At 31.7% G+C, this 54,813-nt stretch overlaps 5 protein-coding genes and 1 pseudogene across 6 annotated transcripts; 4 read left to right on the forward strand and 2 right to left on the reverse strand.

The window, feature by feature from the left end:
* On the forward strand, positions 4,706–7,842 carry LOC109327565 (annotated as a pseudogene).
* On the forward strand, positions 15,303–18,616 carry LOC109328529 (lysM domain-containing GPI-anchored protein 1-like). Its single transcript, XM_019562031.1, has 5 exons — positions 15,303–16,380; positions 17,007–17,124; positions 17,269–17,430; positions 17,539–17,570; positions 18,070–18,616. Exons 1-5 carry the CDS (start codon positions 15,708–15,710, stop codon positions 18,357–18,359), a joined length of 1,275 nt encoding a protein of 424 aa, XP_019417576.1. The 5' UTR covers positions 15,303–15,707; the 3' UTR covers positions 18,360–18,616.
* On the forward strand, positions 21,040–25,693 carry LOC109328484 (cell division cycle and apoptosis regulator protein 1-like). Its single transcript, XM_019561967.1, has 9 exons — positions 21,040–21,218; positions 21,305–21,410; positions 22,321–22,622; positions 22,786–22,891; positions 22,991–23,353; positions 23,628–23,704; positions 23,786–23,910; positions 24,489–24,761; positions 25,565–25,693. The coding sequence occupies exons 1-9, from the start codon at positions 21,109–21,111 to the stop codon at positions 25,582–25,584; spliced, it is 1,482 nt and encodes a 493-aa protein (XP_019417512.1). The 5' UTR covers positions 21,040–21,108; the 3' UTR covers positions 25,585–25,693.
* Positions 26,235–27,593, forward strand: LOC109328485 (acidic leucine-rich nuclear phosphoprotein 32 family member B-like). Its single transcript, XM_019561968.1, has 2 exons — positions 26,235–26,537; positions 27,341–27,593. The coding sequence occupies exons 1-2, from the start codon at positions 26,321–26,323 to the stop codon at positions 27,358–27,360; spliced, it is 237 nt and encodes a 78-aa protein (XP_019417513.1). The 5' UTR covers positions 26,235–26,320; the 3' UTR covers positions 27,361–27,593.
* On the reverse strand, positions 35,178–39,232 carry LOC109327290 (WAT1-related protein At4g08300-like). The gene is made up of 7 exons (XM_019560364.1): positions 38,875–39,232; positions 38,203–38,265; positions 37,333–37,449; positions 36,346–36,592; positions 36,028–36,186; positions 35,726–35,877; positions 35,178–35,620 (listed from the first exon to the last, which is right to left on the reverse strand). Exons 1-7 carry the CDS (start codon positions 39,081–39,083, stop codon positions 35,407–35,409), a joined length of 1,161 nt encoding a protein of 386 aa, XP_019415909.1. The 5' UTR covers positions 39,084–39,232; the 3' UTR covers positions 35,178–35,406.
* LOC109328713 (transmembrane emp24 domain-containing protein p24delta3-like) lies at positions 50,497–52,679 on the reverse strand. Of its 2 annotated transcripts, XM_019562304.1 has the most exons (5): positions 52,311–52,679; positions 51,664–51,870; positions 51,478–51,554; positions 50,743–50,924; positions 50,497–50,708 (listed from the first exon to the last, which is right to left on the reverse strand). In XM_019562304.1, exons 1-4 carry the CDS (start codon positions 52,542–52,544, stop codon positions 50,780–50,782), a joined length of 663 nt encoding a protein of 220 aa, XP_019417849.1. In that variant the 5' UTR covers positions 52,545–52,679; the 3' UTR covers positions 50,497–50,708; positions 50,743–50,779. The 2 variants fall into 2 exon arrangements, with proteins under 2 accessions (XP_019417849.1, XP_019417848.1); XM_019562303.1 differs by having other exon boundaries at positions 50,497–50,924; positions 52,311–52,678.

Genomic DNA, 54,813 nt, shown 5'->3' on the forward strand with positions numbered 1-54,813 from the left:
GGCAGCCAACATAGTAAGCCTTCAGTTATTGGTTATGTTGATTCGGACTATGCAGGAGACTTGGATGATAGAAGGTCCACAACGGGGTTTGTCTTCACCCTTGCAGGTGGACCAATTATGTGGAGATCATCAGTTCAGTCTGTTGTTGCTATGTCCACAACTGAAGCAGAGTACATGGCAGCTGGTGAAGCTTCTAAGGAAGCCTTGTGGCTTATGGGGCTAGTAAATGAGTTAGGCATTGAGCAAGGTGGAGTTTCGCTGCATTGTGACAGTCAGAGTGCTATCTTCTTGGCAAAGAATCAGGTGTATCATGCTAGAACCAAACATATTGATGTGAGATTTCATAAGATCAGAGAGTTGGTAGCTTGTGGGCAGATACTATTGCAGAAGGTTCACAATTCAGAAAATGCAGCTGATATGTTAACCAAATCGGTTACTGTGGACAAGTTCAGGCATTGCCTGAGCTTGTTGAACATTCACTGATGATGGACTATGGAGCGCCCCCAACCCAATGGCGGAAGATGGAGATTGATGATATTCGCCAAGGTGGTGATTGTTGTGCAATGGCTCATATCTCTAGATAACAGCAATACAAGTTATGGGCTTGGGCTGATGTAAAGGGGTTGGGGTAGAGGGCTATATATATTGATGTTATGTAAACCTATTGTAACAAGGAGAAAAATAGTAAAACACTAATCCTTATTCTCTAATAATATATAGTGGTAGCCGCTCAACGCTCCCGGGGACGTAGACACAATTGGCCGAACCTCGTTACCAAATTTCTTGTGTTATTCTTTTGTCTCTATACTCTTTACTATTTGATTGTTCATTTGTTCACAATAATAAGTTACAAATTCACAATTACAAACTTGTATCTATAAACTAGTTTTGCCGAATATAATTTATGTGTTGGGAGATGAAGAGTCTATGGAATAAAAATGTAAATTCCATATACAAAAAATATTGTGCGGAGTGGGAAGCTATACAAAAAAATCCATAAGCCTCTAATTAATTCATTATCCACAATAATGTATTTTAATCTGTCCTTTTCCCTTAATAAATATTCTAAAACACATTAGAGTCGGAAGTTATTAAAATCAGAAAATTAAGATTCAAGAGAAACTTAGATTTATACGGAGTAGAACGTAAAAGCGAATAAATTAGACCGTCGTCTCTAGAAAACAAAAACATAGAGCATCATTGTATCCAAATCAAGACATTAAATACAAAACAAGTACTTGTGATTTGTGAACAATAAGGTCAAATTTTCCGACTAACATTTCATTTGGGTATTAAAGCTTTGAAAAGATCAACTTAAGAGGAGTCATAAGGTGGTCTGATGGTAAAGAGAGTGATCATAAGAATTGAAGTGTAGGAGGTTGTGGTTTGAGTTCCACCATCAACAAAAATGGGAGTTATAAGGTGATTAGATGGTAGGGTGTAGGAGGTTGAGAGTGTGCAGTCTCACCCACAACAAAAGTACTAACAACTAACATACTAACAATTATCGATAAAAAAAAAAAAGATCAACATAAAAATCGTTGGCCATGCAGGTGTGGTGAGACTATGATACAATGACCCATTTCATCAACATATCCAAGACCTTTAGCATGTAGTTTTGGAATACTTTTCCATGATAAATTCTACTCTATTATTTGATTTTGACATGCATGTAAATTGTAGTACTACCATGTGCGAAAAGTCTTCCTTCTTGAAACTGAAACTACATTCATTAGTTTTTTCAACGACCCTGGCTAAGAAGATATCACTAAAATCAAAATGAAATTAAGAAGAAAAACATTGCTTATATATATTAAAGATGAATTCCTTGAAGTACTAGTATATGTTAAATTATGGCACGATAATTAGGTCATCTTTATTCTAGTCTAGGAACTTAAAAAAAATCCTACTAAAAAAATGACAATTCTTCAAGTTTGGAAAGTTATCATGAGCACCCAAACTTTTGCCTTTAGTTAAATGTATGAACTGGAATGGACGGTGATCAAAACATATATTGAAATACTCAGCAAGAGCAATAAGGACTTTCACAACTTAAAAAATGATATTAGGGTAATGGTAATGCTTCAGTGGAGCCAACCCCCTTATTTACCATGTCATTTAATTAGTTTTTTCTTGAATAAACAACATAACCAAATATATAAAATTATTTGCAAAAATCCCTTCAACTAATAAGTATATGTGCAGATTCATTGTGATACACGGTTCCTGCTCTAGTGAAGTAGGCAAGCGTATCGGTATTTGAACATGTGCTAAGCACTAGATACGGAATCACTACCAATTTTCTTCTTTAACATCTCTTTCCTTGTAATACACAAAGAACATGACCATATAAGCACTCACTTGCTCTAACATCACATATATTGTATCATTACTTTGGGAAAGAAGAGTATAATAATAAATAAAAAATCTAAGTGTCGCGCCCTGATTTTTAGCTACACGGCTTCTTAGAGTCGGCACTACATTATTTTTAGTAAAAAATGTAGAAAATCTTTTAGCCCAATCATATTGAACTTTAGATTTTTGATATCCAAGTTCATGTGGATTACCTAATAAGAAAAATATTAGCATCCATAGTAAGGAAAATGAATGTAGTAGTGGGGTGGACAAGGTATAGAGTTATCCATGAAACATTGGAAAATGGTTTAAAGGTGATAGAAACAAACAAACTAATGGTCACATGGGTGGAGACATAGGGATTGTTTTTTATTTGGTTGGCTTCAAGTTATGCTCAAAACCTGGCCCAATGTTAAATATGGGTCTCCTTCGTGTTACTTGCCTCCTCCATTTTAGTCTCATCAGTTTGAATCTTTGTCTCACAACTAACTATTTTTATTAAAGGATTGTTATATGAACAAGTAAGAGTAAAACAGTTAGTTATTATGATTTCCACTACGAGTATGTAGAAGATAAATTGTGGGCTGAAGATTGTCGGACAAGATTCTAACATGTGGTATTAAAAAATCTAAGAGTGCACATTTTTTTATAGTTTCTCCTTCGGACACTATAAAATTATAGTGAGGATATTAAATTAATAATAAAAAAACAGAGACAACTTTAATCATGTGCTCTTCCAATTTTATGTTATAGGTAAATATTATAGTCTTCATACATCTTTTCCATTATTTACCAGATTGATATACTTTTGTGGAGAAACTTGTCAATAGGATTGGTGAGCTTTTTTTTTCTTTTCCAAACTTTGATTTTTTTGTTTCTCACATGTATCCTCTAATTGGAGGCAATCCTGTCCGAGCCGGCAACATCCATAGGTACGTGGAGTTAACTCTCTCAGCGGACATTTTTTATCCACAAGACTCGAACCTAAGATTTTGCTTAAGGAAAATCAAGCATATACCACTTGAATTAAACTTTGATTACAATGCCGAATTCATTTGTTTGGTTTTAATATACTCTGGTTGTTATTGACTAGTCATTTAAATATCTTTGGAATATGTTATAAATTCAGTGAATATAATATAGAGGGGACAAAGTTTTACATAATCAGTAAATATAGAACCGTTATGCAATTACAGTAAGTTTCTTATTTCTACAAACCCTTAAAATAATAAAAAAATGAAGAAAAATAGGAAAACATATTAACTAAAAATGAAAAGATAAAGAAAATGAATCCACTCTATTTATCTTCATATTCAGATAAGGTGATATTTGTTAGCGTGCATCCTGATTAGTATTGTTAAAGTAGAAAATAAATATTTAATAGTGCTTAATTAATTGAACAGTAATAAAAGTAGATATTTAATAGTGTTCGATTGAATGAATAATATCCTTATTAAAAATAACATTTAATAATCTTTGTTTGACTGAATAATAACGTTGTTAAATGTCTATTTTTAACGACGTGCACTCTAACTACTTATGTGTTATGACTTGTAACTGTGAGACACTGTTATTCTTGCTTGCTTTGTTTCTAGGTAATGGATGTAAATAAAGGTACCTATGTATTAAGAAGGTTTACATTATTTCTTTTCTCTTAGCTGGATTCATATACATGTAATATGATATGTGCGTTGTGCCTTCATATTTAAAACTTTTATTCAGAAATTGGAACAAATGAATATTCCAATTCTTGCTTAGTAATTTTAGCAATTTAATGAGATCATGTGGTGGTATATGAATAGGATTTATAGTGTCAGAGTTGTAGCAACTAGGAATGGAAGAGCCATAAATGCACTTGCTAATTTGCTATATCTGCTAATGTACGTAGTTGTTGGCAATAGACAATGAATGCACTCAGTTTTCTTGATGCGGTTAACTATTTTAGCATGATCTAACTATACTCGTAACATAGTTGTCTATTAATTACTCCGACTTGGGTTGATATTCGTATGCTACTCAGCAACAAAGTGATTTATGTCTTCTAACTAGATTACCAATGTACTACTTTTTCTCTATGTCTTCCACAGGTTGAGGTAGCTAATTTTAAGAGCTTGCATTCATTTTATTCAAGAATAGAGGATTATTACGATATTAGAGAAAAGGAGTGCGTTAAAATGAAGAGGAAAAAAACAGGTATAAGAAAGCAGGAACATGTAGTATGGTTGGCGTGACAAAGAAAGGAAAGAGACAGGTTAGAAACGTATCATAAATTGGCAACATAAAAACGAGAGAGAGAGAGAGAGACATAAATCGCGAGAGAGTGAAAGAAAGAGGTACTTCTTCTTCTTTTCTTACACCGTTACTTCTTCCATTTCTTCCATTACTACCTTTCTTCTTCCTTTCTCTCTGAAACGGGGATCCGAAGAAGAAGAAGAAGAAGAAGAAGAGTGTGGTGATGGAAGAGAGCGTGATTTTTCAGTGGAGCGTTATCAGATCTATCTTGTCCATCCTTCAATGGTGGGCTTTAAATGTCACTGTTATCATCGTTAACAAGTGGATTTTCCAGGTTCTTTTCCCTATTTTTCATTACTAATTCCTTCTCAATTTTCAAAACAACTGGGAATACCGACAACAAAGTGTTAAAGATATCTACCAAAAAAACAACTGATGAAATATGCTCCTCAAATATATTTTTGGATGTTTTTTCACTATAGTTTCTTTTCATTTTCTCTTTTTATATTTTATTTTATTCATGCATCAATGTGGGACTCGCATGCACTCCTGAATTTGATTCTGCAATTTATCTGCTTAGGCACTTGAAGGAAGATTAGTCTTTCATTGAAATCTACTAACTAAAGAAAATTATGTATAAATATATGTTATTTTTTACGTTGATACCAGAATATTCTGTGATCGATGGAAAATATAAGATTCCATTAGTATGCTGAAATGTCTAAGTGAACTATTTTCTTTTTGTAAACATCCATTTTCTTAAATCATGGATTGTGTCATAAGAATTTAAACAATTGAAGTGTTAGACCAAAATATGCAAGATCTAGTGAAGTTAGTTTCCTGGACTCTATTTGGTGTTATTTTATAATGAATTAAAACTTAAAAGTGACTTTTTCACAGGTGGTGTTAATTAGTTTATGAACAAATAATTGTGACTTTAAAGCTTCATGTAAAGGGGAATTATTTATTTCATTATTATGACATTGATGTTAGACAAAACTTCATTTTTAAGGACCTAACTGATTCTGAACCATACTGTTTAGATACTATACATTCTTCTTATATCTGTTTTGTCAATCTTTATCATTTCTTCCACCAATTCACTTTATGTATTTTGGTCTGATAGGAAATGCTTCTAAGTATTATATTTTCTGCAGAAATTGGATTTCAAGTTTCCCCTGTCAGTCTCCAGTGTCCACTTTATTTGCTCATTTATAGGAGCATATGTGGTAATTAAGGTGCTGAAGGTTAATTGATAACTGTTGACCCTGAAGATCGCTGGAGAAGAACCTTCCCAATGTCATTTGTGTTCTGTATTAACATAGTGCTAGGAAACGTGAGCCTACGATACATTCCTGTTTCTTTTATGCAGACGATAAAGTCCTTCACACCTGCAACCACAGGTAAGGTTCAATGATCTGTAACATTTACACTACATTTCTCCTACCTGCTTTATGTTGAAATTTTATCACCCTGACATGTGACTCATTGGGCCCATGAATTTACATAGTGCCAGATACCACATGTAGTATTTTATTCCCCAAGCCCCGAGAGGAGCCTTCACGACTCGAACTCATGACCTCAGAGACTTATAGTCATAAATACCATTGAGTTGCTACCATTAAGTGACTCAATGGTATTTATGACTATAAGTCTACGAAGTCAATGGGTTCGAGTCGTGGAGGCTCCACCTTAGGGGAATAAAATACTGAAGGGGTTATTTAAGTCTAATAGGTGGTACGCTCAGTAAATTCATGAATCGAGAGATCGCATATCAAGGCTGGGGTGTTACAGTTTTAAGTACACTTTCATCTGATATTGGTGAAATGCCACAGTTGTTTTGCAATGGCTAGTGTGGAGGAAGTATTTTGACTGGCGTATTTGGGCTTCTCTTATTCCTATTGTTGGAGGGATTCTTCTTCCATGTGTTACATAGCTTAGTTTTAATATGTTTGGATTTTGCGTCGCCTTAGTTGGCTGTTTGGCTACATCTACAAAGACCATCCTGGCAGAATCTCTTCTACATGGATACAATTTTGACAGGTACAGTCTTTATGCTTGCTTTCACTATTTCTTCTAGTTTTAGATTTTTCCGGGTAAATCTTTCAGTTATTTACATGTCTGTAATACCTATTCTATTCTATATAAGGGACAGTGGTGTTTTTAACTCTTATGTTGTCTATATTAGTCTAGTTTTGTTTTTTTGTAACAAGTTTTTTCTCCAATTTAGAGCTAGGAAGTATTCTACAGTGGAGCTAAGAAGTTGCTTCTAAGTTTGATACAGCAACTGCTAAATTGTATTAATACAAATTTTCTGCAATGCACAAGCTAATATTTCTTTTTCTTGTTTCTTCAGCATAAACACAGTTTATTACATGGCACCTTTTGCAACTATGATCTTGGCACTTCCTGCTATGTTACTTGAAGGCAATGGAATTCTTGAGTGGTTAAGTAACCATCCATATCCTTGGTCGGCCCTCGTCATTATTTTTAGCTCTGGTGTTTTGGCTTTCTGCCTTAACTTCTCCATCTTTTATGTCATTCACTCCACCAGTGCTGTAACTTTTAACGTCGCTGGGAATCTTAAGGTGATATTTATCTCGAGATTCAACTGCCCCAAGGTTTCAAGCTATAAGGGTGACTCGGATTATTAATGTCAGAGTAGTTTGATTGGTCAGGCATACCCAAACTATAAGGGTGACTTAATGCATGATGTTCTCACCTAGTTGGGGTCTGGGAATTGGGAAGGGTTAAGGCAACCTTACCCCGAAAACTGGAGAGTTTTTTTTCAAGCTTTCAACTCGTGATTTGCAGTTCACAATTAAGGCAACAAACCATTGAACCTAGGCTCACCATCTATGATGCCTTAAATTGTAGTTAACCAAAGTATGCTGTCGTATACATCATAGTTATTATGCAATTTTCAAAGTATGTTTTTTGTGCAGGTTGCAGTTGCTGTCCTTGTTTCATGGATGATATTTAGGAACCCAATTTCATATTTAAATGCTGTTGGATGTGCTGTGACTCTTGTGGGATGTACATTCTCTGGTTATGTAAGGCACATGCTCTCTCAACAGCCACAGGTCCCAGGAACTCCTAGGACACCAAGAACCCCTCGGAGTAAGATGGAGTTGCTTCCTCTTGTAAATGATAAATTAGAAGATAAACTCTATCAGGTCTAACTTAGCTACTTGTATAGCAGAAGTTACAAAAATATAAAAGTGGCATTGATTACTAACGGTAAGTAATACAAAAAAACAAAAAAACAATATCATAAGACATTTTTATTATTTTATATACTAGTAAGATATCGTGCATTCGCACAGATGGTAATATGTATTGCATCAATTTATTTATAGAAATACATCATAACTTTGTTAGTGAAAAGGATATTGAAGATTACCTCATAAAAAACGGTTGTATGTATTTCATTGTTGATGGAGAATCTTCATTAATTGAACCTGTTATATTAAAAATAAAAATTAAGAAGAAAAGTTTGGAACGTAATGTAAAATAAGTTGTAGAATATTTTTTACAGATTTTGGAAAACTTCTTTATAAATCACATTTGTTGCTGTCTTCAGTAGTTTATCATCCTTGTTATGTATCAATATCTTTAATCCTTCTTTGGTTTGAACGAATTGGTGTTATTATAAGTTGAAATTGAAACAATAATTGAAATGGATTTAGAGATAGTTCAATAGAAAAATTTATAAAGTTACGCAATCTATTCTATAATATGTACCATAGCTTCCATGTCTATATAGTTCCATTTTTTGTAATAGGCTGTCATTTTCTTTACTTTGTGGCTGACTATTTGTTCAAACAAATATTCATCAAGTATATATATATAATATAGACATGGAAATATATGATTACACATGAGTTAAGTAACATTCATCACCTTTTAAAGACACAATAATTTTAGGCTTAATTCATTTGGTAAACATGGTGATTTTTTTTCCAAAATAAATTGTTTAGTAATATATAATCTTTATAGAAATATATTATTATAGATAGAAAATATGCCTGATCTCAATACTAAGTTTTAATAAATTTAAAAAAATTGAAGGTGAAATTCTATTTTAGTAATATAGTGATGTTAGTAATAAATTCATAGTGAGACATGATGCTCCGGTTATAAATGATATATCACATGGACATGGGTTAATATCATGTTACCTAAGATCCTATGGCTTATTAAAGATAAGTTTTAAGACCTAACAAATTATGTTTTAGCAAAAATAAATTGGTTTATCTAAAATCATATATGTAAAGTGTGTCTAACAAAGTGCTCATATAAGTAATGATGTTAGTCAAATATGTTATTTAAATGTGTTTTGTTGAAGGTATAAAACATGGACGAAATTTCTTAAGAGGTGATTAGTCAATGATGTGTTGTTAGTAACTACCTACATGTGTCAAAGAGGTTTTTTATCTTGTTTAATTATGTGAGGTAACATATATGGTACTTATAATTAACAACTTGGGAGTTATAAAATTCTGGTAGGAGGGCATAGTAACATAATAAGGTAGTTCATAGCAAGTTTGTGGGCGGTAAGGTTGGATGTCACAAAATATACATCCTACTGTGATGCATCATAAGGTACTTCTCAAAAAGGTTATGTATCCTACTATGATGCATCAAACAGTTGTAGTTCTCACAAAGCTAGTCCTCAAAAAGGTTGTATATAATTTTTCATATTTGAATTTAGTCATTCATTCTTGATATGCTTTGCCACCTTGGAGGATGACAATTGAGTGGATTTATATAGGGGGGTTTGTAGCAGGTCCAAGTCTAAGTCATCAGACTTCCTCTTGGCTAGAGTTACAACTTGAAGGTTGTCTGGATCAAGATCAGCAGTGACAGACACAGACTACCCATGCAAGCGGGGAAAATATAAATGTATCGCACCATTAATGGAATTACCTTTGCACCTCAAACATTGTAAAAAATAATTGATTGCACTCACAGATTCATATTGAATGATTTCATTGACATCACATTTTCCTTTGACTTCCTTAGACGTTGTACCTTGGTTATTAACATGTAAAAAATCCATTAATGTCAATCCAAAATATGTACACTATAGTCTTGATCAAAATTGAATTTTCAGATAGTCTTATCACAGAGGATTTATTGTAGGATGGCTGCACTTTTACTCTGAGAGCCATTGTCCTTGCGAGGAGCGTGTCAAGAATGAGTAGAAATGCCTTTGGATCATCTTCCCCTTCCTAAAAATTAAAGAACCATTAATAAAGTATATAGGTATTTTGTCAGTTTTTTAATTTTTCTTGACATGGATATATATAAATGCATATATGTAAAATACATACAGCGAGCATCTGGTTTCGAAGCTCGGATGCATGAATTCTAATAATGTCAGCACATTGGTGATCCCAGAAGACAAATCTTCCGCTACCATTTTGGTGAATAACCTTAATATCCAGTTTGTACCTAAAAAATAAATCAAACCATAAGGGACTGACATGTTGACAAAATCACAATTTAAGTATTAAACCTATATACCTATATACTGAAACAATTTTACCTTGGGGTAAACCTCTGATTATGAGTTCCACACTTGTAGGTGAAAGGATCATCCTTAACCTCAAACTTCTTAGTGCATTTCATACATCTATCATAATACCATCCTTGTTTCCCAACAATAAACATTGCAGTTGTTCCAGTAGTAATACAAGTAATTTCCTACACAATTTAAAAATATGATGAGGACATTACTCATAAGAAAATGGGTAATATAACATAAATTTACCTCAGCTTATGTTAGGGACACAATTGCAGAGATAGTCTTAACCTCAACTTTATACAAAAATCGATCATCATCAGATAAGTTAGAATATTGTGACAATTGGCTGTTACATTGGCTCAATGTGTAACATGACAGACTGATAGTTGAAAAGCTACAAAAATAAAACCTTTAATGAGTAGCAATTTTACTTGGAATCAATGTCAAGCATATATTTTTAAAAGAAACAATATTTTTTTTTAAAAACAATGTACATATCCTTGTACTTGTGAATATCTGGAATTTCCTCATCAATCAATACTTTTGACCCACACCATGAATTCCTTAGACTGGGTGGGTACTTACCTAACAATATAAACAATAAAAATTACAAATTGATAATGCAACAATAAGAATAAGTATTGCTTAAAATATAACAATTACCTTGTCTTTCCTTAACTCTAGCATTAGTTAAAAGAATAATCATTGGTTCACCAAGTGTTTGGTTGTTGTAGTAGTTAAAAAACTTCATGACATGAGCTTCTTAGAGAGTACATGTGATAATATCACCACTAATTAAAATTGAAGATGCAAAACTAGTGTCAAATAAATAAAGTAATTGCAGACAGAGATTGAGCATAAAACAAAATCACAGTTCACTTACTTAAAATCTTTAAGATTGAAAATAACCTTCTTCAAGTTTGCTTGTGTCTGGGCGAAAATTAGCTTATCAACAACTCCAATGATCTCTAAGTCAATCATATAGAATAATGTTATAATCATGCAATTAAAAATAATAATTGAATATAACAATACATATGGTAAATAACTTACCTATTAACACATCACTTTGAAAGTTTCCAGCAAGTATATCACCAAATGTTTTAAAATTATACTCATTTTGAGGAATATCAGGAAAGTCTCTCTCCTTTAGGGTGGTACCAATAGTGAATTGCATTCGGTAGGCATGATTACAAGCCTTAAATTGGAATCATTGTGCATCACATTGAAATTGTGCATCACATAGGTGTTGTTTTCCTTCAAATGTTCTCACCATTCAATGAACTCATCCTTTCTTACATATACTTGGATCTTGTCTCCCTAAATTCGTAACAAAAATTGGATAATAGTTTCTTAACATATGATATATTATTACCTTAACATCCATCAATATCATTTCCAGATGTCCAAGTTTGGGTGGTAATTGCACATACCAAATTTCTGTAATCCTAGCAAAAATTTTCCATAGGTGTTTTGAATCATTCAAATTCTTTATCAAATCAAGCGGGCATGATATTGACATTATCCTTTATCAAAAAAGAAGATCATATTGAAATAACACATCAACATAGGTAAAGAGTAAGTATGAAAAGGCCAAGGCACCTTCAAGTAGGGTATTGTATAAACATAGTAAATGTTAAGGCCATTTCCTTTAGAGGTGAGCTAATAAGTAAACTACCACTAATTATAAAGACCTTGTTATTTTTTAAGACATGACTCTCTGCATAAGACTCAACTTTATCCATCACCATGACTTTCAAAAATGAAGAAGTTAAACATAGAGTTGAACCATTATTCAACAAACAATTGTTTATACCATAGGTACAGTGTATATACACTTTACTTCGTCTAGATTTAGAAAAATCAACAACAACAATGCAAACATTGTAAAAAACTATAACAACATAATACAATGATTTTGTTGAAAATATTATTCCAACAACAAAGTTTAGAGAAAAATTGATGCTTTTAATGTCGTCAAAAATATTATCCTAACACCATATGTAAATAGTTATATTCAGATTAAAGAAACATTATCTAAAAACATGTCGACCTTAAGAAGCCTGCTACATGAAGCAATAAAGAAATACTATACTTTAAATAGAATTACAGAATTGCACAACAAATGTAAGATGAAAAATTGAAAACAAAGTCGCCATGAGACAATAGACATGCAGAGAGTCAACTTTGAAAGGAATATCATTTTTCATTACTAATGCATTATCACAGAAGGTGGTAAGTCACAAATTTATATAGTACAATATCAAACAAATATCAGTTATGCAGTTAGCAAAATTAAAGGCTGCATCTTTAGCAAAATAAAACAGATCAATATTAAACTGAAACTGTTTTCAACAAAGTAATTGACAACAAAGTGTTAAAAAATCGCTTATGCAATTACTAAAAATGGTCTTAAGAAAATAAAAATAGATCAATAGTAAAGGCTACACATTTAAGTGGTTTTCAGCAAAATCAAACGGAAGACATTAAAAAAAATTCATTTCTAGTGAACTGCAAGTAGTAACGGGTATACACACAAAGGCTACGACTTTAACAAAATTGTAAAGACTTAACTTTTACAAAAATCATAAAAAAATGTAAAGTCGGAACTCACACAAAGTGAATAGGTCGAACTTTTAAAGTAATAAACCATGATCTTTAAGAAAAATTATTGAGATAATTTTTAAGAACAAAATGAGAAGTTGGAAGAAATCTGGAAACCCATAAAATATAATGAAGCTCAAGAGTAAGCTTCTTAAAATCATCAGTATAGGAAGGATATGCTCGCAACAAACATTTTTCACTTGGACCATTTTTGGTAATACCAAAAATTGAGCAAAGATGAAGAAGATGAGTTTTCGCATTTTAAGAAATGGAAGTAAAAAAATACAATGCTACCTTTAGTTGATGGTGAGAAATGGTTAATGAATAAGTGATAAGAAGTATGAGAAACGATAGAGAATATGCATGAAGGGTTATAAGAAAATGTAGCTAAATGGTTTGAAGAAAGTGGAGATGAAGGGTTAGGAATATGTGGGGAGCCAAAAGATTATGAAATGAAATTTGAAAGAAACAAAATATCTCTCTACAGCAAGCATTAAATTCTGCAAACATTAATTTTTTCTGCGGCAAACATTACTTTTCCTACAGCAAAAATTAATTTCACTACAACAACTATTAATTCTCATGTCCAACATTAAAAATGTATTGCTTACATTAGTACAATGACTGAATGTAATTATAATGCTAGATTTTTTTATTTTTTATTGATAATATTTTTCTTGTTGTCTATCCATAAATTCTAAATTTTTTTGTCAGAAATTATAAATTTTTGTCATACATCCTAATTATGATATGCAGTTAAAGACGATATCAATAAATATCACATATTTAACTCATAATTTAAAGTTAGACAATATCAAAGTACATATGCATAGACTATCATCTTTCACAAAGCATTAATTAAAGAATTTTTTTTCATGGATTAGAACTCCTTTTGTCCTAAGTTTTTTAAATAGTAGAATCTTTGTTTTCTTTGAATATCACTTGCATCTCACTCAAAATAACAAAATTTTAATCTTTGGTGGTAATATATTTACGGCTGACATTTGCATTTTTCAATGTCAATTACAAATGTGACTTTAGTAACTGTTTTCTCTCTTTGGTGAGAATACTAAAAAAAGATAAATAAATACATACTTTTAAAAATTATTGACACCATAGTAATGAAAGAGAAGTAAGTTGCAATAAATGATGTGTCACATGTGATATTGACACCGTAATAATGAAAGAGAAATACAATTACAATAATGAAACATTGTTTAAAATACAGTAAATGAAATGATGAATGAAACAAATGCATTTATATAAATTTTTACACTAGTAAATAGAATTATTATGAAATGATGGATGAAACAAATGCGTTTATATAAATTTGTACACTAGTAAATAGAATTATCACCAATAATCTGAATTATCACCAATAATCTTACCTGATTGATTTAATTACGTTATCACAAAGAGAATTATAAATTAGACGGGGCTAGACTTTAATAAAGTATATTATATTATTATTGTATGTGGAGGCATCAAGAAAGCTACAAATTCTTTACCCGAATGCATGAAAAAGCTGATTGTACGAGCCAAACGTATCCTTGTTTGAGTGTGGGACAGACCTTCTTGTCAATAGATTCGAAAAGCAAATTGTTAATGACTAAAACATCCTCATTCTGCAGTGCCCCCAATGCTACAAGTCATTTCTGTGCCATGGACATAAAAAAATGATTAACATGCAGAAAAATCATATTTCGTATATAATTCTATATAAGCAACATTATTTAATTACAAACTCAGAAATGTTATTCGAGGACAACATATTGTTGTTTTCGGATTCGCATAAGTTTCTGTTATGCAACTAATAAGAAAGTGGCCTATAAAAAAAACTAATAAGAAAGTAGCCTATAAAACAAATTAATAAGAAAGTATCTTTAGTCAATCAGTGGAACTCGTATTTGCTGTTAAGTTACAGTTTTCTTTTAACTAATCATAATTTCGTAAACTATAAAAACAATTGATTGATGGGAGAATATAAATTGAAAATTTGAAGTATCAATAGTCATATCCCTAATGACTTGTATGTATATTTTATTATTCTCTCTAACTTTAAACTTGAAATATTTGAATTTTGTCCATAAATATTGATTTTGTTGGTGAGAATTTAACTCATGTTATTTAAAATTAGTTTGAATTGTTTGCCAACTTGAGAACCCCCAAAGAGTAACATTGAAAAATCAGAATACTTGTTGAAAACATTAATGTTTAAGGGGAGCTACTCAAGTTAAAACAATTCTTATGTGCATGTATCTTTTAAGAACAATAAATCTGGGTCTTATACTTAATTATTGATGATTAAAATTAAAAGTTAGTTATTGATCATATGATAATCATGTGTATATGTTTTAATCTTAACCGTTCAATCAAGTTCCAATAATATATTAAGTGTTTTGTTTTCTATATTGTTCTCAATATCTCATGATTTTCAAGTTTCTCTATCTTTTTAAAAAAAATCCTTATTGCAATTGTTAATTCTCCTCTTTATTATTTCAAAAAAATAATTTTACTTTATGACCTCTAATTGCTAACGTTGTTTGTAGCTCTATTTGTCTTATGAACGCCTTTCTCGGTGTCTCCGACTAACACCTTTGAAAGTGAAATAAACTTTTCCTCTTTCTCTCTCCTTTCTCGGTCCTGAGAGGGTGAAAGATCAAAACAAAAACACAGAAAACCCTAAACCCCTTTTTCTTATCCCCTCCCACCAACTACAAATTTTCACCCTTTACTTCAAACCTTCACCCCCTTGCAGAAATTGTACCCTATTACTTAAACTCCTTTTCAAACCCATCACTTTCCTTTTTATCATCACTGCAAAAAGTACCTTCATTTCACTCTCTTCTGGTTTCTCCAAACACCACCCATATCTACTAAAAACTAAAAAAGATCACATTTTTAACATTTCCTTCAAAGTTTTTCTTCTGGGGTGGCCAACATTCTCTCCACCACCTCACTCTACAAAGTTTAAGCCATTGCAACAATGCCAAATCAAAAGCCCATTTCACACACCACTTTGATTCTCTTCCTTTCACAGCTTCTTCTCATCAATGTAGCTCAAGTAACCTCAAAATCCACCATAGAACCATGCACAAACTCAGACTCGTGCAATGCACTCCTAGGCTACACTCTCTACACTGATCTTAAAGTCTCTGAGGTAGCTTCCCTCTTCCAAATTGACCCAATTTCTCTCCTAACAGCCAATGCCATAGACATATCTTACCCTGATGTGGAACACCACATCCTCCCTTCAAGACTCTTCCTCAAGATCCCAATCTCTTGCTCCTGTGTTGATGGCATTCGAAAATCGGTTTCCACACATTACAAGATTCGCCCTTCGGATAGTCTTTCATTCATTGCGGATTCAGTGTATGGAGGTCTTGTATCTGATGATCAGCTCAGGGAAGCTAATTCTGTTACTGACCCTTCTGTGCTTGATGTTGGGCAGAGCCTTGTTGTGCCTCTTCCTTGTACTTGCTTCAATGGCACTGATAATTCGTTGCCCGCGATTTATTTGTCGTATGTGGTGAAACGGGTTGATAGTTTGGCTGCAATTGCAGCTAGGTATTTCACCACTCTTACTGATTTGATGAATGTTAATGCCTTGGGGAGCACTGCTATTGCTGATGGTGATATTCTTGCTATTCCAATACCAGGTAGTTTCCTTCTCATGCCTAAATTTGTTAGTTAAGCTTTTATTTTGCCGCTTTTCTAGTGATACAAGTTTCTATTTTAAGAAGGTGAAAAGAGGAAAATTGGATTATGTAACTGAGTATGGATCATGATTAAAAGTTATTATGGTTGATATTGTATATTTTAAGATGGTGAGAAGGGTTAATTTTGATTGTATAACTGTATGTGGTCTATGAAGATTAGAAGTTATTTTATGGTCACTTGTCCACTTAAAAAAAGTTGTATACATTTATCTTTTTTATTTTGATCATTTAAATAAGGTTCAATGGTTAAGATTCATTTTTCTCACCTATCATGGTAATAAAATGTTCTCACCTGATATGGTATTGATTCATGATAATATACTCACTTGATATTGTATTTATCTAGTGTATTGAAATATTGATTATTAAATCATGCATGGTGATAAAAATCATAAGCTGTTTAAAGATCACATAATAATGGGGGCAATAAGCAGACCGTTAGATTGTCATGATCAAACTCTTTCAAAAGCTTAAGGTCTTAGGTCAAAAGACATGAATGGTTTTATATCTCTAACATTTACATATGATATGTTGTTCAACGGCTAACCCTATTTCTCATGTTACAGCTTGTGCTTCAAATTTTCCAAGATATGCCTCTGATTATGGTTTGCTTGTCCCTAATGGAAGTTATGCCGTTACAGCAGGCCATTGTGTGCAGTGTAGCTGTGGACCACGTGACCTGAAGTATTATTAAGCTATCTTTTTGTTTCTGATTACAATTTATTCCTTCTGCCACTATAAATTAATCTGTACTAGATTCTTTAATTCTTCTATTGCAGAGAAAGATGTTGTTAAACTGCCCTTTTGTGTTTCTTACTTTCTCTACAGTTTGTATTGTATGCCAGCTTCTCTGGCTGTTTCATGCTCCAGCATGCAATGTAAAAACAGCAATCTTATGCTTGGGAATGTTACGGTGCAACAGACTGGTGGTGGTTGCAATGTTACTTCTTGCAATTATGATGGTATTGCTAACGGCACCATAATAACAACGTGCGTTTATCCTCTGAACATCTGCTTTTTTCCTGAGATGTTTCAATATTACTTTTGTTAGGGATATTTTAGAATAAAGCTCATTCAATCTGTCTTGCAACTCTGCAGGTTGTCCCCGACTCTTCAGCCTCGATGCCCAGGTCAGAGTGCAGCAACCATCTATATATATTTAAATTTCAAATGCATCATAGAATTGCATTGTTCACTTTCTAATCACTGTGTTACATTATAATGATTACAATTTTAGATGATTTTTTTATTGTATGATTTATTTGCTGAGATATCAGCTGAATGAGATCACATTATGACATTATGTGGCATATTCAGTACTAGTAGTTCTTCTCTTCAGCTATGTGGAAATGTTTTAATTCGAATAGATGGTACGTTGAATGTCTGAAATCTAAACATATTAAGAGGTACAAACAATGAACTATCTTCAGTCTATATGCTATCTCCGATGAATCTCACTGCATTTGAACTCAGTGTAGACTAGAATCTATTTCCAGAAACTAGAGTGGGTTAGATTTGGTATCATGTAGCATCATAATCTAGATTAAAGTCATGGCGGGAAACACATCAACCTGCATTAAAGTCATAATTTATGAGATGCCTTCTGAATATATTAAAATGATCGAGCAGGACCACAAGAATTCCCTGATCTTATAGCTCCACCTACAACTGTTACGAGAGAATCAATATTTGCACCAGCACCTGCACCTCAATCACATGGAAGTGGTCTAACAACACCCAAATCCTCGGTGGTACCTTCAACAGGATCGTTTTCAGGATTCTCACCTGCAAATGGTCCTATTAGTGGGATTGCTTCCGGTGCTTCTGCAGCTTGCTCCTTCGCGAATCCATTGCCTGCCACTTTGGCATCTGCACTTTTGCTATTGTTTGCCAAGTTGATGCTCCCGGAAGCTTTGTAATCTTTTTAATTTTGTTGTGGATCTTGTTCTACCCTGTTACTTTGTTGTCACAGGTGCTTCTATCTATTTATTTGTACTCTTGAATTGAACTAACTTGTGAATCTCAGAACTACGGGATTTTGTGTCTCATCACATGTTTAGCCTTTTGTAGTGTTTGGTGCTTTACTGTGCTATGTTTGTTCTTGGAATATTCTGTTACAAACATTACTAAGGCTGTAAGAATCTGATGGTGATGCCTTTGTAGACACTTGAAATTATGTATGTTTCTGTCTTACTATTTTGTATTTTCTCTTTTGTTGATTGTGCATAAGTCAGGTGCTTAACTGGAAATCATATTTTCTAATCTTATGTGATACAAAAATATGTCGTTTTGTGTCTTTCGTGTCCATTCGTGATTTTTTTAAGTTGATTTAACAAGTTTGTTCCAAGGACTAACATGATTAACATTTGTCTGTGTGAGAGACTAAAGTGAAAATTTCTTTAAGGTTTGTTTGCGAGTTGAATTTTGGAGGGTAAGGAAATGGAAGGCTTGTGAGCCATAAAATATACTTGTGAAGTGAGTTCTCAAGTCTTCCTTTTTCTTCCAAAATTCAACTCGTAAATAGATCTCTAGGATACGTTGGCGCACATAATTAGACCTGAAATTGAGGGCAGGAATTTAAAAGAATTCCTATATCTCATAATGGTTCCTCTCCTCTATTGCATGAACATCTTAAACTTTATGGTTCCTCCTTAAAAAGTTCTCCCATGCATTGAAATAAACTTAACCTCTTATTTTTTCTGTTTGAAGAAATTCATCTCTTTCACTTTATCAATGATCCACTAAACAACAGCTACATGGTCTTCTTCTTCTCCACATACTCATATGTGGTGTGTCGGTTTCAAAATCATGTACTAAGGTGGAACATATAAAATTATGTTTTTCAAAAAATTGTTCAAAATGTGGATATTCTTTGAGCGCATGGGCAGGATTGGAATATGTACAGCAATGACGATGCAAGTAGTGTTTTTCCTTTACCAAATTTACAATAATTGCCTGTACTCAACATAATTTTAATTTTAATTATATATTTATATACTTTGTAATAATTAATATTTAAAAATAATTATTATATGAATAATATGATATTTATATGATAAATTTATGATCATAGTTAAATATATATAATTTATTATGAAATGATAATAAAGTATATGATATATAATTTTAAAATAATAATAAAAAACTATAATATATATAAAAATTAATTAAAAAAAATTTAATTTGCGGTACCTACATGGCGAGTATGATAAAACTAGTTCTCACCAATGAGCTATTATTAGAAGTATTTATATGAATATCCACTGGTCAAGTTTTTCTGCCATCTGATGACTCATTATTTATTGGGTGAACATCTGCTGTCCCATAAAGTGTATCACTCCATGCGTTATTATTTATGATTGGTCAGAAAAATAATTAATCATTACTTTTTTAACTTGAATCTATTTTTTACAACCAGTCACAAACAGTGACATATTTTATGGTACGGCAGATGTGTTCCGTTGTTTATTTTAGCAGTTATACAAAATTAAAATTGAAGAAGCTTATGAGAATTGTTGTCTTCCTATTTTCCTCAAGCTCTAAACTAAGAAACTGAATAAGAACTAATAAGGATGAATTGGTCTATTAATGTAATAAAAATGTATATTCATGCATCTGAAGGATTTTTCTTGACCCATAAAGTAAAGGGATTTACTTAGTTATACAAAAATATATTAAAAGAGACAGATTAAAGTGAGAGATGGAGCTAAACCCATTTTTGTGTAGTTGGAGAACTGAGATTATGATTGTAACAAGAAAAAAACAACCATAGCTAGATGTGAAAAAAATCATCTCTTTCATAAAATAAAAGCTTCTTCATAATCTAGAGTAGTTATTCAAACAAACCTAATTTATAAAAAAACTTATTTTTCCGAAAATAAGCTCTACCAACATACACTAGATTAGTTTCAACTTTGGAGTAAATTTTTAAGTCTCGATATATTTTTAATATGTATTTTCTAATTATTTTTGGAAAATTATAATTAATCAAATAATAACATAAACTTATTGTATTTTCAAATCCAACCCCCAAATAATAGAAGTGGAATTAAATTAGAATTCTAATATGATTTTGCATAACCCAACCAAAGAATCACAATTATGAAAGAAGTACAACTCGGATAGTATGAGATTGCACTAAAAAGCTTCGAAATCCCTTTTTTTTGAAACTCTAAATTTGAAAATGAATTTCAGCTACAAATATGATAATAAAATAATTTCTAGGACCAATACAAAAAAATAAAAATAAATGGAAGGTTACAAAAATAACTCGAAACCTAATGTTTTTTGTATAACTAACTTTAAAATAGAGAAAACTTGGTGGTTTTGTCCTTAAAAAATATGTATAGGAAGTTAGAAAAAGAAAAAAAAAATGCACTAAGGAAGAGTTTGTATTATCCATCATCTATATTAAGTCATTATTGAATCCTAAATATATTATCTTAAATATAATACACAGATGAACAGTTAGTAATCATATATAAATTTTTATAATATTACACTTACCTCCATTCATCAATAAAGGACCACATGATAATAAGTGTGAATTTGAGTTGATCTAGAGTGTCTAAATACCGGTACTACCCTTCAGTAACAGCAACAGTTACCATACCACAATTCTTCACTTCTCTTTGTTTGAACTCACCGCAGTGTCTCAGTGCAGAAAATATGGCAGCAAAAGAAAACGAGATCGTAACGAAGAACGAAGATACCGATATAGAGTCTCAGATTCAAACCGCTATGCGCTCTCGCGTTTCTTATTTCAAACAACAATCCGAGTAACACTCTTCTCTTCTCTTCTCTCTTTTTGATTCTACCTCATACAAATTTTCAATATTAATTTTCCCATCTGTTTTCACTGCAGTTCTTTGACATTCGAAGGCGTTCGTAGATTGCTCGAGAAAGACTTGGGATTTGAAGAATTCGCTTTCGATGTTCATAAGGCATTTATCAAACAATGCTTACTCAAGGTTCATAAAACCCTAATCTAAACCCTAGTTTCGATATATGCAACTAGGGCAAGTACCAATCATCTATTTTTAATCGTAGAGTACGAAATTAACATCTCCCCCTATGTTATTTTTGCTGAATTGCTATCTACTATACTTATATCTGACTAGACTTTAAGTATATAGCATATAAGTCTATGTTGTTAAATACTTAACTATAATCTTTTTATACAATTACCTCAGCTTGTCATTGCCGATAATAACAATTTTCTGTATAACATATTTGCATTTGATTTATGTCCTGCTTGTTTAAGCGTTTCTTTTCATATATATATAATTTGGTAAAAAATCACTCCTGGCAGTTGCACAATTGTCTGGTTGAGCTTTTAATACAAAAAAGCAGAAGCTTAAAAAAAAAGCTGAAATTCCGTATTTTCAAGAAACTATGTTTTCATTTTGCAAAGAATAAATTTTAAGCCTATACAAACTGGCTCTCAAGGGCATCTTTGGTTTGTGTAAACTTTTGCCGTATTCATTTTATGCTATTATTGATAATTATAGTAGCGACCCTGTGTTTTCATTCTACAACAACAACAACAACACCAACAACCAAGCCTTAATCCCATTAGGTAGGGTTGGCTACATAAATCGAATGATGCCATAAATTTCTACATGTTTAATCATGAATGTGACCCTATATTTTCATTGCACTGTTTTCACTGTTTCATATGCACATGTTTGAAGCACAGGAAATGAAATGAACACAAGGGGTCATAATTATAATTATTAATAATGAAAACAAGAAACCTTTTTGCAAACTAAAAAAGGTCCTTGATTTTGTGAATTCTGATGTGATAAAGATTGGTTTGATTTTATATTTTGTCTGTATGTCAAAATATCAATGTTTTTCTTGTTCTCTCATTCACGATAGTGCTTAGAAGAGGTTGGTGATGATGACGCCCCAAATGTTGAGGAGGCAGATGAAAAAGGTGCAAGCACACAAGTGACAGAGAAATCAAAAGAAGAATGCCAACCAACAGATGAAAAGGATGTTTGCTCTGAAGATGAGGAGAAAATGGAAGACTCTCCAGTGTTAGGTCTGCTCAAAGAACAAAAAGGAAATAAACTTGAAACCAAGGAAGTGATAGGCAAGGAGAGGAAAGTAGCTCCAAGTGAGACCCTAATTAAGAAAGCTGTTAGAAAAAGATCTTCCTACATCAAGGCCAATGCAGAGTATGCTGCTGGTTTATTCCATTTATTATTCTAAAATCTCTGTATTGCAATGCACACATGCTTCCTGTCCTTAACTTTTGATGCATTTATCCACGTCATGGACACATGCTTTTACTACAATCTTAAGGTATGACATGGAGTGTTTTTCACATGCTAATTTCAGGAAAATCACTATGGCTGGTCTTCGTCGGCTATTGGAGGAAGATCTTAAACTTGATAAATTCACTCTTGATCCATATAAGAAGCTTATAAGTCAACAGCTAGATGAGGTGAGTGAAAAATCTGTCTAGAAAGCATCATTGCTTCCCCATAAGAGGCACAGCTACACACTATCTGATGCTTATATCAAGTCTTTGTTAAATGTGAAGGTTATAGCGTCTTCAGAAGTTTCGGAACCTGCAAGCAATGCTAAGAAAATTGTTAAGAAGAAACCTGATACCAAAGCAACCAAAAAGGTAAGCAGTGAAGAGAATTCTGATACTTCAGATAATGAGAGCGGTGAGGAAGAAAATGAAGACGATGATGTTAAACCGAGAAAAAAAAGTGTCCCGAAAGGCAAGAAACAGACCTCTGTCAGGCCTGAAAAGCGTAAAAGGGAGGAGAACAATCCATCCAATAAGAAAAGGGTCAAGACTGCTAAGGCAGCCCCAGAAGATGACAGTGATAAAGAAGATAATGGAAAAAACTCTGAAGATGATCAATCCCTTTCATCACCAGAGAAACCAACAAAGGTATTCTGAATTATTGATCACTATGTGCTGATTGCAATTAGTAAAACTGGGTAACGAGTTGGACATTTAAGGCCATAATCATTTCTTAATTAAACAGTGATCTTTTAGCTGAATAACTGCTTTTTATATGATGAAATAGCCGCATGGTTATCCTTCTGTGTGACTTTTTATGAAGCTGTCCACAACGCCATTTATTATTTGTCAATTCCTAGAAGTTAAAATTGATATCATATATTTAATTGTATCATATCTTTATTTTTTTCCCCAACTGCAGAAGAAAGAAGTTTCAGCTCCTGTGTATGGTAAACGCGTGGAACACCTAAAATCTGTTATTAAAGCATGTGGAATGGGGTAATTTTCTTCATTAGGTTCCTTTTAGTGACCGTAGATCTTTGTTGAGGATGATTTCTTGATATTTTATATTTTTATCAGTGTTCCTCCGGTAATTTACAAAAAAGTCAAGCAGGCTCCTGAAAACAAGCGTGAAGGGCAGCTAATAATGGAGTTGGAGGAAATACTGTCCAGAGAAGGATTATCTTCAAATCCCTCTGAAAAGGGTGAGCTTGATTGTTAAGCTTATGTTTGTTAGTGATTCCTCATCTCTTGATGTTAGCTGCAGTATTTTCTCCATGATCTGACAATTTGTCTTGGAGCTGTAGTAATCGGCTGTGCACAATTATCTATCATTTAACCCAAAATTTGAACCCTTAGGTGTTTTTATCTTGGTCTTCTTTGTTTTCCTCTTAACTGCCATTAGAATAATCTTGTCAGACTTTTTTATGGGTTATTTCTTTGGAAAATTATATTATTGTTCAACTGTACGTATAATTGCAGACAAATGTTAGTGTATTGAAAAATAAAAATATAAGGAGTATTTGTTCAATAAAAAATTAAAGTTTGGGACATTAGTACATTACTCTAATTTCTGAAACTAGATGGAATGTTGATGTGCAGTCAATCTCAAGGAGATTAGGTTACTGTAGTTTTTTCTTATGATGGTCATGTCACATTTTTAAATCTAACATCTGTATTAAGCTGCAGATACTGGCAATCCCTAATATGATTTTCATTATATATTTTCACTTAAAGCTTCCTATTTGTCCCTTTTCTTAATTTTTTTCCTCATTTTTCTCAGAAATCAAGGAAGTACGAAGGAAAAAGGACAGAGCAAAAGAACTTGAGGGTATCGACATGAGCAATATTGTGTCAAGTTCACGTAGAAGATCAACAACTAGTTTTACAGCCCTTCCACCTCCAAAGCCGAAGACTCCAGAAAAAACTAATGGCGATGATGCTAAAGACAGCGATATTGATGAAGGCAATGATGATGAAGAGGATGAAGTGGATGAAGAAGATGAAGAAGATAGTAGTGATGATGAGGGAAGTCAGAGTGAAGAATTTAATGAAGGTAAGTCTGTTTAAGATATTTTAAGGTTTTGCTTTGTTTTCATTTTGCTGGTTATATCAGAAATCATCTTATATTTAGAATCATGGGTCTTGTAGAGTTTTTGCGGTGGTTAAGTAGTTTGTTGTGAATACTGAATAGTAGTTAATTGATGTGGACTGAAGCACCATGGGTGGTAGGAACTCAAATTGATAGCCCATTCATATTATTTCAAAATTTTATAGCTTTTTGCCATGCCCTGTATTTCAAGTTTCAATTTAGCTTCTACATGTTGACAGCAATAACTGAGTTTTGTTCATAAAATAAAGTTATTTAACTCTGGGACACACAGATTTGGCAAGGCCTTAATTCCTTAGCTATCTGATGTTATATGGTAAACAAAGCACAGTTAATGATAGATAAACACAGAAAAGCTAAAGAATCTTTGGTTTTATAGAATAAATCTTGGAAAATGAAGAGTTTCAAGTGTAATGGGTGGTGGAAGAGATTCCAGGTCCTTATATATGATTGTATCCATTTTTCTTGATCTTTGTATTGTTTCTTGTGTTACCCAAATTTGCAACGAAAAGACTTCGCTTTTCTATAACTTCAATAGTTCAATTAATTCTTAATGCAACGAAAAGAAAAAAGTTAGGTGCATTTTACTACACAAAGCTTATTGTGATGCAAGTTTACTAATCTTGTTAGACTGTTTCCGGCAATATCTTCTTCATGACAACAATATGCATGTTTGACTGCGATTTTTTGCTTTGTTTGGAAGTGGTTGACCGATCCCATTGTGTCCTTACCTTCTCTCGTTTATGCAGATGAAGAGGACAGTGACTGAACTCAACTCTGGCAGATTCCGAAGTATTTAGAAGGGATTTTTTTCACAACTAATTAGGAGGTGATGCTATATAAAGTAATGTATTGCAATGTGTTCTCTTTTCTTTGATTGATTGTTAAGCTTATGTTTGTTAGTGATTCCTCATCTCTTGATGTTAGCTGCAGTATTTTCTCCATGATCTGACAATTTGTCTTGGAGCTGTAGTAATCGGCTGTGCACAATTATCTATCATTTAACCCAAAATTTGAACCCTTAGGTGTTTTTATCTTGGTCTTCTTTGTTTTCCTCTTAACTGCCATTAGAATAATCTTGTCAGACTTTTTTATGGGTTATTTCTTTGGAAAATTATATTATTGTTCAACTGTACGTATAATTGCAGACAAATGTTAGTGTATTGAAAAATAAAAATATAAGGAGTATTTGTTCAATAAAAAATTAAAGTTTGGGACATTAGTACATTACTCTAATTTCTGAAACTAGATGGAATGTTGATGTGCAGTCAATCTCAAGGAGATTAGGTTACTGTAGTTTTTTCTTATGATGGTCATGTCACATTTTTAAATCTAACATCTGTATTAAGCTGCAGATACTGGCAATCCCTAATATGATTTTCATTATATATTTTCACTTAAAGCTTCCTATTTGTCCCTTTTCTTAATTTTTTTCCTCATTTTTCTCAGAAATCAAGGAAGTACGAAGGAAAAAGGACAGAGCAAAAGAACTTGAGGGTATCGACATGAGCAATATTGTGTCAAGTTCACGTAGAAGATCAACAACTAGTTTTACAGCCCTTCCACCTCCAAAGCCGAAGACTCCAGAAAAAACTAATGGCGATGATGCTAAAGACAGCGATATTGATGAAGGCAATGATGATGAAGAGGATGAAGTGGATGAAGAAGATGAAGAAGATAGTAGTGATGATGAGGGAAGTCAGAGTGAAGAATTTAATGAAGGTAAGTCTGTTTAAGATATTTTAAGGTTTTGCTTTGTTTTCATTTTGCTGGTTATATCAGAAATCATCTTATATTTAGAATCATGGGTCTTGTAGAGTTTTTGCGGTGGTTAAGTAGTTTGTTGTGAATACTGAATAGTAGTTAATTGATGTGGACTGAAGCACCATGGGTGGTAGGAACTCAAATTGATAGCCCATTCATATTATTTCAAAATTTTATAGCTTTTTGCCATGCCCTGTATTTCAAGTTTCAATTTAGCTTCTACATGTTGACAGCAATAACTGAGTTTTGTTCATAAAATAAAGTTATTTAACTCTGGGACACACAGATTTGGCAAGGCCTTAATTCCTTAGCTATCTGATGTTATATGGTAAACAAAGCACAGTTAATGATAGATAAACACAGAAAAGCTAAAGAATCTTTGGTTTTATAGAATAAATCTTGGAAAATGAAGAGTTTCAAGTGTAATGGGTGGTGGAAGAGATTCCAGGTCCTTATATATGATTGTATCCATTTTTCTTGATCTTTGTATTGTTTCTTGTGTTACCCAAATTTGCAACGAAAAGACTTCGCTTTTCTATAACTTCAATAGTTCAATTAATTCTTAATGCAACGAAAAGAAAAAAGTTAGGTGCATTTTACTACACAAAGCTTATTGTGATGCAAGTTTACTAATCTTGTTAGACTGTTTCCGGCAATATCTTCTTCATGACAACAATATGCATGTTTGACTGCGATTTTTTGCTTTGTTTGGAAGTGGTTGACCGATCCCATTGTGTCCTTACCTTCTCTCGTTTATGCAGATGAAGAGGACAGTGACTGAACTCAACTCTGGCAGATTCCGAAGTATTTAGAAGGGATTTTTTTCACAACTAATTAGGAGGTGATGCTATATAAAGTAATGTATTGCAATGTGTTCTCTTTTCTTTGATAAGATAACTGCTATTTCTACGTTTTCCTGAATTTTACCGTTGGAAATGGACAGTACTTGTTGCTAGTTGCAGAAATATTTACTCTACAAGTGACTGAGGAAGACTACTTAGTTTTCTCCTTGGTCCATTGCTAAGAACTTATACACCGGTACACTTCACTGTTAGATTGTGAAGATGTAGCAGTAGTGTGGCCATTAATGGTCATCTTTTAATATTTATGTCATGTTTTTAACTATTGTTTAGGTATTAAGTTCCTTCGGAAACTGAGTGTATGCACTGATACTAGTTGGTGATTTTAGGTATAAAACTGATAGTATAAGATGATAGCATGCATAAAACTGATAGTATAAAATAATACGATAAGGTTTGATCGTACTAGCTATTCTTTCAACTTATCCTTAAAAGCTGCACTAAACGCAGCGTTTTTAGTTAGGAGACTTTAACACAGTTTTCCTTCAGCAGAAACTCCGAGAATCAGTGTTTTACTGTTCTTCAAGGTGCATTAGTGCATTACACTGCTCCAATCAAATTATAACAAATATTCATATACCATACTTGTTAGATTGAAAATAAAATATAATTAAATATGATTTGTTAATAATACTCTGGGAGTAGGTTAGAATTCCTCTTACCTAGTGGTCCTTTTTCATCATTATTACCTAACTGCGAAGACCCACCATAGAAAAATGGTCAAGATTATGTTGTCCACTGGGAAATTGATTTAAGCACGCATGTGACATAACATATTCACAGGCAGAAGCGACCCCATCATGGATATGGAAGACATGTCTACGGCCTTTAATGAAACAAAAAAAACAAAAACAAGTGTGTCATCGACGTGAAAGCCTGCTACTGAAGACCCACGTTACCATGTTGTTTAGTTTGTTTTACTAGAGTTTCGTTTGACTCCATTCCGACCATCCGTTTCAAATGGCTTGACCGTAGATAATGTTATCAACGATTAGACCATTGATATAGCCATCAATAAAAATCCATAAAAAATAACGTAATAAGTGTCGTGAATCTAGGACCCGAGGATCTGAGATGCACTTACACTGAATGAGTACAATTTTATATAACTTGAGATCAAAAACTATTTTTAGAGGCTTGGTTTAAAAAGAGTTGATGTCCATTTCTTGGAATTATTTTTTACTATAAATCTTAATCTAGAAAATTGAATGTAGCATTTCAAGGCATCTTGAAACTATGATAAATGTTAATTATTTACAATCTTTATAGGAAGAAACATTTATCCCCTTCAATACAGGAATGGAACTTGTGATGGAAAGAAATATGAGAAACAAGTGAGAATAATAACATGAAAAGTAAGTGGGAGAGTTAAAATATACACCATAATGTAAGATTAGAGAGACATTGTATTCTACTCTAGTTAAGTGAGGTATAATGTTATTCTCTAAGAGAGAGAGAGAAATGTTATAATTCTACATTTTATAGTAGAAACATTTTTGAACTAGGTCTCATAATATTTTACATTTTAATTTGAGAAAGGTTTGTCATGTTAAAATTTTCAGTGTTATTCTTCCACTTTTTTCTATTTGATTTGTATGATTGTTGCTTCCACAAATGCCACTTCGCATCATACATGAGGAAAATTGTTTTTTTTTTCTTTAATGCAACTATGCCACTAAATAAAAGGGTATTAATTAACAAATTAATATTAAAATAAGAAAAAAGAAAAAAAAATGTTGAAATGTGTGATGTGATTTCAACTTTAGACAATTGCTTTCTCAACCACTTTATAAATACGTGCCGCAGAAAACATTAACTTTATGATAACACACAATAATGTTATGTTTATCAAATATGTAGCTATCGTCTATTGGATTGTTCATGCAAAGAGGTCATGTTAGTGATTAGGCTTGTTCATGTTGGGTTTTTATTTTATTTTAATAATGTTATAAAATTATAAAGGCACTAGTATCACCATAAAAGTACGATGGTCTTTATTTTGGTCAAAAAGCTGATAACTCTTTAGAAAAAATATAGGTATACCGTCCTATTTAGTTTTGTCTGGAGCATGCATGTTTAAGATTTGTTCAATAATGCATCTTGTGGTAATGGCAGTGACTACTCCGTAGAACAAATCATGGGCAAAAAACTGATTCATGCATCAATTGATTTTTATTAGAATATCTAGCCAATCCTACTTTAGTATTAAAGCATTGCAGTAGATAAATATTATGCTTTATTGATAGTGGAGGCAGAAATAAAGAAACTGACAACTTCAAAAGTTCAAGAAGGGCACGTTATTAATATATTTAACTTTCTTTAATTAATATATAACCATGTATCCTTAAAATGCTCGATTAGCTTCAATGGTTATTGGTTCAACCTTGGACCTATAACAACAACATAGGATTTATAATTAAATTCTTGCTGTCTTATTAAATCAATAATTTCAGTGTGAATTCTTACTAAAGTTAATGATTTAGCTTGAGAAGAATCTCCTCCTATTTAATTTTTTAACAACAAAAGCTTAAATGTTAGCAACTTGATTTGGATTTTGTTGTTTCTTAATTACTATGTATTCTCACTAACTCACATATATATAGTTAAAACTATTAAAAATAGTTGGAGTGGTGGTTAAGTCTTTCTCCCTAAAGTGATGAGCTCAGGATTCAAAGCATTCACCTCATCAATAAAGCTCCCTTAAGAATGTAATCTATATTCACCAAACATTTGTCAATAAGGTGCATAATTATTTACCGAAAAATATTTTCTTCACATCAAAACTTAGACACTATATATCAATATGGTGTTGAATGTATTTTTCTATTTTTTTTATCGGCAATGAATCTTATTAAATAAAATGTAATTAGAAGAACAATTGATATTCTTAATTAAAAAACTTGAGAAGTTAACAAACAAAAAGACAATTGGATCGATGCAAGATCCACTCCAAAAAAAGGAAGATAAAATATAAGTGGGAGAAAAAAATAAATACATACGGCGGTATCAAAATTTGGTATACGTACAAATAAAAGAGTTATATGTTTCTAATTGATGTGTTTTGATGAACTTGAAAGTTAAGTTGCAGAAGGAATTTCGGCAAAAGAGGAGGTAGCAATTTTGTTAGCATGGAGTATTGGACCTACCAGACACTAAGCCCCATAACTTGGAAGTATTGTTTGCTTACTTCCAATGTGGATCAAATTAAAGAAGTTGGAGATGATGATGATGATCTATAGGGACCAACGTGTCTATTAGAGAAATGCCAAAATATGAAATAAAAATTGGTCATAGCGTTGGACTAGCTAACAACCAAAGAGTTATAAGGTGATTTGATGATTATGATGAATGGTTTAGAAAATAAAATAAACAAGTTGTCAATTTGAGTCTAACTCATGACGAAATATTATCATTTTCCGATAAAAAGAAACGGAACTACCTAATAATGAAACACAAATTATCTCTTTCTTAAACGAGAATATAATGAAAAAAAATGCATTCAATATAATATTCTATACCTATATTATAGGATTATGAAATGCTTGCTCCAATAATGAATCATTGGTGGAGGATGCTCTGGTTCATAGTGGTTTGATCAATTTGATTTCTAAAGAATGAGGTAGTATTCGAGGATAAGGAGAGTAGCGTTATAAATATTTTGAACTCTATTAAAATTCGTTTGTGACTTTGGTTTTCCACCAATTCAGATTGTAACATTTTCTCCTTTACAAATTGGTGTGTAGATCTTTGGTCTTGTATTTTGGGCATCACTTGATGATGGCCTCTTTTGTTGTTCTATTTGGGTTGCACCCCTTATACTTTAATCCAATCACTTTGTTTATCAAAAAATAATGAATCATTGGTTTAACTAAATAACAAAATAAAATAGAAAGATTTTATTTTCTCTCCTCTAAGATATATGGCTCTTCTCAATTGAAAGATCTCATATATCGATAATTCATATTTTAGTTGACCAATGCCTAATTCTACTTATTTTGTTCTGAAGCAAAGACATCCACGAAGTAATTTGTCCTATTATAATTTTGGTTGTTTTCAGAATCAATTATAAATATTATTATACTTGTGTCCATCACATTTAGTTTTTCTACTAGAATTGTCCATAATTGTTGTAAATGTAACAACACTCCACGCAGGGATTTGTCAAATACCCTCACGTGTTGATGTCCGACACATATCTGACATAGATATGTTCGGATTCGCGAATGATACGTATTCATAGAGTATCTAAAAATTAAAATAATAAAATAAAATAAATAAATATTAAGACACTATCCGATTCGTTTTCAATAAAATATAGGATATATGGATTCATTTTCAGTAAAGTATAAGATATATAGATTTGTTTCCAATAAAACATGATAAGATAGATTCTTTTCCAATAAAACAAGATAAAATAGATTCGTTTCCAATAAAACAGGATAAGATACATCCGTTTTCATTAAAGTAGGATAAGATATATTTGTTATGGAGGGCAATGATTTTAGGATAGATTCATTTTCATTAAAATATGATAAAATATATTTGTTATGGAGGAAAACGATTTTAAATTTCCATTATATTTTTTACTTTAGATATTTTGATTTACAGTTATAATTTTATCATATTTTATGTGTTTTTATTATTTTATACGCGTATCCCTCAAAATATCATATCCTGTATTTTGGAAAAATGTGTGTCGACATATCAAATACGTATCGTACCCGACACACGTATCAGTATCTGTGTTTCATAGAATCTCCAACTACCATAATCATATGTATCAGCTAGCTAGATAGCTAGGGACATCCCAGCAGAAGAAAAGTAACACGAAAGATATTTGATAAAAGTGAAGTGGAAACCTCTAATCATTCTCCCATTTGGGGTACAAATATTCAGCTTGTTAGCATATAAAGTATTCTTGTATTAAAGTCTATCCTACTTAGCTACTACACGATACCCTCAAGATTCTGATGATTAATTTATATATATTTTTTCTGCCTCGTGTTGTTTAACTAACAGCTAGAAGATATAATGCATGTGCATTGCAAAGAATCTCATGGATTCTTTTTATTATAATTTTTTTGGGTACAGAATCTCATGGAATTTGATTCTCTTGATAGTGCTCTTGTTTTGATTCCCTGGGACACAATGTAGTTGCCCTGACAGAGCACCACCACGTAATGATGTTAATTGCAATATATTTCATGATAGTAATGCTTTTCCAATAAATGATATTAATCTTTTATAAATTTGATGCTGAACTTTCGCATAAGAATCATTTTTCTGCCTAACTAGTATATTTTCATTTTTATGCCAAACAATATTAGTTCACCAGAATTCTAGATATTATTTCCATTATTCCTTTTCTTCTATTAGCAGCCCATTATGCATGATACTTTTATTTAGTAGAGTATGATGATATATGTATATAGTCTTTTTATCACAATCTCACAGAGTCTATTTCTAGGATTTAAAACTCATACATCCGTGTTACAAGGCGATTGCGCCAATGCGGAATGAGAAAAATGAAAAAATATTGAAGGATTCTCTCAAATCGATCACCTGAACAATGTAAGGAGTACTTAATTGTGAGGAGAGTAGCACAAGCAAGCAATACCTAAACAGAGTAGCAATTATTGGTCGTGGTGTTGACAAGGTTGTGGAAATAACGTACGGCTAACTAATACTAATAATGTGATGAGCTAGAAACAGAGGACATCGATTGCAAAAGCAAACACCACAACATAAAGTAGTGGAAAGTGCAATTAATTGATCTACATTCAACTTTGCTAGAACCTTTTCTAGTTAAATATTCCTAATAAATTTTCTAATCATCCAAACTACTAAACATTTAAAAAGTATTGATTTTTAAAGATATTAAATCTATTTATTTTTTACTTAATAGTATAAACATTATTAAAGAGTATACACGTGTCTCTCCACTTAAGCATTCTAATCATTAAGACAATCAGTATGATAATTAGAATTATTTTTTATGTCTTACGGGAGAATGAGATGGAAAAATGAAATAAAAGAGGTAGAATACACTTGAAATAATCATTTTTGATAAATGCAACAATTTTATTGATATAATCTTACTTGGGATCAACTCATTCTCACTTTATTCATCGAAAACTGAATAAGACCTTCTCTAGTAAAGCTTGAATGTGAGGGGAGATAAATATATATGTTTTAAATTTATTTAATTCTAAAACAATAAAAAATCTAGACTCTTAATTTTTTTAGTGTTAGTATTAGAATCTATGCCTACTTAAAAACTGCACCCCAATGAGAATAGCTCCTTCCAAAAAAATAAAAATAATAGAGTTAAATTATAATCCTTCTTTTAAAATATGAATCATCTTTATTTGTAATTTCCCAAAAGTGTCATTCCTCCATTTCACCATATACTCACTCTTCAACATTCCTAGTCCCAAACCTTTTTCATTTTTGTTGGGAGAGTTCATTTTCGTCAGTTATTTTTCACTTTTGATTAAGTTGTGTCAGAAATGAAAGAATATTTACGACACTAGTTATTAGAAAGACAATTTTTGAAAAAAAATAGTCACGTCCAAATTTGGTTGTCATAAAAAGATTTTATATGTCGACATTGGTTAGTCAGAATGTACGATCCTTCCCAATATTCAAATTTTGGAAGTTAATTTTATTAAAGAAAGAGGTCTAAAATTATACGTTATGATAAATCATCATCGAAAGTCAAAATTAATTGATAAAAACCTTATCGAAAATGAGAATCAAGAGGGACCTAAACAAGGTGTGTGGAGTTGTGGCTTGTGAGGAAGAAAAGAGATATGAGGTTGAAAGAAGAAGGAAATAGCAGAGAGGGTATTATGGGGTTTTCAAAATAAATAAATAAATAAAGAGGTTCATATTTAAAATAGGGGTTTATAATTGAACTCCTATTAAATAAAACCATGATTTTAGCAATAGGCAAAGGGAAAACCATAATAAATAATGACTCTAATACCATATTTTGACTCAACAATAATATGTTAGGCTTCATCCACATACATGCTTTTTTTATACCAAATTCTTCTAGATATAACACTTTTATCATTTTCTAAAAAAAACTAGCACTTACACACTTATGGTGTGTCCAAATTGTCTACAAAGTAAAGAATAAAGAAGATGCCTTAAGTTATTATTTTCCCTCTTGTCACTAGGTCCTATGTTGCAAAGCATAACTTTTTACAGCTAAAAGGAAGAACAATTTGGTCACTAAATTAATAAAATGCTGCTGATCAGACAAGAGAGTTAGCGAGGAGAAAAAATTGCAAGTTAAAAACACATTGTTATTTATTTCATATTAGGCTTCCCACAGAAACCTTGTCAACTTTTTGAGAAGGTGTCTTTGTGACAGAAATGAGTCACAAATGATCTAATTTTGATTCTCCTCATTATAGTGGTGTCTTTGATTCATTTACATAATATTGTAGAAACAAAAAAGACCATATTGTCAAATAATTGAATTTCTACCAAAATAAATATCCTCGAATATTATTAGGCAGTGACATATATAAAGCATCCAATATCAAATAATCCGAAAGATAACACGTGTTTATCATTACCATTTCTTAGTTTAACATCTTTGATGTTACTATATTGGGTGTTCTTTTGAATTGGTTTTATTTTTTATAAATGGAATCTTTGCTTTAGTAACTATCATTTGATAAGTGTCTCAACATAAGAAAAAAAGAAAATACAAAGAGAGAAATAATTAAAAGATAATAACATGCAATATGGCACTATCATATTATTTGATTTACATTATACTTTCACTTTTACATAAACACATAATAAAAGGAGGGAAAAAAACATGAAAGGCACATATGAAAATGAACTCAGTGAAGCAGACATTGGGAAAGATTTTCACTTCACAAAATCTTTCTTGAACTCTTTCTGACTAATTATGAAAATTTATAATGCAAGTCCTAAGGGACCTTCATTCATGATCTTGGTGCTGGTGGAGCAATATTCCCAGCCCCTTTCTTTAACATGTTATCATTGATCTCAATGCACTCCAAAATTTCGGACCCTGATTTTGTACCATCCTTAATTGTCAATTCTTGACCTTCTTTCCCTAACTCTGTAGGACGGTCTTTGCTTTTGCCCCATACCACAGTGTAAAGTCCCAAGACTATAAGAATAGCTCCAAATATACTGTAAATTAGGAAAATACATGACAAGTTAATCAGCTTAAGAATTAAACAATAATAAATGTAAATTATTTTTTTTAGGAGATATGTTACTTGATTTAATACATACCTTCCTAGATGAACTTTCTCAGCTAAGACAAGAGAACCTAATGCAGCTGTAATAATCATACATAGAGGACTGAAAGATGTCACAAATACTGGTCCACGTTCTCTTGTCACAACTCCTTGTACATAATATGCCATTCCAGAACACACTACTCCCTAATTATTACAAATTTTAGTGCAAATTAATTAGGATTCATCAAACAATGGTTTTAATTGTGAGTTTAATTAAAATAATAGAAAAGCTAATATATATATATAAAATGATTAAAAAACTAATAAAATAATATGCATAAAAAAGGTACTCACAGAATAAACACAAGCAAGGAGCCTTGAGTCCCACCCTATGGCCCAAACGCTTAAGTCTCGTTCAAATATAAAGGAAGCAATTGAACCCTCAATAATACCCATCACACAAATCCATGCTGTGAGTGAAAGTTCTGCTGGGTACTTCTTCAAAGTGAATGACTATAAATTCAACAAATAGTAACAACAAGTGAGATTATTAATTAGTCCACAAACACTTAAAATGAACATATTTTAGGGTTTTTGACATATAATTTACTTAATTAAAATAAATGTTCATGTGCATATATGGCTTGGTAGTTAACTCTATATAGTACTTACTTGCAAAATGAAGAAACCAGCCCAACCACATAAACTTGCAATGAGCTCTAGTGTGCCGATAACTTGGTGTTGATCAGAGGGCTCGGTGGCCGTGGCGGAGGCGTGGTGGCTGATAGCTCCTCCACCCTTTATAATCCTAAAGGCAGGGCCTTTGTACAAAGTCATAACCATGGCTCCTGACACTGTTATTGCGGTTCCAATTAACTTGGCCACGCTGTGAAATTTTCTGAAGTTCACTTTCTCTAACCTGGTTAATAGAATAAGTGCCATGTCATTAGTTTCACTAGAATATTGAAGAAGAATTCTTAAACACTAAATTAAAAAAGAGAGAACTAAAGGAATGTGATTAGAAATGCATGTCTTGAAGGAAAAAATAGTTGTTGCTTAACCTACCTTGAATATACAATACTACAATAGTGTAAAATGTATGCACTGACAGTGTAAAGATTTATACACAATCAGTATATCATCCACCATTCATTTGCATTACTTTTATTTAAAAATTAATGATGATTAAAAATTAATGGTGGATGATGCAATGACAGTGTAAAAAATCTTTACACTATCAGTATATATATCTTTTTCTCACACTAACGATAGTGTTGGACTATATTGAATCAAATTTTTATACAATGAAAATGTTAGCTGATGTCATAATTTAAAAAAATAAGTTGTCATGGAGAAACTATATATTTAAGGCATTAAATTAAATGTGATGCTAGCTTTCCAATAAAGATTTTCCTTTAATCAATTTTTTAATAGTTTCAAGATAAACCTTAGGATAAACATGAAATTATGAATATTATAAAGAGATGGCACAAAATATACTTTTGTGATATCATTTGTCCAACTAGACCCCATGCTATGTAGTGTGGTTTCCAAATAGTTGGATTATATCATTCTATCTGGGAATGCAACTAGCCTTTTTTCCTTTGCGTAAGCACATAAGGTTCCATTCATTTTATCATGAAGTTATTGGAGCCTTACCTGAAAATCAGTGCCATAACAAAAGTAATGGCAGGCAAAACATTTATAGTGGCGGATGCAAACGTTGTTGAGGTCATCTTCATTCCCATGTTGTACAAGTTCTGATCAAGCACTGGCCTGTTTGATTTCATCATCAACAAAGTTATTAGCAATTATTAAGAGCTATATAGCCGCAAAAAAACAAAAACTATACAGAAAAAACTAATCTATAACTTTTTACATTTTTTCATGACAATATCAAAGGGAATAAGTTCTGATATTTAAAAAAATAGGCGATAATTATCAAGTGATTGTGAGATGCCAGTTACTACATTTAATAAAAATTTAAATATTTAATCAGATTATATGGATATCATATAAGTCCCCGCAAATGGGCTCATAAGAATTTTTCATGTCTAGACACAATAATCCATAACAGTTGGTAAATACATTATTTGTGGATGAATTTACACACATCAAAAGGTTGAAGAAGATTGCATTCACGAATATGTTTGGCAATAGTCATGGATGGTTATTTTCATCTATAGGATATGCATCCACTAGAAAGAAAGATGCAACAATTAGATTTTCTTCTATTATTATTATTTTGAGAATATATATATATAATTGTTCGTTTTAAGTAAGATGCAGAACATAATGAATAAGCAGCTACATTAATGAGGAAAAACATAATTGGTTAGAATTGATTCACAGAGTTTGTGTTCTCCAACAAACAAGAATATAGATTTTATGCATATAAATAAAGGGAGAAGTTATATTATATGCTCTGTTATTTATGCATGCAAGCATGCTGACTGATAAGGAACAAACGAAATGAATCATGCATTTGATGCTGCGAATATGTTTATATAATGGTCCGAAAATTCTTACTCAAGGAAACCAAGAGCCACTATCCTCAGGAAGATTGGGATTGTCATCTTTGGCCTTATCTTTCTGTAAAAATGGAGAAGCCAGACATAACCCTTATTGTTAAGCTCATGCTTGAAAAAATAGATAGTGCTAAATTGAACAACAAAAGCTGACACTTGAAAAATAGAACAAAATCTGTTAGTAATCGTGTAATGAAGTTGAAAATATGTTTGCATATTACTTGAGTCTAATTTACACGGAATATTTACATGGTGCTGGTGATTAACATGTATAGTGTGATGATACCATTTGCCATATACAAAAACCATAATTTTAATCCTTTTCAAAACAAAAAAAATGGTCAAAGTGAATTTCACCTATACAAATAAATGTTTTTCCCTACACACTCGACACAATTCTAACTACGTACAAACATTATTATCTTAAATATCTCATTTTTATACTCATATAATAAATTGATATGTAAGGGAATATTTTAACATGTGGCTTGCTATCATAATTAAAACCATAATTTTAAGGTCATGTTACAATTTTGATAGTCTTTATCATCATATAATAATTGTGATTGCACAGACATCTTTTCCATAACTCTAGTAAATGTAATTGTGGTTACAATCATAATCACAATTTAAAACCTTGTGTGAAAGAGGAGGAATAACAAAAGAGATATACCTTTCAAGGACAAGTGCAAATGGGATTATTAAAAGAGCAGCAACTACATGACGATACACGGAGAGTATCCAATGACTCATACCATGTTTAAAAGAAACCATAGTGATGATATACATTCCAGAATACCCAAACTGAAGGGACACCATAGCAAGGTAAGGCTTCAATTTACGAATCATGCTAATCTTGGCACTACCATTTTGGTCCTCCATCACTCTTAATTGGTCTCTCTATGTGCCACAAAACTCCTCTCTACTATATTTGAGTTGGGACTCTAATGAGTTAACTGGTGCGTGTCACTCAAAATTGGAAACGGCCTTTTATAGTGAAAAAAAGTAATGAAATGTTGCAAAGACTAAAGAAGCCCCAGTTTGAGGCAATGCGCCTGAACTTTTCCAAGGCACTAATTCTCTCTCTCCCTCCAACTTTTTTCACCCCAATGAGGATTAGCTCTACATTTCACCCTAGTAAATTGAAAAGTTGCCACATGCTTAAAATAAAAAAAAATAACATTTTTAAATTATTTAATGGGATATGATTGATTTGGGACATGAAAATAAGAAATTTTGGGGAGAAAATATCTTGGTTCCATGATGGCCAGAGAGATTCCCTTATCCATTTTGCAAAACAGATACATTACTCCATTCCTCTTATTATGTTTATAATATAATATATATGTCCTCTTAGAATTTTTCTTTCTTTTTCATGTGTTTGTTTAATTGTATTGGAAGTGGGAGATGTTCTATTCTATTGACTAACTAATAATGAACTTTTTGTTTAGTGCTTGGCAATGACGCAAGCAATTATGTTCCCATGTGGTGTTAAATATGAGTTGGTGCTGTATATGTGGACACCAATTAGGAAAGATGGATAGATGATTGAAAAAAAATCACTCGTCCGTTTCATTTGTGGTTTTACCTATAGATATGTCTGTTAACTAATTAGAGCATTTTTTAATGAATATTGTTTAGTTTTTTTTTTTACATTCATCCGATGATTAAAGTAGACTACGACTTTATGAGCACTTATGTGGGTATTTATAAATTATGCATCAATGAGATTTTTCTATTGGCAACAAGATTTGAACTAACAACATTATAAATTATGAATATTAACATGGCTAAGTATTGGCCCAAAAATATGAATATATTCTCAGTCACTCATCTAGATCCACATGCATATGCATATCATACAATCTGTAAATAGAATAGTTAAATTGAACATATAGAATCTCATACTCAAATCTTTTTGGAGTGAGATAAAGTAATGGAAAGTACTCAATAACAATATTCTTTTACCAAACTGTTGCTAAAATGTTAAATTGTTAACTCTTCAATAGAACCACTATTTTTACCCCTTAAAAAAAGGTATTTTTACCACCTTAGTTTATCTAACAAAATAATGGATTAATTGGTTAAGCTGGATTGAAAAATTACCGCATGTCCAGACTAATTTTAAATAATTTTAGCTCATTAATACTAATTAATAATTTAGATATGTTTGGAGTTATTAAACCAAACCCGACAATAAATTTTCACCACATTAAGTTGTTGATTTTTTTTAATACTATAAAGGATATTTCTTAACCTTTTAGTAATGAATTAATCATTTTTTGTGTGGTTGCTTCTCCCAACATGTATAGCTCCCAAAAATTGAAATTTATATTACTACACCAACATTTTATTGATATAAAGTCATTGATTTAAACCTACTCAAATGCATTTGGCCCTTTCTCATTTCTTTGTCCCTTATATAATCTCTTATCAGACATTCATTTTATTTCTATTCTAAGACCAACCCTATATTATGACAAATACTATCTGTGAAATTTTCTGCTTTTGCAGTATTATTTTAACTGATTATTAACGGTATAAGTTAATAACAAGAGTATTAATGATCTGTTAGGTATGTTATTCATCAAAAATTCTTATTCACCCGACATGGATGCTATACCGCACCAGGCCGAAATAAGTGAAGTTGCTGCTATATATTTTGACTTTGGTGGTGACCTCACGTCATGCTATATTCCTTTTAACAAAAATCAGACACCACAGAATCTGGGCTTGCTTGTTTGTTTTCAATAAAAAAATTCTTTACTTTATTAATGGAGTATAAGAGAACTTCAATCCAAGTATGTGGGTCTAATTAATAAAAATTAAACCTTAAAAAGAATGAAAAAATAACGAAAAAAGATAACTTAGATTTTTTTGTTTTACCTGTACAGCAATTTTAATTAATACAATGTTTTGGCATTGTATTGCATGTATGTCTCCAATGTTACAAGATTATCATTGATTTAGTTATTTCAGTAAAAAATTTCAACATTAATTGTGGTTTTGACAAATTAATGGCCCGATTTTCCATGGAGTCATTGCCAACAATCTCTAGCTTCTCTTCTCAAGGTAGTGTTTTATAGGAAGAGATTACATGTCTCCATGTCCCAAGCTAATTAGGAAATTCAATTCAATTAAAAATAAAAATAAAAATAAAAATAAATAAAAATTAATATTTTAATAATATTTTATGAAATTTGACCAGGTAAATATATAAATACATGAAAATTATGGGACATAGGATTCTCTTCCTTTTTATAGACCCAGCATAAGATTTTCAATTAATTCAATTAGGTAGACTAGAACATCCATTTTGAATAAGAATCATCTCCATTAAAGGTGATACAAATGATTGTTTATCCTAATGTTTCAAATAATAAAAATATGATTTCATGATAAACGAAATGATAAAATTGTAATTACATGTTGTCTTTTAAGTTTTATTGTGGAGCACTTGTGAGGATCCTTAGAGCAATCACATTGGTTGTTCTTAACAGAAATAAGAACATTCTTATTCTGTTCTCAACTGTGTCATTCTTATTTTCTATTTTTTGTTCTTAAATATGAATAATTCTTTGTCGTTCTTAACAAAAGGAAAGTGAGGAGATATAGATATTATGAGAAAAAGTAGATGTCGTGGAATCCAAATAAAATTAAGAATGATATTTGTCATTGTGAGAAGAAAAAAATATATGTTGTTCTAATTTCATTGGAAATTATAATAAATTATAAAATAATGGCAAATAATAACGAAAATGTTATTTGCTGGGGGAGATACTACTCATCCATTTTAGGAGTATAAGATCTATTCCCAAAAAATTACAAGATTAACATTGGTTTAGGCATTCCAGTGCATTGTTCATCCAGTCGGAATAACATTAAGTAACTCCTACAATTCGGGGTCTTATACAAAATCTCAAGATAATGATCTACATAATTTCTCATGCACAATCTCCTCACGATTCATACAGTTATATTCTCCACAATATAAGGACATATTTGGATTCAAAATTTTAAAGCATTATATTCATAATTCCACGCGTCCACTTATACATTCCAAATTATCCATTACTTATGTACAACTTCTCAACATGTAACCTGCTTTTGAAATTCCCAACAAAAGAAAGACATTGAACTTTAAGGAATATAGTAATGTTAATTCAAATCAATACTGAAGCAGTAAGGAGTTATAGATTGTTACAACAAGAGCCATGCATTACTCATGAATCGTTATATTGATTGTACACATAACGCTAGTCTCTAGGTCCAAAGTTTAATATGAGCTACGACTTAGACTTCTATTCGTTACTGGAGAAATAAGTTATGACAAAATGTACTAAAAAATTAAAAAATAATAACACTTGTGACTTTTAAATTTTATTGAAGTTACAATTTTAGCTTTAAAAGTATACTGCAAAATACAATTTGTCTCTTTGTCAATGAAGAAGAGAAGATTCTTACTCCTGAGCGACGTGGGAGTAATTGACAAGTGACATCTCAATTAATAATATGTGGATATGAGTAGCATTTGTTCTCGTAATATCTTTATCTTTTTATTAATAAAGTTTTCATTGTTAATTAAAAAAATAATAGCTGAGATTGGAGACACACATATAAATATAGGCATCGGCTCCTCTCTAGATCAGAAGAGTCTAGTACTAAAGAATTCAATATTAGACCCAAATTATACGTGGTTCCTAAAAAATTGATGGGTCTAATTTTTTTTTTAATTTTTCTTAATTAAATAAATAAAAACATATAAAAATATATTTTTGTATATTCGAGTATTAGAGAATTCATTTAATAAATATGATATTGCAATTATTTCTCGGTCAAATGGCTCAGCCATTTAATTTAAAGAAAGGAAAAGGCATATATATAATATGGTTGATTTACTTTAGGTTGTCTTTTCTAGCAAATTGCTGGCCTCATTGGATTTCAATTACACCACAAAATGGCATAATCATTGATCCCACTAACCTAAAATTATTGGCTGATGTCCAGTTTATATAATACCATTCCGTATAGAAGTTTGCTATAATTTGAATAAAAATTAATTTCTTTCTTCCCTTTTCTTAATTTAGGTAAACGTTTTTTGTGTGAAAAACTTGAGTTTATAGATTGCAAAATATTTAGGCATAGCTTTCCCTTTATGTTAACAACATCATTTTTTATTTCCTTTAAAGCTCAGTTACGTATATCCACTTAAAATTAGGCTGCCAGGCAAAAAAAGGAAAATGGATATCGGACATTAAATCATTTTCAGCTAATTATGAACGATCTGTGTTTTAAATTGTTATCGGCAAATATAATTGTGGTTAAAATATCATGATAGTGGTTAATAATTACATCATATAAAAATATAACATGATTATACTTAACAACAAACTATATTTTAAAAATCATGGATCAATTGCTTGCATACTTCATGATAATGTGATTATTGCTATTGGAATCTTAGTGGAAAAACTATCTTTGGATTTGGTGTAATATTTATTTACATATTATTAGTATAAATATTTGTATATATTTAATATATTATTTATTATTCATTTATATATTTGATGTTATTATTAGTTTAATGTGTAGTACATATTAGAGTATATCATGTATGAATCTAGATTATATTTGATGTTGATGCAACATGTTTAATGATATAGAGATTTATGAACTCCTCCAATTAATATATATAGAGGAAATATCTGTTTACACATAAGTTTTGTTTACACTAATTACATTCAGTATAAGTCATTCATTTTCTTAAATCTAATAGACAAAATGAGTGAATGTAATAAGTTATTTAAGATTTTTCTTTTTCTCTCTCATCATTTATTGCACCTACTCATTTGGTTCGTTAGATATAAGAAAATGAATGGCTGAAATTGAGTTTAATTAGTGTAACTTAACTTAAGTGTAAACAGATCTTTTCTCTATGAGGAGCCAATCATGAGAAAAAGATCAAATTTACTATATGTTACTTATAATCTCTCCTCCGTCTTTATGATAATGATGTTGTCCATAGATTAAACTTATTCTTGGATTGGATTTCATTTAATTGTCTGCAGCTCTATTGCATATGTTGGGGTAAACATTTTGCATAAATATATCAGCATGTTATTATGTACTTTGATTTAAGTTTTTTTTTTCTTTCTAAAGAGGTGAAATAGATCATGGTTTGCTAAAATTGCAAATCCCAAGAACTTTTAGAATGAGTGGAGTCGTCTTTTTTAAGAACTCTCACTTAAAATGCGACTATTTAAAACTTTATAAAAATGCAACTATTTATACATAAACTCTGCTGGCACGGAAGTAAAGGGATAAAGAACGTGCTGATTTTAGTTCATATGTTTTTCTTTTTAAGCCTTTCAGGCTTTCATTTTAACATTTTACATCCAAGTTAACAGTGATCACGAAAATCAATATTCAATGCTGACTCAAAATGGATGATGGACAATATACTTAAGAAAGAAAACATAAAGACTAAAATCAGTGCCACCCATAGAGTTAACGGAAATATTTTTAAGCCTTTTTAAGAAATTAGCTAATAGAATATATAAAGAAATGTACTATTCTAGCTTTTTGAGATGCACAATCATTCATCAAAGTTTTATAATAAACTAATTCTAACATTTCACTCTAAGAAAACAACATAGCTCATTCATTCAATATATATTTTAATATAGTCAATCATTAATAACCAAAAAAATATAGTCAATCATTAAGGCAACTCAAATTTTGAAAACTTCTTTCTGAATTTTTGTGAATAACATTCGATAATTAGCAACACATGCATTTTATTATTAGAAAAGTGATGCATACAAATTTGGAGAAGAATTAATGAATTTTATTAATGAGCAGATAATCAATTTATACAAGAGTTTTATATTGCTGGTAACCAAAGCAACTGAATGAAAAACCAAAAATAATTTATAATTAACTTAACTAAAATAACATATTTTTTAATAGGCATGTGACAAAAATAAACTCTCTACTACAATCCATTCTTCTAGAAGAAAATATATGGCTGCCCAAGGAGAGAAGAAATCCTTGGTGCGCTAATCTAATTTACTGGTGCGTCATGTGTCATGTCTGGTGTGTCAGGTGTGTCAGGCTTGATGCGTCATGCACCATGGTTGATGTATCTTGGTGTGCCAGTCTCTGGTCCAGGTGATGCGCCAAGAGTGATGCGCCTTGGTGCGTCAAGGCACTTTTTGATACGCCAAACTTGATGCAGCTGATGCACCAAGAGTGATGCGCCTTGGTGCGTCAAGGCACTTTCTGATGCGCCAAACCTGATGCAGCTGACTCGGTCAGAACCAATAATCCTGATGCGTCAATCTGGTCCTGATGCACCATGCTGGTGCTTACTCTGGTCTCATGATGCACCATGCTGGTGCAACATCTTTGAACATTGTAAACCTTTTTGACTGAATCATAAACATGACAATATTAGTAAATATCTTCATTATTTGTCACAACTATATGTTGCCGGTAACATTCTATAATAATTTTTGGGACCTCCTTAAATGACCAGAGCCTATTGCCTCAATTATCATAAGTCTGTGACGACACTAACCACTTACCAAGTGATTGTTTCAAGTTATAAAATACTCAAAAGAACTAACAACTCTTACAAAACAAACAAGGATCCATAACTTTCTAGATTTTCTTGGGTAGATCATCCATGCATGTTGTAAAAAAATAGTTTAATATATTGAAATGGAAATTTTAATTCAATTTGACAACAAATGTGTGGTCATGGATAAATTACAACATGAAATTCTGTTTTTCAATTTAGTTATACTATTAATAATTACGTTGGAAGCACAAAACTTTGGGCAGACATGGCCCAGGAATTAAAGTTGGTGGTTTCGTGTTTGGATTCCATCGAGCAATCAGAGGTTCGGGTTGGTGGAATTATACCATACATAATATACGCAAAACAATATAAAATAGATGTCAAATACTATACTAATAGGTGGAGGGCTAAAGAAACCATGGCAGTTATAACATATCACAATCCTGGAGTTAAAAGAAGAGGAAAATATTTCTTGAATTGTGTTTCATTGAATATCAAATGAAGATGCTACATGGTGTTTATTTCCCTTTAACGTTTTTTTAATATATGTAAATAAAGAATGCCAAAAGATAAGTTAGAAATGAAAGTAAATTAATATCAATGATATTACATGTGATATTCAAAAAAGAAAATGGTTGTCAACTTGTCATATTTCTTCTGATTAATCTATTGTGGCCATCTTCCATCTTTAAGAGTTAGTTTGGGAGTTGAATTTTAGAGAGAAATGAAGGAAAAAAGAAGGTTTGGGAATCATAAAATACACTTGTGAAATAACTCTCAAACCTTCCATTTATATTCTCTCCTCTCCAAAATCCAAAACTAACCCTAAATATTTTTAATTATCCAGTTATGATATGGTCACAAGTAAAAAGCCTGTAAATTTCATGTTCCAATGCATGTGGGGATGTGGAGATCTCACAACAATGACCAAATATTGTTTTCAAAGGTTTAGGCAGCCTTCACCCTGAGCTAGTTTTTAGGGGAATATGGATCACATGCATAAGATGATTATGTCTTTCCAATGGAATAGCACCAAAAATTATAAAAAATAATATATTTTGACTAGTCCAAAACACTATTAGAGATATCAATAACATAATATAAAAAATATTATTTTATGTTTTTAATATTATATTTAATCAAATAACACATTTTTATTAGATGAGATAAGAATGAGAATAAATGATTTTTATCTATCTTTTGTTAACTTGTAATTTTGTTACAAATGATTGGTTCAGTTGTGGGTAGGTGTCGGGATCCTCTTGGAACTTCTCATAATGGTATATTAATACATAGGCATGTACAAATAGATCTATACCTGCTTCCCCTTTTTTATATTGAGTCCATTTTATGTATTAAGCAATAACCCTTATGCTTTATCAACATATTTATTTGTTTATAAAAAAACTAAAGTATGTTAATTTATAAAACAAATGTACGCTATTATCTCCTACTTGTTTGTTGGCACTTGGCAGGTTTCCTGTAAAACAAAAGTACGTTAATTTATAAAACAAAAGTATGCTATTATCTCCTACTTTATCTCATTTTTTGTTCCTTCTCCCAACTTGATGTATCAATGAGACATATACCATAAATCCCTAGAAGTTTCATATCTTCTGTTTAGTATATTTCATATAGTAACTTAGTGGATTACTACTTTAACTATATATATTCGAATGCCACTAAGGAATTCCATAATGATTCTAGAGATAATGTCCAAAATTTGTATTTATCTATAAAAATACAAAGATAATTTATACAATTTACATTTGACGGCTTAGGAACATCGTTTATCATCGGTATCTAATACTAATAGTCTAATAGTATCACTTTTGGTTTTTAAAACATTCGGTATTTGAAGGCATGTCTTCCATACATAGATATGATGTAATATGCTTAAAATGTTGGTGTATCTTAAATTTTTCAACCATCCCGAACCCTTGTTGTCACTGTTAATTAAGAATCTTTTTTCCCCAACATACTTTCATCTTGTGTCAAAAATTATATATGCTTCTGTCCCATCCTTGCCCGCATGATTTTGTTGTGCCTATATTCTTCATGGATTTACATTTGGATCGAAGAGTTTAGGAAGTGGAAAAATATTGGCATCACTAGTTGGCGAATAAGACAACCATTGAGACTTTGCTCTCATTCTTATATGGCGCAACCTAATGCTCACACAACACTTTTATATATTAAGTCGTTGTAATATTTCGACGTGGTAATGTATGTTCACAAAAATGGCATTGTTCTTGAAGGGTGGACCTGTGGAATTTGATTCACAAAAATGGCATTATTCAATTAATGATGTCCTTACAATCTTTTTAGATATTGCAATCTTTTTACACTGATATCGTAAAATATTTTTAAAATATCAGTGCATATCATTATTATTTATGTGTAAAAAGTTAATGTTGAATATAATTATTAGTTACACATAAGAAGCAAGGTAGAAAATGAAGGAATTAACATAAACTACACATGTATCATGAGGAAATAATTTGAACAACTCAACTCTACATAAATATCTTGCACAAAATCTGTCACCACCTACTTATTTCATATGATTTTATTTTATTTTATTTTTGGTTTTTCTAAGTATATACCCATGTGCTTTTTCACACGAGTTCAAATATTGAATTTCATACTATATATATCAAGAATGTCTTTCGATCAAGTTAGTATAGTGTACCAAAACATTTGGAAAGTAACTTTTCTAATCATTAAAAAATATCCAAATTTTCTCACACCTCACACTCCTACACTTCAATCCTCTCTCATTGATTCTCAAATTGCAAATATGATAGTAGTTGGTACATAATGCTAACTTGATCCAGCAAAACCTTCTTCATATTATGAGCGGCGGGAGTATCTTAGTTGGACCAATAATGCTATAATTTTATTTATACAGTTATCTTAGATAATTTTGATATGTGCATAAATGAGACAAATTTTAACATGAAAAGTATATCAAATTGTTGGGTTTATTTAAGTGTGAAGTCTCACATTGGATATGCGGGGAGGAATGAAAGAGTTTATAAGAAGAAAAGACTCATGTAACTAATGTCTTAAGATTTTGGTTCAAGACGTGGTTGAAGACTCCCCGGTCATAGTCTGGTCCAACACAAATAAATGTTAATTCAATTTATATATAGATAATAGAATAAATCTAGCTAGGAAAATTATAGAAAAATCAATCATAAAGATTTGAAGATATATTCTCTACCTAATTTATAATATAATATCATTGAGACTTATGAATAATGAGTATCATTAATTCACAGCCGAGTTTATATTAAAGATCATGAACCTATGATTTAAATTAAAGAGAAGACTCTTAATCTTGCACATACTGACATACCTATTAGAGTAAATTACACTGAGATCCCCTGAGTTTTAGTGAAATTATACAAATCATCCCTTACTTTTCTAAATTTACACAAACCTCCCCTTATTCAATTTCTGAAATATTGTTTAAATCACTCTTATAATGTAGTGTAACGAACCAAAAATAATAAATATACATTAATTTGTATATTATTTAGACTTGTCTACACAATATATCATGTTTTGTTTAACTTAATTGCATTTATCACATCTTTTGTTTAAAAGATTACACTTATTTCTTATACAGGGGTGGTCAGTGTAATGAAAGTACAAGACTATGGGAGGTTTGTGTAAGTTTAGAAAAGTGAGAGGTAGTTTGTGTAATTTCACTAAAACTCAGGGGATGTCAGTGTAATTTACTCTATCTATTACTAATATTTTTGTGGGTATGGTACTTTTATCATCCCAACTCTTTACTAAATATGACAGAGATCAATTGTCTTGAATAATGTTTCATTTCCGGTCACGAGTCAATTAAAATAGTACTTTTTATTTTTAATTTTTTTTTATTCATATGATAATATGTAATTAATACAAGATAAGGAATAAAACATAATTGAGAACAAGTGATCTCTATCCAACTAAATGACGCTCCCTGCTTACTGATACCTGCCATAGATAGAAAATTGTGCAAAATATACATTGAGACTTTTCCTAGCCTTGCTAGTTGCTTCATGAGGCCGTGTTTGTACTTCAAAGATATTTCTCAAAATATAGTTTTGAAATCATGTCTCGGGTTGCAAGTCATGAGAAGCTTTAAGTATGAGTAACTGACATTTCTGCTTATCATTGAATATTGATGATTTAAGTGTTTAAACTTCATTTTTATACTTACTAGATTTGAATTAGATTTTGTATGAGTTCGGTACTAAGCAAAAGTGTACCAGTTAAGATAGTGCTATTATGGACTATATGAAATTTATTTAATATGGTGTGCCCAAAGTTCAGTATCTCCCTGCAGAAATGAAAGATTGCACCATGTGCAAAGAGTATTTGACACTCAGGGTAAGTGCATTGGTAGCTACTTGCTAGTACTTGAATCGGGACAGTATGACCCAAAAAATTCATATCCTCATATCACAAGTCAATCACATATTACCTAATAATATAAAAAAAATATTTTCTATTTTTATGATTTTTTTTTAATTAGAGGTACTATTTAATGGGATTGAGACACAAAAAATAGAACATGTTATCTTCATTCAGTAGCTAGTACTTGAATTCCTACTTCATAAGAGGACGAAGGTGTGACAATTCTAGCCAAGAGAACTTTCTCTTCGGAAAAGATTAAGGTATAGTGCTATTAAGAGACAACAAACATCTAGGTGAGATGATGAAACTAGTAATATAGCATATACTCAATTATAAAAGTAATTTGTACTGAAGTAAATTATCAAAACTAATCCTCATCATTCTTTTAGCCTCAAGAAAGTAACAAAAGGCTCATCAAACTCCTTGCAGGTGTAACCCATTAATACCCAATCATACATGAAAATTGATCCACAAGAAGAAAAACTATACACTGTCAGACTCATCCTATATTCTCTAAATCTTGAGAAAACAATTCAGTATGTAGGGAAGTGTTGTGGTAAGGAAAAGATAGCAATGTCTATATGAGCTTCTTCTTCCTAAAGAAACGCTTCAGATACCACAGTTGCAATCCAGAAACTGAAATGCAGACACCAAGAGACATGATACTGAACCATGCTACTCTACCATTTGTTGCTTCACTAACTTCCCTCATTTCTGCTTCCCTGTAGCAAGCAAAATATCCAATAATAGGAAGTTATAAAATGCATCAATCATAATCAATATAAACCCTCAGTATCATCATTGAAAGATATTGAAGTGTTAACTTAAAGCTTAAAAGAACCCCACTTCATAAAAGCCTCATATCTAACAGATAATTTTAACTGTCTGCATTGACACTTTCAGCACATCATTCATCATGTATGACCTTTACTTGAGAGCCACTAGTGTTTAACACGCAAATGGTGGATGAGATGTACTCAACTATTCAAATTGCGGACCACATCACGTGATGCGGCTGCAATATTGCAGTTGTAGTGACCGCCACAACCGCATCACATTGCAATTGTAATATGACACTGCATCAGGTTGCATTACAACTGCATCAGGTCACATTGAATTCAAAAATATTTTTTAATCACAGAAAAATTCACACTACAATGGCCACAATCCGTATTGCAACAACTATAATAACCGTAACCACAATTTGAAACATTAGATGTAATTATTCTTAAAGCAATCTAAAATCAAACATAACAAAGAATATAAGAGATGTACCTATTCTTCAAGTAAAGTAGATTCTCATGGATGGCATCCACAACTCCTTCAAGCTTCCTTAGCTCAAGTTCAACACCCTTTAACCAATGTCCAAAAAGCATATGACATCAAACAGTTTTGCATATAAAAATCTCAATTACATATTACAAAGGCAACAATTTAGAAAAGATGAAACTCATTTAGTACCTCAATCTTTTCTTTTTTAGCTACAGCCTCCCAATCCTTGGCAGAAATTCCAGTTCTCCATTCAAGGCTAACAGTTACGCTTCCTTGATGGTTACCTTCAACCCAAAAGCACGCCACATAGTTCCCACTCTCGGTAGTTGTAAATGCAAACTGACCGTGAGTAACATTTTGATTGTCGTGAAGATTATTTCCATAAGGAGATGTTACCTGGGATAAAAAACCACATAAATAATTAAAAAAATATGATTAATTAGTAAATATGAATTCTTTGCAGTACATTGAGCTATGCCATTATCCCACAACATTATAGATTAAGAACATGGAAGAAACATGGCCCTAAATAAGGGGAAAATTCAATTTTGACAATATTTTGACATTTACTGTAGTCTTAAATATAGAAATATAGAACTAAAGACACGATATATTTTGACTTCAATTTCATTATCCAAACTGAAATTTTCTGCTATCCTAATTATCAATTTTACCAGGGTACCAAATCTAGCATAAAGTTTAATTAATCACACAAAAATCTTAAACTAACATAAGTTAAACCTTGGCAGAAAACAAAGCAACAAATGAAAGTAGCTAATAAATCTAGATCAGCAAGCTGAAACCAAAAAGTAGGAAGAATAAGGTGTGAAACATACCTTGGCAGAAATAGTATTCAGCTGGTGACCCTCAGTATCATCAGCCACAACATAGTAATCAGCTATAACTACAACGTGTGACTGGATTTCCTCGGACAAACACTTAGGTCCTGAAGTTGGTATGGTTAACCATATGGCCTCAGTTTGAGGGAGCAGAAAAGTGGTTAAGGACAACAACAAGATCAGGAACAGAGTGATTGGAGTTTCAGATCTTAGGTTCATGTCTTTGGCCATTACTTAAGGTTGACCTTATTTTAATCAGATTCTATGAAACTTATGGGACTCAGATCTAAGTTTCTTAATTATGTATAGAAAGAAAGAAAGAAAAAGAGGCAGAGGAATAAATGAAGAATAGAGAAGCTACTGCTAGTATTATAAGGGTAATAGTAATATTGATAATAATCACAAGTATCGTATTTATGTAACTCCAATTTTACTTGTGCATCTTTCATAATTAGAAAATAAAGGAATCAAATTTAGAATAACTGGCATTTAGCAATTGTTTTATATCTTCTTAGTGCCTTATTTATCTGTTTTAGTAAATTTTATTGTTGTAATAGTGAGACTATTAAACCTTAAAACAGTTTTATGATACATTTATTAAAAATCATAATCGTAAAAAATAGTGACAGCAACATGGTAACTCAAGTGCGCTCTTATTTAGATTAAATTTTAATATCGATTATGGGTGAAATAAACTCAATCACTCATCATACTCGAATCAATATATCCTCTACAAAATATATAGAGGCACACCCTTTGTTGACATTTGTTTGCGCCTAGTTGTTCAAAAGATTTGTTTGAAGCCCGAGCTCATATGAAATTGGATCGGCTAATAAAAAGTTGGCCCAAAATATAGTGAACCTGTTTTTTATTTTGATAAATAATGAGGCCTAAGCCCAAAGAGTTTTTGTGCATATATTGGTATCGGAACCACTTCAGAAATGTAAATTATTGCATAGACAACTATCAAACACTCAATCATCTATCACTAAGGATAGGGTTGTTGATTCCAGCTGAATACCCAGCCATACTAGGAAATTTCACGATATCCTTTTCTCTGGAAAAATACAGTGGATTCTACTTTACTTTTTTTATATTTTTATTTTCATATGTTGGATTTGATTCATATAGACAATCATATGAAGTCATCGTCACACCCATATGGATTTTGCCTCTTCATCCACCCACAAGCTTTCAAATTTGAAATCTTTGGCTGCAATTTCGCCAAACCCAAATCATGTGTCCCAAAAAACCATGTCCCTTTCTTATCTCTTCAGAATTCTCATCACTTGTCACCTAGTAATTATTCATTATTCATTTCATTAAAAAAACATGAGCCCTCAGCTCTCTAGTTCCAAATGCATGCATGCAAGCATAGATGTGGCCCCTAAGATGAGTGAAGTCACTTACTATAGAAAGCCTGGGCTACTCTATTTCCCAGTTGTGGCCAAGTGCTATCCAATCTAATTGACCCTACAATTCTCGCTGGCAGCATTATATGGTTGTCTCTTTCGTGGGTTTCTTTGTTAATTGTCCTTGTCTCATGGGTATGGTTGTCCTAAGCTTAGTACAGAGAAGAATCGGCTGTCCAAATGGTGTCCCAAACTCTATTCCGAACTAATGATATTGAAGTAATAATAGGAAAATATGTATTGAACATTTAATTTTTTAGTTGACATGATATACTTTTATTGGTCCGAGACAAATTAGAAATATCATTTGGGACAATAAATCTTTATCTGTTTGTTAGAACCTGTTAGGACAGAAAAGAGTACAGTTGCAGTACACTATGAAGATCGGTACAACATGCATTCATGAATCTGAATTTGTGGTAAAGTAGTTCTTGCTCGACCTCTCATGCTAGCTACAGTTTCCCTCCTCTGGTAATTTATAATGGGAAGGAGTACTGCTGTGTTGGTTTAGTGTAAGACAATCTTCTTAATCCCATTTCTATTTTTGTTAGCTGATGAGAGACTAAATTGTATGATGAACACCAATGATTATATTTTGGCTTTAAATTTTAGAATTGAGAACGGGAATTTATTTACCATAGTAGTAAGATGCTAAGACAATCCCATTTTAATTGGTGATGCTACTTGGGTTAATCTATGAGGAAGCCCAACTTCAAAAAAATTATGAGAAAGTTTAAGTCTGCAATTAATGAAGGACTCATAGGAATAGACATAAGATCGTGCCAAATCAAGCCATGATTGTATCACGAACAAGTTATAATTGTGTCAGGAGGAACACGCACCAGCCGCATTAGACACCAAGTGCATCATGCATAAAGTGCACCATGTTAAAATGGTAGGAGGAATGAAAAAGATTTCTTGATGAATCAAGAAAGATGAAATAAAAGAGTTTTATTCATTGAATATTGAATAGATTGCTAACAAAATTACATTGAATCATTTATATAAAGGATAGAAAAACTAATTATCCTGACTAAACTAATTAACCAACTAACCAATGCTCAACTATTTTAACATTCCCCTGCAAG

Source organism: Lupinus angustifolius, chromosome LG15 (assembly GCF_001865875.1).
Source record: "Lupinus angustifolius cultivar Tanjil chromosome LG15, LupAngTanjil_v1.0, whole genome shotgun sequence".
Lineage (NCBI taxonomy): Eukaryota > Viridiplantae > Streptophyta > Magnoliopsida > Fabales > Fabaceae > Lupinus > Lupinus angustifolius.

Bases quoted from the DNA above. Each gene is read 5' to 3' on its own strand.
- LOC109327290 (XM_019560364.1), bottom strand. From the start codon at position 39,083: ATGGAGGACCAAAATGGTAGTGCCAAGATTAGCATGATTCGTAAATTG. The intron at 38,266-38,874 runs GTATATCTCTTT...CCATTTTTACAG, and splicing joins TTTGCACTTGTCCTTGAAAG to AAAGATAAGGCCAAAGATGA. The intron at 35,878-36,027 runs GTGAGTACCTTT...TGTAATAATTAG, and splicing joins TCCTTGCTTGTGTTTATTCT to GGAGTAGTGTGTTCTGGAAT.
- LOC109328485 (XM_019561968.1), top strand. From the start codon at position 26,321: ATGAGCAATATTGTGTCAAGTTCACGTAGAAGATCAACAACTAGTTTT. The intron at 26,538-27,340 runs GTAAGTCTGTTT...TCGTTTATGCAG, and splicing joins GAGTGAAGAATTTAATGAAG to ATGAAGAGGACAGTGACTGA.
- LOC109328713 (XM_019562304.1), bottom strand. From the start codon at position 52,544: ATGGCCAAAGACATGAACCTAAGATCTGAAACTCCAATCACTCTGTTC. The intron at 51,555-51,663 runs GTACTAAATGAG...CATTGGTTAAAG, and splicing joins CTAAAAAAGAAAAGATTGAG to GGTGTTGAACTTGAGCTAAG. The intron at 50,925-51,477 runs GTACATCTCTTA...TGCTTGCTACAG, and splicing joins CTACTTTACTTGAAGAATAG to GGAAGCAGAAATGAGGGAAG.
- LOC109328529 (XM_019562031.1), top strand. From the start codon at position 15,708: ATGCCAAATCAAAAGCCCATTTCACACACCACTTTGATTCTCTTCCTT. The intron at 16,381-17,006 runs GTAGTTTCCTTC...CTCATGTTACAG, and splicing joins TCTTGCTATTCCAATACCAG to CTTGTGCTTCAAATTTTCCA. The intron at 17,431-17,538 runs GTGCGTTTATCC...GCAACTCTGCAG, and splicing joins AACGGCACCATAATAACAAC to GTTGTCCCCGACTCTTCAGC.
- LOC109328484 (XM_019561967.1), top strand. From the start codon at position 21,109: ATGGCAGCAAAAGAAAACGAGATCGTAACGAAGAACGAAGATACCGAT. The intron at 21,411-22,320 runs GTTCATAAAACC...CATTCACGATAG, and splicing joins TCAAACAATGCTTACTCAAG to TGCTTAGAAGAGGTTGGTGA. The intron at 23,354-23,627 runs GTATTCTGAATT...CCCCAACTGCAG, and splicing joins CACCAGAGAAACCAACAAAG to AAGAAAGAAGTTTCAGCTCC.